We start from the raw sequence: 54,620 nt of genomic DNA, 5'->3' as shown, positions 1-54,620 counted from the left end.
TATAGTCTATTTATTAGGATATATTTATTTTGAATCCATGGGATATTGATTATAATAGCGAGAGTAAAGAATAAAAACCTTTTATCTTGATTGAATCTCCACTTACTTTGGAAAGGAAACAGAAATAGCTGTGGTTAGAATGGATTCCATGATACATTATTCAAAATGATTAGCGATTATTCTGCAAACAATTTAAAGCACAAGTCCGACATTATTATATATAGCTTTTGTTGAGAATACATCCAATGAAGAGACAGAAAAACTTCCCTCATTGTGTGCCATATGCTCTTAGTCAATAAATGGTCTCTATTTCCTTAAATGATCAATTCATTCTTGACTTTTTGGTCTTTTTATCTAATTTTTTGTCAAATAGAAAAAGTATAGAACATTGCCATCCTTATCCTTTTAGATTGTTTTACGCAACCACTTCTTCAATCAACAACACAATAACATAATCAACGTTCTGTAGCCCCAGTGATGTGTATTTCCTCATACATAAGAGACTTATTTCTCCTAAAGAATTACATTTTATTAAATGCTGAGTGCCGACATCTAATCAGTCTCTGCACTTCACTTTGAGCTCAATGCTTTTCTCTGTTGCTGCCCTAATAAAACTACATTTGTCCGTTTCCTTACACCCAGAGTACCCAGTGTCCTCTGTGACATCTGGATGTTCTTTTTGTGAGGGTACCAGAGACGAGTAGCCATTGTAGAGTCCAAAGGCAATAAGCGTTTGCATAAACAACTCAGCTGCTCAGCAGTAGGCGTGTTAATTGTCTTCATGCAGGGCTGGGGATCAGTGAGACAGATGTGGCAGGAAGCAATCATGTGATGAATTAACCTTGGTGTTAAATTGTGCCAATCAACATTTTAAAATTCGATGAACAAGTCAGTAGGCCAGCATGGAGATCCATACCCTCATCACAGTGAATTTCCTGCTGCGTAAATGGGTCAATGGTAAAATGTGACCCCTGTCTTTCCCTTTTCAGGGCCTCCCAAGAGGCAGAGGCACTTTAAGACAATTCACCATTAGCTTTGGGTAGCTGCCACCCTTTCTCTCGTAAAATGGAATAGTAAGCAATTGTTTAAAAAATAAGCCTAGTCCTATAGTGCAGTTGGTAGACTTATTTTTCAGTTTCAGGAAAGTGACCATTTGTGTTGCATCTAAATGCTAACATCAACATGCCAACATGCACACAATTTCAATTACATGGAGAAGTTAAGCAGGTTATAAAGTTAAAAATTACGTAAAGCTGAGGTTGATGGGGAAGTTATTAGATAAGTTACATTTGGCTAAGTACAATTTGGACCTGACAATGCAAGTTAACGGTTCAAAAAACTTTTTACTATTTGTCTTCAGGGAGACATGAATGACTGTAGAACATTTCAGCAAATCTATTGATGATACATTTCACTGTGACCCAGAAGCTTCATGTTGGCTCTACATAAAATCTCAGGGGACTACTGCAAAGTGATTAGGGTTTATCCTCTGGGGACTCTGTAGGTCTGTATAATATTTCCTGGCCATCCATACAGTAGTTGAGATACTTTAGTGTAGAACAAAGAAGTCGAGGCATGTTGGCTTAATGGCAATGTCTGTTAGCTAGCATGGCTAAAAACAAGAACATTGGAGTTATAGGCTGATGTGACAGATTTAGCCTAATTCTGATACAGTATTTAATGCAAGCTGGTTGTTGAAATATTTCTTCTTCTGATTAATTAGAATTATCTAGCATGCACGATCTTACAACTCTGCAGCATGGGTCTTCAAAAAACATGTGAAGTACTCCCGTTTCTTTCCATCACCTTGAATATTTCACCTCACTGCGTGCTATTAGTGTAAGAAAATGATGACTCCATTGGTTAAATTTGGCTCCGGCCCCTCTCTCCTTGACTCACTAAATGAGCCGAGTGAAGGATGTTGTGCTCTTCTGCATAAACGCTCGCAGCAAAATAGAGTTTATTAAGACCCATAAAAAACAACATTAAAATTCACAACCAGGGGAGCGTCGCCTGACCCCTGGAGAATGATAAATTAGCTTGTGTTGCTCTAGCAAAACGACCATTTTATACCTTCATCTCCCCCCTGGAGCTGACTCCCCTTCCATGGGCTGAAAGCGTTTGGCAGCAAGGAAACATTATCGGATGACGCTGACATCATTCGGACTGCTTCCCTCTATCATAGGAAATGTCTCAGCTGTGTGAATGACTTTTAGTTCGACTGAATGTCTGCTCTTTACATTCATCTGTGTCAAGTGGGTATGCCGTAGTGCTGAATAGCGCATACCTTCACTTAAGCAGGTCTGAATTTGACATTGAAGTGTCTGTTGCAATAAAAGAGAGCGAGCGCCAGGAAAATAAAAGTCCAAAAAATCTCTCCAGAAATCTCTTAGTTGATACAAGCTGCTGCTTAGGGCTCGGTCCATTGATACCTTTGATCATGTTCTACCTTTCACTTACCATGGATGAAGTGTTTTCTGAAGCCGGTGCTGCTCTGCTTATCTGGAGCTGCTTGTAATTGTTGAGTGCAGCCACCTCCTCATTGTTAGTTTGAAGGATGGTACAATAGATTTCATGTGACAGCAGCACTTCCCTTTCCTACAAGGCAAACATGCAGGTGTCTGTGCTGAATTTGAGAAGAGATGAAAGAAAATGTAAAAACGTATCAATGACATGTATTGAGAACAGAGGGGTTAATACTTAATACTAGCATGGTACAGATGAGGCATGTTTTCTTTAAATGGAATAAGCTGTTGCCCTGTATGTGACAACCTTTAATGACGATCCACTTGCTAACCAAAGTCCCTTGCGGGTCATCACTGGCAACTCATTAGCACTATGCTAGGCTAATGGATCAGTAAATGGATTTTTATGTTGGCATAAATGCTAATTCGCTACACTGTGACGCTGTTCGACAACGCTGTGTTTAGCAAGCCAGGGTGAGCCTCGGGGGTGTGTTTGTGTCTTATTAGGCCCAGCCAGGGATCTTTGTGGAAGTGGAGGACTCAGTGGCACTACAATGATGAAGGCCTAAAGTGCTGAAACACGTCCATCCTGCACCTGAAGGCTTTATTGAAAAGGGGAAAGATATCTACACAGGTGTACACAGACTCAATTACTTTCAACAGTTACTTGAAAACAGAAAAGCACCCTGTAAGACAGGAGCCAATCGGATGTCAGGTGTTATTATGTTGCATGATAGGTAGATGGAGATGAACTCTCTGGATTAGTCACATACGCACACAGCAGAGAACTACATGAAATTGGTCTCAGCATATAACCATCCTAGCTGGAGAGTGGGCAGTATTGTGCAGCGCCGGTAGAATTGGGTAGGGGTGATTGGAGGATGTCGGTGCCTTGCTCAAGGGCACCACAAGGGCTAGGAGTTGAATGGCCTTCCCAATTGCAGTCACTTTCATATTTAAGTCTGTTTGGGGACTTGAACTGGACTACGATTCCAGTCAAGCCCTACGATGAGCCATGTGGACTGTTGCAGTGGTTTGCTATCTTGGATTGACTCGCACAAATGATTAAACTCGAGAAGGGTGTAGCTGAAATATAGGGTTTATACAGACTCTATTTTATGTTGAAATCCTGCTCCCACACCACTATTTGCTGTGTCTATCCATCCACAATTCAAATACATATTGGTAGTCATTAATGAACATGTAACAACACACGTGTTAATAGGTATTTTTCAATTTTCTCCATTATTACTCCAGGAATTAACTGTTGGGTCGCTCTCGCGCAGTTTTTTGTGACCACACATGAACCCAGAGGTGGAGCAATACAACAGACACTGAAGATATTTTAGTGGCTAGGGTTAAGCTGCTCTACTTTCAAAGAGCAACCAATGACATAACAAGCTGTTTCGTGATCTAACTCCTTACATACTAACCACGGCACTTGCCGTGTGCCTTACCTCCACAGTCAGCAAGAACCACTTTCATATCATGTAACGCAGCTTTAAAGTCTCAGATCGAAAAAAGGAAGAGCACCCAAAATCTAGGGAGCGACTATTCACTCTAAGTAGTGATTGAGATCATGAGCTTGCCTTGATAATAATAACCCCCCCGATGTAATCATTCAAGTGAAATGAGGGTCATTTTTCTCGTTGACTTCTATACCTTTGCAAACAGAATTGTTTCTTAGATCAGGGAGTCGCACCCATGCTGGATAATTAGAGAGAATGCAGGTTTAGGGCACTCACATTGGGTTTACTTCCCCAACCAGGAAGTTCACGCTTGGTTTGAAGAGTTTTTCTGTAAATAAAGGGGAAAAAATACTATAATGCCTAGAATATCTGTTCATGTATCAGACTTTCTAAGTGTTTGCAACCTAATTTTTCTACAAAGGTGAAAAGGCATTACAAGAATAAGGATCATAATCATTACTGCTACTAAATCATGTATTTGCATATGTCATTCAAAACAATGACGTCCAAAAGAAAATTATGTTTCTTACTGTGTACCTAAAGTTTGCTTATAGCATGCTTTGACAGCTCAGCTTTTCCAGCTCACACCACCTTCATACCATTTGTTGATCCTAACAGCAGCCCACATTAAAAACCCAGAGAACAGCAAGACAGACATTCAAAATGAAAAGGGGCAGCAGCCAGGCCTCGTTGAGAGAACATCTCTAACCGAGTGGGAGGTGAGTGGGAATACTGGCTTGGCAGCAACAGCAGAAACCACACGACACAGACGTTGTACAGCTATAATGCAGGCTGGATATTCACCTTTCTTACATCAAATATTTCTGTTATGTCCTTAAAAACTGTGGCAAGCATTGGTAATGTTATGCAAAAGCATAGTTAGGCATTTGGTTTTCCCTCTTTTGTTGGTTTCTAACGGGAGTTCTTTGAAAGTTGATTAGTCTAAACCAAAGTAAGAATGTATTTTCCATTCAAATGTGTTCAGCCAGCTTTGCTTCGAATGAGTTAAGGTTATGCTATCTTATGTTATGCTTAATTAAGTAGGAATACCTCAAGTTAAAGTGAATGAAAAGTCTTCTTAAAACAACACAAACACTTTCTATATCTAAATGTCTTTTAAATAAAAACATTTAAATGTTATTGCAAATGGAGTCAAGCAAATATTATAAACGCTATATTAATATCATAATAACACATTTTTTACGAAATGGCAATAGACCAAATTAAGATCTGTTTGGCAGTGGTTCCTAGTTGCTTCTCGTTCACGTTAGAGTGGTAAAGTTGTGTTTATTCCAAGATTATTTTAAGATGAACCAAGATTTTAGTTTTGAAAAGTGTGGCCATGGTACACGTGTAATGCAAGATACATTGTGCAGTCATAAAAGATAATGCAATCTACACTGCATTATGCAGTATAACTTCCAGCCCCATAATCCACAATGTGGTGTGTCTGCACACCACATTGTGATGAAGGCATGAGGCAACTATGCAATGTAATATGTTGCTAAAAGGCATTATGCAGTAGTCTACATTATAATACATCATACACATGGGATTCACAGAAAGTGTTACCCTGTTTCATTTTTACTCTCCACAAGAAAACTTTTTTTTTTTTTATTGTTCCAGTTTGTCTCAGATACTTTTGCTCTGTCCCTGTTTTGGAAATAATTGGCCTGTGGTATTGTAGTTCAAGCAAAGCCTCTTTTTAAAACAAGGACAGTGTGAAATAAAAGTATGAAATATTTATATAGACGTTTGAGGACCACAAAAGGCATTTCTAGTCATGACACTCCCTCCGAGAGTCAGCAGTGCAGTGCTAGAACTTGCAGAACTTAGTGTGATGATATGTGCTGGTATAAATGCACATCCACTATCACATGTTGACATTTTTTTAGACGACTTTACAAGTACCAGATATTTGTTGTTAATAATTGCCACTGCCCTGCTGAATGTGATTTCAATAAAGTGTCTCAAATCAAAAAGTGAGTTCAAACCAGAGAAGCAATAAATAAAGTAAACGTGAAATCAAAGGTATGGGAAATTGCCATTTTCTTACCACACAGACCACTGTTGACCTTAAAAACACTCACACATACAGTACACACTAACACTCATACACTAAATACACATTCTGCAGCTCTCGGGAGCGGACGCTCTCTATATATCCTCAAATGCATACATTAATATGGAGATGTACAGAATGTTTTAGTACAAAGAAAAGGGAAAAATAACAGGGTGGAGACATATTGACAGGAACACCAGTAACATATTATGCAATCTATTGTAATCTTTGAAAGACTAATGTTTTGTTTTTTTTTACTTTAAGATGTACATTAATCTTCATATACATTGTAGTATTGAGTTTTATTTTTTAGATATCTTACTGGTGTTCATGTTATTGTGTCCACCTCTAGCGGAAGAATGCCTCTTGTGCTCCTGAGATGAGACCCACAGAACATAAAACACATTAATTGAATCTCTCTCTATATATGTATATATTTACACATCATTTCAAATATATCAAGCATCTGAAATCAGCAAATAGCACGTCCAGCTGGCCAAAACATTTCATATCAAAATATAGTCAATTTAGACAAGGATTCTGAATACATTTAATCACGCATGAATTGATTTTAATTACAGAATTTAACTTATGTGACATTCTGCAGCTCTGTCCCTAGTTTTAATTATATCCCCCCCCCATCATAAATATCTCTATGTACTAAAGAAAAGACACAAAATAAAATAAAAAACAGGATTCAACCTTGAACATTCAAATGAGATCCAACATCTGTAAAATCACACATTATTCTCCGGCCAGATGGTGAGCTCTGGACTGGGCGTGTCCCAAAAATATACAAGAGTATGAATAATGCATTGGATATGACTTATTTCACAGTGTATCTCTGGATGCGCACACACACTCACACATACATAATCACACATTTGAGAGATGCAAACATGCACACACGCAGGTTTAGATCATTAAAATGAGCCAGGGGTCCACATCTGCCGAATGCTCCTGGTAGTGTGTGTCCACGATGAGTTACGTTTATTGACAAAAACTACTATTCTACTCTATGTTGGCACGACATAAAAAAACATAAGTTATACGCTAAGTTGTCCAAAATGTCCACATTTGGCATTCATGATCTTCAGTCACAGAGTGAAGACAGTCAACTTGTCTCTGTCGTCTCTTCTGGGACATTACAATAGACTTTCATGCCTTTCGCACAATGTTCCGTCCTGTCAGTGTGTATGCAGTGCAAAGTCTTACCACGCCAAATGACTGAGAGAATCCAGTGGGCAATACAGCCTGGCTCAACCTCAGAAAAGTGTCTTAGCAGCAAACTGTCATTGACAATCTGGATATAACACTGGACGGCTTCCTATCGAGATAGTTAAGAAGAAGAAGAAGAAGAAGAAGAAGAAGAAGAAGAAGAAGAAGAAGAAGGGGCCGAATTCTGAAAGACCTTCTGACAAGACCAAATCAAGCCACAAAGGTATGAACAATTTTCAAGGAGGCGTCCCCTGCAAACCAAATGTTGGATAACGAGGGCAACAAAAAGTAAATGTAATGTATGAATCAATTATTCCACCGTCCCGTTGATGTAAGTTCCTCACAGAGATTTTGTTCTATGACGTGTCCAAGAATTTGCAGTGAAGATTCAAAGCCGATGGTGTACCATGCCTCTCACTTGAGACTTCTCAGAGTTCTCAGAAATGTCTGCTAGTTCTTTTATACATATTTTTTTCCTGGAGATCAGACCTGTTGTAAAGTTTGAGAGTTTCATAACAGAATGGACACAATGTTCTGGTTTAGTGATTGACCTCAGTACCTTATGTAGCGTGGATGCCGATGACCCTGCAGGACAATGGAGAAACAAGACAGTAATGAGAGGACATTTTTTTTTTGTAAACCTCTTCCAGACATGCACCTTGTTATTTACAGAATTGTACATGTTTTAACATCTGAACAGGGACCAGTCATTTGTTTGTAAAATTCACGATAGGTATCTTAACAAGTCAAACTGAGGTAACATTTTTGCAACACTTTCTGCAGCATAACTCTGCATTGAATATCACCCCATTAGGTAAAATACGCACAGACATCTAATAGACTCTAGCCTGTGGGAGACTCTTTATCATTTCTTACTTAAAAAAGACAATGATATCCAGTGTAATAAAGTCTGTTTGTGAGTTGTTTTGTACACGTTGATTGCCTACTTCTGCAGCTGTTTTGATGCATTACCGTCAGATCCAGGAAGTGCTTCCTCTTGTTTTTGAAATAAAAAATAAATTCAGTTTAATAAACCATGAAACACTAAAGGAGCCAATTTAAAGCTGTTGAGGATATTATTCTTTTTTTTTACCCTCACGTTGCAGGAGAAGAAAAAGACAACATCGACACTGTAATAACCAGCCCGGCACCCCCTCTTTGTATTTTCAATTTTCATCTGCAAAACTCTTTACAGACAGCATGTGTGCTAATTAAGAATTAAATGAGAGCCCCGAATTACCATCTTGTCATTCTTTGCTTGTGCACTGTTGGAGATTATAAAACAAGCAGAACTTCATCTAATACATGCATAAATTATAGACAAACATTATGAAGAGCTTCAGAGGGAAGGTTGTACGCCATTAACGCTCTTGAAGGTCATTAATTAGGGCTTCAGCCACAAAACTGCTTTTTAAATCCAGCAGGGATGAAACTATAAACAGTTTTTCTTCTTTGATATTCGTTTCCGACTCCCCACTGTTTGTTCAATTGCCAGTTGCGGTTGAAGTGCCAAATGGGGATCATAATGGACATATATCTGATTGACAAAAAGTCATGACTTGAAATTTCATATACGTATTGCAAATCTGAAAAGGTCTTTATTTCTAAATGTTATGAATGATTCTGCAAAAGGATTGGTCGATACCTGTATGTCTTAATGCATTCCTCTCCACATGGAATACATTTCACCTCCAATGAAATCCTGAAGCTAATGACTTAATCTAGCCAATCTCTTGATCAAGAAATCCATTTGAATGATAATAGAACTTTGCCATGAATATGTTATATGGATAAATCCATAAATGTTAATCCATAAATGATTCACGGTGACAGTGGACAAATGTGACACCCAGGACTGCCCATATAAATCATTCAGACACTTAAATATGACTTGGCAAATCCACACAGAATTGCACAAATTCCCAGGGCTGGCAAATAAATATTTATGATGCCCCCAATTCCCCCTTTCTCCCTGTCCTTGGTAATTGTGCGTGATTCATTTTGTTTTCTCGGTGGAAGAGGGAAAATCAATCTTGGAGTATTGGGTAGGAGACATACAGCACGCAGATTCCAAATGCCCGTGGTTTCGCAGAGTATAAAAAGCTTAACAGATACTCAGTCAATGTTCTTGGGAAGGGAATTTAGTTTAATCTTTAGATTTCCTTGTTTTTTAGAGAACAGATTGTTTGAGGAAGTTGCCAGGAGAGCTAGCCTGATTGTAGATTACCTGCTGACTTTTAGTATTGACTTCCGCAGGCACACAAATCTTAGGAATTTGTTTGATTTGGAACATACAGTAGAAGGGTTTCCTAAAAGGCTCTTTCTTGTGGTTTTTGCTTTTGTGAAGAATCCTCCAATTCATATCAGTTCTATACCGTTCTCCTAAAAGAAAGCCTGGGCATCTGAGGTAACCTCTCCCTTTGATGTAACCTCTCCCTTTGAGGCTTTTTACTTTCCATCCTTACGCATTTGAAAACTTTCAACAACCCCCTTTGAGTTCCTTTTTTTCATCCTGAGAAATATTTCCACTGTGTCTTCTCCATGTCCTGGACGATCTTTATTTGAGCTCAGCAGTACTGCCATATAAATACTGTAACATCAACAAACCCTAATGGCTGACTCATTCCAGGTCAGAGCTACACTGAACATTTACAAAACTTGCAATCTAGGCAAAGCTTCTGCAGTCTCCCTTAAGAGTCATTATGTCTGGATTCTGTGCGATGTTACAACCAAAATGTCTTTGGTGGCTTGTATGTCAAAGTGAACCGGAGCAGGGTTATACACTTATTATGCAAATGAAATTACAGAATGGAGAAAAGAGTACATACTTGCCGTGTTCTCTGCAACCTACGACGGCTCCTTGGGCAAAGGCTGCAAGAGAGAATTACAAGGTTAGCATCGGAGGAACAGAGGGCCAGCCTTCACTAACGTTTTATTCAACTTTGCCTCAGTGTACTGGCCTTGGATGCAGAGCAGCATATGTCCGTTTAAAAGCACAGATGGCATGTCTTCCGAATATATCTAAGGGGAGACGATAGAAACTGAAGGTTATTTTGTTCCCTCCCCAGTTTTTACGACCTCCGAGGACGCCACTTCTCTCCCCAACCAGAAAATACGAGCAAGTAATGGCCACCTCATCATCCGCGTTAACGACTGAGAGACCTTTTCATTTCTTCCATCAACGCCATCACACGGACAGAACATTTTTATCACATTAGCTGTAGGGCAGGGTGATAAACAGTGTTCCACTTTGTTTTCTCTGTGAACAATAACTTCTTGCCTTCTACATTCAGCTGTAGAACACGTGAAAACGCATTGTTTTCCCCCTGACCGGAGGAAGAAAAACAGCTCCCTTGCCTTCTTAATATTGGTGAATGAGCCACTTTTGTGTAGATAATGACTCGGCTAATCATAATCACGAAGCTAATGGTCTGTTTAGCCAATCAGAGGATCCAAGGCGAGACGGCTGTCTGGGCAGCACATTGGCATTCCCAGCAGCCTCTGCTCTCTGCTGTGCCAGGCTGTGTGCTGCAGTGAGCTGGACTTGGTATTCTGCTGCCTGCCCCGGCCCGGCGTCCCGTGATCTGTCGCTCTGAAATTCAGTCCTTCTGAAGAGGCGCTGATCCATCACACCTCTCCGGCAGCATGTCATCTAAATGCTAAGTACTTCCACTGCATCTTTAAATCAAAACAAGAAAATAAATGAGTGCGGGGGGCGAGCGGTTGGAAGGGATAAAAGCCTATAAGGGCACAATGGAATGTGCCTAGCAAACCCTTAGCTTTTTGATTACATTAATTTTCAAGAGAGAGGAAATGTGGGAGAGGAGAAACTGGGTGAAAAGGAATGTGCATCAGGAACCCAGAGACCTTGTTATCCTTTCAAATGTACAAGGGAGAAGAAGTGAAAGTAGATATTGATACACCCACCCCGAAGGCTTGATCAAAGAAAATAGTATGTTGTTAGATTTCTCTCCAAAACTGTCATGAATGTACATGAACTGCTCCCACAATAAGACCCCCCCACCCAATACTAGACTCCTGGGCTCAGTTGGTCTCTTTGCTATTGATCGAAGGAATTCTTGAAGTCGGAGCAGAGTGCTGAGGCGGCAGGAGCGGCCGGCACTATTAACTGCTCCTACTAATTAAAAGGGTAACAAGGTGAGTCTGGCCCCAAGGGGAAAACCGGGCGGGAGATGGAGCCGACTGTTCACCTGCCATGCATACCAGTAAACAGTGTTTACCGCCTATGGTGTTTACAAGACAGGAAACCAAGGACATTGAAGACATATTCATCTCCCGCTGGCACGAGGGATTGGGCAGATCCACAGATAAAGCAGAGGGAGAGAAGAAGCACACTAACAAGCGCTTGGCTAATGCTCATATTGCAGAGAAATTGAAACATTTGGACATCGACTGTGAGCTCGGGGTGCCTCATTTCATTGCCACTCGTAAACAATGAGCACTGTGCATGAATGATAAAGTTTGCTTAGTTCAAATGAGGTGCGCAGCTTGGATCTTTGAGAGAGTGCCAGCGGAGATTGGCAAAAAATATTAAGGGATTCAATTAACTTCCTTCCTTATCATCAACACAGCATATTTTAGGATCAAAGTATCTTTTAAGATACAGTATGCTTCAAATTACACAAATGAAAAACCTCAGCCAAGGTAGCATTACAGACGTCTTTGTGGCCGGGAGGGAGAGCCACTGCGAGTACAGCATGTTTGCTCGGTGCTCAGGGGGAAACAAAGAAGAGATATTTAGTGGTACTTTAAAATGCAAAACTCTCACCAGCAGCCCACCCAGCCGCTATAGAGACAGGCGTAGTTCCAGGACTGCAGTAACTAAAAATCTCTCCCCCAGGTATCTGCTAACAAGTGGGCTCCTGTGCTGTTTTTTTTTTTTTAGCTTCATCAAAGTGAGGCTCATCGAGGTCCCGTTCATTACCAGCCACTGTTGTTATTAGGCTAACAAGCACAGCTCTGGCCTGCTGAAGAGCCCGAGGGGGATGCATCATGCCCCGAGTATGATTTACAAGCACAACTCAGAGGAACAAAAACAACTTTAGTTACAAATCATTGGGTCGTATTTGCTGCTTTTTAAGGTGCCCGCTAGAGGAATAGAACAGTGCTCAAAATGATGATGCTTTACTGAAGTAACAGAGTATACAGCTATGTAAAAACACCTCAGCATAACAAGCTGCAACACTGATATACACTAACAACAATCAACTAAAAAAACACAGAATCGTGACCCAGGGTATAAGCGTTCATGACCTGTGTGAAACAAACATATTTATAATGATTGTGTTTATGAAAAGAGTCACATGACCTTACTTTTATAGCTTAAATTAAATGAGTGACTGTATTTATTTCAACCTTAATCATGATCTCTTTCCTTTCAATAACAAGGGATAGCTGCCTAAAGAGGCTAGAGGTAATAGCTGAGGGAAACGCCAAGGTTTCACATCATGATAGATTCATTGGTAATATATTGTGATATACGTAGTGCAGATTTAAATATAAAACATGTACAATTTGTATTTTGTTTAGGATGTTTTTGTTCCAGACAAACATTAGTTTGCAATCATGTCTGTGCGGTTTGAATATAACAAGCTGGCTCTTAAAAAACAACATTTGTCTGCAAATGCTACTGTTGCTGCTGCATGATGATGCATTTTAAGTGCAGACTAATTCCAAATATCATCATTTAGCTACCCTAAAAAACATCTTAACTTTGAAACAAAGTACTGCATGTTGATTTTCATACCGACAGAAAGTAAAAGAATGTAAAAGATGCCTCGAATGAAGAAAAAACAACAACAATCAAATTTGAATAAAATAAACATTGGGATGGTTTGTCAAATGGTTAGCTGTAATGTAAAGTGTAAATGATTTCAAGCTAAAAACATACAAAATCCCTGTTATTGTCATTTTAAATTAAACTGTTATCAGCAAAATGCAAATCAATATACAAAATGCAATGCTCATTATGCAGAGCATATTATTATGTATTATAATATTAGCATACAATTATATTTGGCTTTATATTGCTGGATACATATGTTTTTAGGTACAACAGAATCATAAATGGGACAAGAAAAGGCCGATTGTGGCTGGATGGATTGAAGGTAGCAGCACCAAACAATTACGGAAAGGGATGATGTTGAGCATGCTCGAATGTGTCCAGTCCATTGACAGGCTTCCTGCATTATACAGGGTACAAGAACCCTGTGTTGAAATGTGGCCTATGGCTCTGACAATTTCACACCAGGCGAAGCTCTGGAGACGAGCATTGTGCGGGGTAAAACTCACATGGCAGTTCAAAGCCTGCCAATGACAGAACTTCAAAAAAGGGAGCGGGGGAAAGTGACAGCAGACAGTACCGCGTTCACTGGGTCTTAGACGCAGAGGGAAAACAGGTGGAGGAATGCAAGCAGAAAAAAAGTATTTTTAATAGAGGATGGCAGGAAACAAAAACACTGTTGCTTTTTATTTTCGGTGAATGAACAAGAGAGGTAGCTACTGTTAATGCAATCACAAGGCTCCATGCATGTAACACCTACTGTATGATAACACCAAAGCAAACAGGGGAAGCTGGATTTTTCCTCTTTCCCAACATCTTTATCTTTCAATACATTTTCCGCATCAGTCTACAAGCTATCACCCAAAGACGGATGATCGCACCCCAGCATCTTACAAACACATGAGCTGAAACCAAACGAGTGCATCCCTCTTTTTTCCGCTTCATAAATAGAGGACCTGTAAATGAAACCGAAATAAAGGAGTACATTTGCTTATCAGACGTAACCTCTGTGTTCTTCCGGGCTCGCGTTTTGTTCGAACGTCAGTCATTTGATAAATGTACATCCAAAGGCGAAGCTACAATATGTTATCCCTGCGGACCCGGAGAGAGGCTGTCACATGCAATATGACAGGAGTACCAACAGTGAGTGAAAGCCTGGAGGTGAGCCAGTACAACATAAAGGCTGGACTTGTGCTCTTTTGTTTGATGTATGTATCAGACAGAATGGTGGTGCATTCAAGTCATTACATTAAGAAGGAACTAAAAATAGTATTCTCAGTTAATTGTAGATGTGCATCTCTCGCTCTTGGCTTGAATTTCTTTTAACCCAACACTGATGAAATAGGAATTATAAAGTAAGAATTTACTTGCTGGTGTGCAGAATTAAATCATTTCATTTATAAAAGAGTCTGAAAGCCAGCAGAGCACTGAAGGACACTGCACAACATGCATATCTAATATTTGAAATTGCTCTGGCTTCCAAATTCGTGTTGGAGATGCAAACATTTCTCTAATTTCGGCTCCAATTTCCTTACTTATATTTTCCTTATGTGTTTGAAATAAAACCATTTGAACACTTTCTTTAACTAAGGGCAGATTTTTACTGTTTGAACATTTCTATTCAAGAACATCTACTCCCCGTCAATTGGTAGGATTTCTTTCTAGTCTTTATGAATGCTGCTGGTCACATTGTCAAATGAGAGGGATTCCATTATCATGGACCCCCTTCATCTAAAGATGGCATCCCAGTGAGAATATACTGTACATGTAAAGAGGTTCAGAAAGCAGCTCTTGTATCTGTTAAACAGCTGTAAGAACAAAAAACAGTTTACATAACCTAACAACATACATTGTACTCATAAAAGATAAGAGCAAAATCACATACAGGCTAATGCAAATGTAAATTATGCTGAAAGCCAGAAAGGCACTGAGGGACCTCTTGAATAATATTGTCATTATATATTGTTAGTGGGGTGAGCTGGTTAGATAATGGTAGATTTGTTAGAATTCTGTAAAAAGAGTAATTTAATGTGAGGGGCATGTTTAATGTGACACATTATCTTTGGCTCAAGTTACAGCACAAACTTTCAATCAAAAATGGTATTATCATAGTTTCTTATTTTGGAGGGGTGCAAGAGAGTGATCCCAGCTCAGTGTTAAAGGGGCCCGAGCCCCGGATAGCCTCCTCCAAGAACTGCCCATGCACGCGTGAGGCCTGTATGAATCACTTGTAGTGGATTCATATAACATTTGAGTATGTTTTACAGAAACAGAGCAGCTAAGTTCATATTTCAGTATAGCAAAGGCTCTCTGTTTGTGGTTCACTTATATTGTATTTTGTGTAAACAGCTTGTGTTGCATCAGCAGCATATGAGCAATATGTATAAGAATTGCTAGAGTGTCCGCATCATTTTTAGTAGAGACAGTGCAGATACATCATTTACACTAATGATTCCAAGCCAACCAAAAACCGTCTTCTGCGCTGCCCAACTCGCACACACAGACGCACACACACACTTAGTTGTGTTGCCAACAGAGTCTGCAAGTGTGTAGCCTTTGAGGAGCAAGCTCATTAGAAGTCTGTCTCTGGTCAGATGGGTTGCCAGCACGGCAGTGACCATGGCGACACATGACTTGGCTGGCCTGCTTGTTTGTCGTAGACATTGAAGCCTTTATAACGAAGGTGCTAGTGAAAGTTACATAACCACACTGTGCAGCTTTCTCACCTCTTATGAAAGAGGTGAGAAACATTTCATAACTCCTTCATAATGGGACAGGAACATTTGTGTTGACTTGGTGTCAGAAATTAACGCTTTCAGTTTGTTCTGCTCTTCTGCTTCACAATTCAATGTCTTTCTTTTATTTAGCTTTTATTCACTGTCTTTACATCAATACACAAAACCCATGTCTTTAGAGGCAGAACAAGTCAAACAAAACAGAAACATGCCAAATCAGATGTTCTTTTTGCTTGCTTCACATTATCTATCCACTTGTCTCTATGTCTCATACAAGGTGCTGCTTAAACATCATCTTTTTTTTTTACAAATCTAAATTTTGTGTCATATGGCATCCTTTCAAATGGCCTGCAGAGCTAACTGGTTGTGATGTCTTCATGTTTACAGCAGCACTGGCAGGACTACACACACCACTAGCTTTTCACCCTGGCTGATGCTTTAACAAAGACCACATAGCTGGAGGAAGGCCACCAGAGCAATAAATAAATAAATGAAGTCTTTCTGACCTACAGGGTCCGATGTGTGTATACATCTGTGTCTGTGTTTGTTATTTCACAACTCTCCTCAAAAACTGTTCTGTTTTCTCTCTCCAGGCCACACACTAGCTGAGCATTTGTTGTGTGGGAGTAGGCAGATTTCTTTCCTGGCTGCAACCGTCGAGTATTGTCTGAAGGATGGAGCGCATATGAAACCGCAGTCTGAATATAATCAAATCAAGTGCTTATACTTCTAAAAAAAAAGCTCACTCTAGCTAACTTATGAAGTACATTTGAAACCCAGAGAAAACTCTGTCCTACTCGCACTGTTGAAGGATTTCTATACACAGTTTCAATTTGAGCCCTCTACTTGATTAACAAAGGCTGATAATAGAGCTCAGAAGTGCTCTCGACAGAGCTTTCACCAAGTAGGAAGCAAGTGATGCAATCCAGCAAGCCTCTTGCTCGCCTGAAAGGAGAAAAACCCATTTTGCTGCCCCGAATTCAGTCTGTCTGTCTTGTCAATTTTCCACCTGACGACCATTTCCACCCACCGTATATTGACACACACACACACACACACACACACACACACACACACACACACACACACACACACACACACACACACCAACATCCAACTGTGCTCTTTGGTAACCTGAAAATTCACATCCACACCCCCTTCTGTCAAGTGTATGAAACCAACCTCATAACACCCCGCCCCTCCCGAATTGCGCTTTCCACCTCGGAGAATATCATATGTAGACCTTTCAGCGGCTCACTAGTGAAGACAAATTGCCCGCTTGTTTGGGGGGGCCTCAAGAGAGTGATTCATATTAATGGCTAGCTGGCATCGGAGAACGGGCTGCATATGCAAACTCCATTAGCAGGTTAGGTTGGAGTGTGTGACCTGGCAGTGCCACCGTGAGCTGCACACACACAGTAGGAGGCGGCTGTGTTTAGAAAGAGTTGCAGGTGCATGGGAAAAGGACTACAGTGGATTTATGTGTGCAGTGTGCAGTGAGATTGGTAGATGGTTGGTGTTTCTATTAAGAAATGTGTTATAATATTCTGCAAGGAAGCCACTGCAGGCAAAAACATCAATGTTTTTAATGCACTGGTCATTTTACAGAGTTTAAGCTATTCCACATACTAACTTTGTAAACATCTTTTTTAGTACCTTTTTCAGATTAATCAAGAAAAAACAACCAAATGACAAATTAGGGATTATTGTTATTTAGTGTTCTTTGCCATTGACATAAATCAAAAGATTTCTCCTACATTCACCCAAACTTAGTACCTTCCTTTTCAAGAAGGCTTGTAAAACAAAAAGTATTTATTCGTCTTTAGTCTTAACTTAAGTAATCAACATTTATCGTTCATATCCTGATTTAAATGACATTTTATCATTAGAAATGTGGAAATGAATAACTAACATTCTGTCACTCTAACCACCAGCTTTAATTTCTTAGTTTTAGGCTGTTTTAATTGGCATTTTTCTTTGCATTATAATGGTTTAATCAATCATTTAACAATATCCACCTCTAGAAGAGAGACAAAATAAAAATAAATGTGTTAGTGTTAGGATTTGAACTTTTCCTATTGACCACTCTAGATATCTCCTAAATCCACAAAAAGTGGTCATTAGAGATTAGATTTGCATATTTAAACATGCCATTTCAGAAAACTGGTTTCATTTTATCATATACTCACCTGCAGAGTCATGCTAAATGTATCACATTTTAATTTATATACGTATGCTTATTCATTCCACTTTCATTCCCATCTACAGCATATCTTTTCTAGAACGGTAAGTTCATTTATTATTCATCATCTGATTTATATGATTTTTTTTCCTTCAAAGTTGGAATGCACTAACTGACTGGAAACATTTTTTTTTTTTACATAAATATTAAATATTCTGCTTTGAGTTTCAGTTTCATGCCGTTTTAATGGCCATTATTCACTTTCAATAAAATTGCCTTTTGTCCATTAAACACAATCCACCTTAAGTCAAACCACGGAGTTTATTATACATATCTTGGATTTAATATAGTTTGAAGAGTGCTTTGAAGGCAATTAAACACTATTTTGTTAAAGTTTCAGTCGCAAAGTTAGCCATATATGACAATTTGGAGGCCTTCTGACCAGAGGTGGGACCAAGTCACTGTTTGGCAAGTCACAAGTCAGTCCCAAGTCTTAGCAGTCAAGTCCAAGTCAAGTCCCAGGTAAAGACAGAGAAGGGCAAGTCGAGTCCAAGTCCAAGCCCCGATCTTTTTCAAGTCCTGAACAAGTCATCATGTACTCTTCACTTAATATTGCAATTATTAGACTATCGATCATAATGTGAACATATCAATCTAATCTACAGTCTAATTTTATAAATACAGATTGAAATATGTTCAATGTTTCTGTATTGAAATCTTTTACGATATACACATGCGCCCTAAGACCTTCAAAGTATCTTAGAGAAGAAGTGAGAGTGAATATTGCGTTTGAATTGTATTAGCACGGAAAGCACCAATGTGAAGTTAGTAAAACGCCTTGACCAGTGAGGCATATGAGCTGAGTGGATGTCTGAAAGCAGTGCAATGAAGAATGTTTAATCTGCATTACAGAACTACATTACAAAAACAGCAGAGTTGAAAGACAAATTGGTGCAGTTATTTTACGGTTCACATCGGGAAAATGAAAAGTGAACCATTTTTTTCCTCCATAATTTAATTGTGTGTGTGTGCGTGTGTGTGTGTGTGTGTGTGTGTGTGTGTGTGTGTGTGTGTGTGTGTGGGTGTGTGTGTGTGTGAGAGAGAGAGAGAGAGCGAGAGAGAGAGAGATAGTCAGAGAACTAACATGTACAGTGATGCGGCAATGAGAAGGTTGTTTTTTTTAAGGGTTGAAAGTCAGTCAGCAGCAATAATTGATCAATGCATTCGTTGAACAAACTCAACAACTTACTGATTTGACTTACTAATTCTCACAGCAAGTTGGCCTCAAAGAATATAGTCTGTGATGATTGAAAAAAGGTCATGGGGTTGTTTAAATCAGAGGAGTTTATCCCATTGCTAGCATGTCTGTGCTTCATCAAAATCATGGAAATCTGCCTATTCGATAGTTAAGATTCCTGGTGTGCAAAGTTTGTGTTTATGGCCTGAGGGTGGATCACAGAGAGTCTGAAATGCAGAGAGTTTCTCTACTGAGGAGAACAAACTGCACTTGGCACTAAATGTCATGGCAGCCTGCCTTTTACATTTTTACATTTCCTATTAACATTTTAGACCAAAAAGGTCACTAGATGGGGGGTCAACAACAACAACAACTATTCACCTAAAAAGGAGTGTGAATATTCAAAGCAAATTTTATGCAAACTAGTTGTTTCAAGACGTATGGGTCAGTTTTAAAAATCCCCAATTATGCTTTTGGGGGTTTTCCCTTTCCTGTAGTGTGTTATATAAGTTTATGTGCATGTAAATGTAAAATCCCGAAGTTCCCTCCAGAGGGAGTTTTTTCTCTCCCACACAGCCCCCCTTCCTAAAACGCATCCATTGGATTCCTTTGTTTACTTTCATAACATAGTGACATCACACTGTAACGCCGTGGCTACACTGGACGCGCAACTGAAGCGCAGCGCATGTTGGGCGCACGTTCTGCAGAATGTATCATTTTACTGGCTGCAGCGCACATACAGCGCACGTTCTGCGCAACGTACAGGCAAAACAAGACTTTCGTTGTCTTCAGTTTTTGGATCCAGCACGACAACAGTGAAACTGCAACACCGAGTTTGTGTTTCATCCATCGATCGTCTGTCGTTATCTTATCTGTAGGCTGAATAATTTGGCTAATGAATTTTGACGACAAAAGATATCTCCATGGCAACTTGTCTATCAGAGTCTCCGGTGAAAGGAACATTTATTCATTTCCTCTATACCGGTAGTTGAATAAAAAAAACACACAGACATATGTTATGACCCATTTCTCTGTAAAAAGGGTCGCGCACACCCCGCGCAAAAAAATATAAATAGAAGACTGGTCTATTTTAGCAAATCTGCGCGGCGCTTGCGGAGCACTTGCGTGCTGCTCTCACGTCTGGTGTAGCCACTTTCATTGATTCCAATGGAATCTATTGTTGCAACATGCGCTCAACGTGCGCTCAACGTGCGCTCAACGTGCGCTCAACGTGCGCTCAACATGCGCCGCGCTTCAGTTACGCATCCAGTGTAGCCACGGCCTAACACTCACACTTCTATTGCCTAGTGCTCAAACACATTGTAACAGAAAGTCTACGGGGCAGGACTTCTCAAAGCGGTAGACCAATCACAACAGAGCCTGCCAGCTAACCAAGCAGAACAGACTGGGCTCTGGTTTCAGACAGAGGGTGAAAAGAGATGCTGCAGCACAGGCACTATGAGAAAAATAAAGACCTTTTTTAACATTAAAGCATGGAGACATGTCACAGTAGAGGCTCAAACCTGAAAATGAGCAGAATATTTGAGTCTAGCAGCACAGAAACAGCATACACTGTAAGATACATACAGTATAAAACCTTGGCTGCTAGATTATGAAATGCTGTTTAAAATGTAAAAGCAAATATTTCCATCTCTCTTGTTAATATAATAAACAATATGTTCAGATGTTATCAAAGTCTGAATTTCTTTTAACTTGATGTCTACTGTTTTCATCCCAACATTCATATATATATATATATATACATCTAAATTAGCTTGTGAAAGATAAGCTATTAACATGAGTAGGTGACATCCATTTTTTTCATGTGATCAACATTTCATTGTCAGGTTAGACCTGTAGGTTGTGAGCATTAATTAAGCTGCCAGTAAAAACTGAAAAACTTCAATTAGTATATTTTTATGTTTAGTTACCTCACAATTGTTGAAAGCTGAAGTTAAACCACAAAATTATCATTTGTATATCAGTTACTCAACTCATGTTACCTTGAATTACAGTAGAACACGTTATTGCCTGCCTCCACAGTTAAAGAAGATACAAATATAGAGATATATTGATGAATGATGAATTTAGGTAAGCAGGGGCCAGAACATCAACACCAAAAAGAATGATCATTTTGTGGGTGGGTATTCCGTTAAATAGATTTGATAAGCCATCATTTAATACTGGATTTATATTTGATAATAAGCTATGGAATCCTATGTTTAATGACATTAACAGCATAACATTATATAATAGATGCCTGGTCTGCCACCATCAGGTACATTTTGTCAGTTTATTTCAGCGTCTAACTCCACCTACGTAAATCCTATGCACGGCTGCATGAATAATGAGTACAGTCACTATCAGCTTTCACAGACACATATTATCACACAGAGTGCTCCTATATAATATGATTATGAACATGTGAGGGGAATTCTTTGACAATTAAAACTCCCTATGCTCAGTTACTTGCACACACACTGATGTGGAAGGAGAGGTTGGCCAGTGTCCGAGATTCAGCCTGGCCCTCTATCCCGATCCCTCTCTTCTCGCCACGCTGAACTCTGATCAATACATTTTATAGATTTCTCATTTTCATTTATCTTCCAGAGTGGGCTTTCCTCCCATTTCAAGTCTTACAACCAAATACCTTTGGATCCCTGCTCTCTTCTGCTGCCAAATCCTCCCTATCCCTCCTTTTCCAGCATCACTCCTGCAATAAAACTCTCCACTGCAACAGCTAATTAAGAATATGCATCGGAACACGTAATCTGCATTTGTTTTTGTTAATGTATGTACAAAGGCAAAACACCAACCCAAGCGTGCTGTCAGGGAAGATTAAAGCACGATGGGGAATGCGTGCATGAAATGTGATGCAGCTTCCCAGGGCTGCTGGACAGAGGAGAGCAGGGGAGAGGGATGAGAGAGAGATCAGCAAGTGAGGGAGATAAAAGAAAGAGAGGAAAATCAAAAGATCCAGTCACTGCTTGACCTTTGGACTTGTGTACCTGACGATGAGGACAGCAGTTTCTCCTGCTCGGTCCGTCCTGTCATCTCTTGCTGACATCAACATGCTGTATTGTGCTGTTTCACTCTCCCTGTCTCTGCAAATTACATCCCTCAATGGACAGGAGTTTAGACCGGAATCGGGATAGGCGGGCGACTGCTGAACGGAAACATACTGTATACATACAAATACTAGTGGAGCCAGTTAAAGGAGCAATGTGTAGTGCCCAGGCACCTGCTCCAAAGAAATAGAGGGCAGCTGTACTACTGGGTCCATACAATCTAAATGGTCCTTAAAATGCTAATCGCTTAATAATAACATCATTTCTTATCAGTTAATTGTGTCTTTGGCCTATAGTGAACATAAGCAAGCTGTGGGTTGGACTGAATCCAAATTGGAGAAAATGACATGCAACTTTGTCTGGTGTAACATGTGGATAGGTGTCGGAATTTAGTCCAAAAATCAAACAATATGTCAAACCGTACAGAGACCACGGATTTATTATTGATGACCTGTCAGGGAATCTGCTGCTTACTATTTCATCTTGAGGAAAAAGTGGCATTTCAAGAGAGGATGGATCGGGGCTAGCTGGTTAGCATGATCATTATAGTAGCTTTCTCTGTGAAACAATAGAAACATAGTTCTTTACTCTTTAAAAGTGCAATTAGGGCAAAATCATACACATTGCACTTTTTAGGGATAACGCAACTTTAAGAGACTATATTTGGGATTAGCGGGCATTGCAAACATACAGTATGTTAGGTAATCGGAGGATGATGGTCACCTAGTGAGAAAACTAGCATGCAGAAAACTTTCAGGATGTTACATTCAGACCTGTTTTTTCTCACACAGATTTCGAACAGTCATAATGGTTATTTCTTTATAAAAGGCACAAAAGACAAACAGATCATGTTAACCTTCAGTCAGAGTGATAAGAGTGGCTGGCTTTGTGCTTATTGTGAATCGTGTAAGAGTTAATCACAGAGCAAAGCCTCAGTCAGCACTGCAGCATTGACAGCTCTGAGGCAATGAATGCATGTTGCATTGTGAGTGGAGAGGAGCCCAAAGAGGACCAGATGACACCATATTGAGGGCTTTAAAAATGTAACATGCTTTGTATTCACTTATATCTTGCACAAAGTCAGGGAGAGGTCATGGGCTCTTTTTGTTCTCAGCACGACACTGATATTTCAAACGTGTAATCTCTTGTTTGAACAAATTATTGAATCATCATTAATTCATATTTGAAACCACAATTTGTCAGTGTTAGTATTAAAGTACGTTTCAGGTAAAACCTCTGATAATTGACTACACACGTTGGTTTTGTTGGGTGAATAAACATGGAATTAAAGGGGACAAGAAACAGTGGCTGAACTCCTTTTGGTTAAACTGCTCAAACATGGTGCCTAGTTACGGCTTGTTACTTAGGCCAAGAAGCTACTGTTATTTCTGTATTTCACTTAGTATTATGGATCACAGGTCAGACACACACATCATTTTTCCCTTTTGTTTACATTGCAAGATTGGACATTTGGCCTTTGCGGAGGTCTGCACCCTCTGAATACCTTTCAGCTTGTTTATATGATCTCCATTAGCAATAACTGGGGTTCAAGCTGTATTGGATGTGACTCGGCTCAAATCTAGAGAGGTTCTGCAAGGAAAGTGTTCAAATAAATAGTTTTTAGTTTGGGATGAGATACTGCAATTGATCCTCCGCCAATAAGGTTATGTTTTCTGTGTGGTTTGTTGGTTCATATGTTTGTCAGGACAACGGAAAAAATAGTTAAACCACCTTGAAATGTGGTGGGAGGGTTAAACATGGCCAATAATATCCCATCAAATTTTGTTTTAAAAAAATGTATCAAAAACCAGAGTACCCAAATTATTTTACACTAATGTAAAAGGGCATTGGCGGAGGTCCATTACCGTTAGCTTGGCCAATATTAGTCAGGGTTACTCAAATATATTTCATGATATTAAAGCTGAATATGAAGATGAAGTTTGGTAACCACAACGATTTGGTATGGATTTTGTCAATGATAAATTGGTAGCGCAGCTTTTCAGCAGAGAAAAGACAGTAAAATGTTGGTTAAACCTATTAAAGGATATTTTCAGAACACTTTGTGGTACTGAAGAAGTTATACCCAGAAGTTTGGTGGCCTTTAGTTTGACCCAGTAGGGTTTCACAAGATTCATTTGTGGATGGTAATTAGTAGTATTGTAGTAGCGAATCTTTAGGGAGACATTTCTACACTTTTGAGAGTCGTTGAAACCTGCTGCCACACTTCCTTCAGCTCATGGTGGGGGGGGGGGGGGGTTTACCCATGCTGAACCGCCAACGTGATGCTGTTAAGTGCATATGGCCTATATTAATGTCATGTATTGTAAATTACCGTGACAGTCTTGATGCGACCGCTGCCTCTGGTGCAGGTCCAGCCGGATCGGTTGAACAGGAGGCTGCAGACCTCCCCCTCCAGGCAGGGAGCCATCTCACACCACTGACGGCTCCGCACGATTCGCGCTGAGAGGGCGAAAGACAACAGGGCAAATTAGACCGACAGATTCACAGATCCATAGAGAGACTTCGAAATGTCAACATTTTCTGGCACATACAACAAAACTGTCCATTTTATGCTCACCAGACCGAAAAGCATCTTTATATGTTGGGATCTACAAGCCTGTAGACTTTTAATTAGACTCTTGTTTAACCACTGTGTCGGAATTGCCTGTAGTTGTAACCTTTACAGACCAGCTGGCGGTCCATAAATTACTCTCTCATAATGCTAGTTTTCACTGCAGCTGCACAGAAAGATAGTCATTTCTTTCCTTTTGACTTTTTACTGCAATTTTCCCCTTAAAAAAAAGGCTTTTGTTCAGGCGAGTCTATGTAAAAGGTTTAAGGTTGAAAGTGAGGTGAACCCTTTTTCAAGACAATGCTTGATTTTATTTCATTAAGCAGCAAATAACAGTTTGTTGTCCATGCTCCACTGAATGGACGGCGTGACAAATAGTTTACCTGCATGCTTTTCAAGTAGTCGGATGCTGCCTTTCACCGTCAAGGCCACACATATTATGCAGCGTTTCAAAAGAATCTTGAGCATCTCTCCTCTTGAAGCTTTTAAGGTCAATAGAGTTACATAGCAGGAGTAACGAAGGTGCAGGTTCATTGTTGGTTAGCAACAACTGCTGTTAGTCAGAGACACCTTATTAGGAATAGGTTTTAGAAGTGTTTTTCTGTTATTGTTATTGCAATGAATTTGTACTCACGATTGCATGAAATGTACATTTGTTTGCTAATGATCATGTATTTCTATTTTCAATGTTAAACAAATTATACATTTGCCAGAGTATTGGATAATAACAATTTATTTTATAAATATAGGTTGCACACTTTTTAAGAAGAATAAATGTCAGACTATATAACGTCTGGAGAGAACAGGTAAAGAACATTTACCTATTTTTTGAGGATTTTTGTTTTATTTGACTTAGCTCAACCCGATCGTCATTCCACAAACCCCGAAAATACAACAGCTGCCCCAAATACCATAAACCACATCCATGTGACAATAACAGAAATGTGTGGTGTTAACAAATAATTATAATAATGAAACAACATATATTTCAATTTAAAGATTCAGATATGAGCCCAAATAAAATGAGGTTTTTTTAATGTGTATTCCTACTCATTTTTTTGTGTCAAATTAAACAAAACAAAACAGTTTTTGATCCAGTTAATTCTAGTGCACAAATTATTATAGCATACATCAGTAACAGTTCTATATGTAGAGGTGGATCATAGATTGGAAAGGCAATAAAAAGCCAACATTTTTCAGTTTTCTTAAGCTTGTTTGTCTTCTGGAGGAATCCGGATGTCAGAGTGAAAGCCAGCGCTGCTCTCATTCTCCCTCTGCAGAGTCTGCAGTCTGTCTGCATGACATTGAATTAGCATTCGCCTGTAGTCGATGCTGATAAGCACTGATTGTTCTTTACACAGTGTGCTATAGCAACACTGAAAGGTTATCAGCTCTCTGCGGACCTGGCCTGGGCCACTGCTCCTGCCTCCCCGTGATTCCCCTCGGGGCAGCACATTGTGGAACGACGCAACACGGTCGGAAAATTGAAAGAGAAGAACTACAATTCGTTGAAAGTCCACAGGAGAGCTGAGAGGGAGAGGTAGGGGGGCGTGGAATGGGAGGTATATGACATTTTTGCTGTGAGGTATTTCTGGTCCAAGTCTTGTTAACAGTCTGAAATTGGTCTTTGGAGTGTCATACCCCGACTGCTGCTCTGCAATAAAGATCTGTCATCTTGTGCTATTTATCAAGACACCTTTATATACGCAACATATACACAACTACTGCTCTGTGGACACAAAGCCATTCTCTCAGCAAATAATAGATATTGTTAACACATCGCAAGCGGAGCAGTGTTTTTTCCTTAGTGTAGTGAGGCAGCAGAAGACAACGCAGTGAAACAAACACTCCAGGAATCTGTCATGTTCCTGAACAAAAAAAAGAAATTACCCAATCTGAGACAGAATGGTCATTTTGAGTTCACCCAGAGCAGAGGTTCCTCGGTGAGCTAGAGCAAATGTAAAGTGACCTTCCTCTCGACACGGCACATGGCATGGTGAATTTTCACTTTCACAGTCATCCCTCGGGTGTGACAAAGCGTAGATTTATCAGTCAGTCGCAGATGTAGTTTTGAGTACATTACAGGCCCAGCAAAACTCAATTTTCAGGGCATGGAATAAAAGCTGAGCTGGCAGAGCGGCAGGAGTGCTGACTAACCACGGAGTGCATCAGACCCAGCCAGCCCAAAGTCGCGGAGCTTGGCTAAAATAAATGCATTTTTCAGCTGTTGCCACGGCATCGAGGCACTCGATCGCTTGCCCTTGTTACTTCTTCAATGCCATCCATGACAGTGTGACTTGATCTATGATGACTTGATGCATTTCCTGGTAAGCCGTGCGGCTGTCTCACAGAGGTGGTTGGGATTAGAGCACCGCCATGATAACTTCATCAACAAGGGCATTGTGAATAACATGAGCAGCTACAAAACCATGCAGTTTGGCTTGAGCCTGTCTCCATCCATCAAACATGTCCTGTGTAATATGCTGGCACACAAAATTGTGGACGCAATTAAAAAGCATATTTGGTAGAACCACCCACACACACACACACACACCCACACACACACACACACACACACACACACACACACACACACACACACACACACACACACACACACACACACACACACCGCACACACACACACACACACACGCACACGCACACACACCCACACACACACACACACACACACACACACACACACACACACACACACACACACACACACACACACACAAGCCTCTGAGCTGAAGCTGTCTGCTGCAATACTTCATTTTACAGTATCTGGTACATACTGCTATTATGTGAATGGCAGAGAATTATTGTGGTTTTATTATGTTCCGGTTGAACATGATTTCAGGCCTGTTGTGTAATGCCCGCCTGATGTTCGGCAGCAACAGAGGTGAAACAGCTGGCTGTGGTGGTGGATAGAGGGAGCGGGCGTCTGACCGTCTGGTTTGACACCTGGGTGGCCCCATCCTGTTGCCGGCACTTTTGGGAGTACCACCCAGGGGCCCGGGCCAGGCTCGTCAGCTGCCACGGTCCCGGCTGGGCTATGGTGCTGGACCTCCAACTAAATCACATGTAACACCATCTGTCCCCCGCGCACAGTGCCAAGCCCGGCCCTGCCTTGCACAACACAGCACTGCCAGACGAGACTCGGAGCATGAGGCACAACAGTGAGTCCTCATGCAGACGCGCTGCTTGTCTGATGTAACTCTGCAACTGCAGAAGCAAAAAAATAACATCAAATTTTAACTGAAGCCACAGGCACTCATGTAAAATGCATTAACATGAGGAACAAAGTGCAAAAAGACACAAATTATGCTCAATGAACTAAAAGACAACATAAGGTATCTTCTGGAAATTTGAAAATAGTCCAAACAACAAGACTATCCAACTAGCTTAGCCAGGCTCCAGAAACACCAACAGGTTTTTACAGGCTTTGTGGCTGATCTTAATCAAGCTTCAACAATGGATGAAATTGTAGCGGCCAGATTTTCAGCCCTCTGTCCTGCTACGCAACACAACCCGCTACCAGAGGCCTGATGGTCGTTCAGTTGTAATTATGACAACAGGATAATCCCACATTAAACACATTTTAAACACAGCCAGCAGCCAAGCCACAAATTGTTCATGACAAACTGTGTTTAGTTTAGCAGGCTGTTCAATTGCAGTGATTTTTTGTAGACTTGTTTTCAAAATTGCTTTCCTTTTTCTGTATTTCTGGCTGGTTCATCAAGATTATCATCCAACCAGGAAGTAAGCCAGATACAGTATAATAACGCCCATCTGGTAGCATCTTTACGTGAACAAGCTAAATCTAGAACTGACTAACTAACAAGCCATACATACTGTAGTAAGGTTTACCAGTAATAAAATCTTAACAAGGTCATTCATTTTTATTTTGCAGCTGACTTCAAAATGTTGATCTGTGGAAAACTAAACACACAAAAACATACAAAATCTCCAAATAACAAACACCCTGCGAGAAATATTGATTTTTCTGATATTTCTGATAAATGTTACTGTTTGCAGAAAGAATTCATTTGTTTTGGGCTGAAAAAACCTACCACGTTTATCTGAAATATGTAATTGCTTGGTTTTACTGCTGTTGACTTTGATTGAACATTTTGGCTGCATTGATTAGAAACTGAGTAGCCATTTAGTGGTTCTGTAGAGTCACAAATTACAGATAGTATTCAAGTAATAAGAATATTGTCATTCACTGTTTGTACTATTACAAAAAACAAGTGATTCCCTTTAATTTGTCATTAGCACATGTCTTTTGAAGCTAGGAGATGCAGGGCTGCCTCTAATGAAATGATGTGATGTAGTATAAATAGTAATAAAGTCATTATAGGTTGGATGCAGTGTTCGATGAATGGATGAGTCATAATTGAAGAAGAAATGGAAGCTGTGTCCCATTCAACACCAAGTAAACATTGATTTAATTTAAAGGATCCCATTATACTAATTTTCAAGTTCATATTGGTATTTTGTGCCTCTACTCTGACATGTCTCCATGCTTTATGTTCAAAAATATCTTTATTTTTCTCATACTGCCTGTGCTGCAGCACCTCTTTTCACCCTCTGTCTGAAACCAGAGACTAGTCTGCTCTGATTGGTCAACTGCTTAAAGATGTCCCGCCCCTTCGGCATTACACATACAATGTTTTGAAGCGCTAGCCAATCAAACCGCAAGTGTTACGTAGTGATGTCCAATGTTCCGGAAGTAAACAAATGACTTCAATCATTTAACATAATTTCTATAAGATATCCATTGTTGGAGGATCAGTGGAAAACACTGATGATCATTTCTTTCCAATAGTTTTTCCTTTACACTTCTTTTGTAATTGCTTTTAAGCTACTACTAGATTTTCTACTACTACTACTACTACTACTACTACTACTACTACAGTCAAAGTCACCTACTGTTAATGGAACTTTACATATGGTTAACAAGTGTTGTCACTGACACTGGCTTAACAGTATTACAGACAAATGAATCCATGAAAACATTACTGCTGTTAGAGAAAGGAAATTAAGCAACAAATTAGTTAGTTATGACCTGACAGTGTTTTGTGAAACGCATAATATACTGAATATATCAACAACAGGTAAACATGGGTGTGATGAATTTCTATTACCAGCAAGCATCATCAACAGCAAAATAAAATTAGAGCAGATCTGGCAAATAGGGAAATGTAATCTAATAGTTTTAAAAAATTATTTGTCAAAAATAAGCTTCTCTCAATCAAGGTCTGCAGCTGAGGTAAATAACAAGTTCAACAGCAACTGCGTGTCTGAATTATTAATCTGAAGAAAGCTAAATCTCCTTTCATCATTATATTATGGCTCATTTAGTGTCATAATCACGGTGTGAAAGCAGAAGCTTGCAGCCAGTGAACAAACTGTCTCCCCGCAGCCTGCAGACTCTTATCACGGTGGCCATCAAGCCTCATACGATTACAGTGTGATGTGGTGGCATGGCAACAACGGGCCGAGCACAGAGAAGGGGAGAGGGAGCAGCAGAAAGTCGGGGAGCAGATTAGAGTGAGAGCAGGGATACAAGCAAGGAAACGCACATAATCCTCTTGTGTACAGTGAGCAGACTAAACCTGCACAACGGTGACACACAACAGCACAAAAAGAGGGCAGGAAGCTTGAAATATGATATCCTGAAAAACACTAACAAAAGGAACTGTAGTTGAAAAAAACCACTGCAGTTGTTGCATAGTGGGGGATTGTTCAGTGAATTAAGACAAAGAAGGAATAACAGAGTAAACACGTCACGCCGCAAGAACCACCATCTGTGCCAACCAGTCAACCGATTCTTAGGTAACTCACATATAACAAACTTTATTCGCTGAGGGGCTAATCAGCTTGTTGGTATGTCATTATGGAAGTGTGGAAAGTAGCAGGATAGCAAGGGAGATACTGCCGATAGTCCCCTTTAAGCTCCAGCTGCAGACTGTTGTCCCAAAGGCTACGTCAGGATTTTAGTTTCTATTCATTACAGGAAACAGCAAAGTCGTCCTAATGCAGGAGATTTTGCAGCTGATTGTTAATGCGCAGATGAGTTTCTGCCATTTTAACTCGCTGCATGGATGCACTCTGAAAGGTCAACTGCACACATGGTCAAACATCAGTGACGCAAAGCACCGTTCTGTACACATAATGCAAGAACATGATTATGTATATATTGTACGTTCTGTGCCCTACCTTAGCATGGTGGCGCAATCCAAAGTAACATACAGTAAACTGATGGTCTTTGAAGTTTATATTGAAGGAATCACTCATCAGTCAAACCTGCAGGGTACAGGCGAAGGTGTTTTTAAAAGTTTTAATCCCCCTGCCAAAAACATGCCAATCATAATAACTGGCAGTGGGAATGCTTGAAAAGTGTGTTAAGATGTGTAATTTCTGTGGGTATCATTAAATATCCAGGCTGCGGCACCTGAGACTGCACGTGACTTATGTATAAACAGGCACACAAACAGGCACATCCATTACTGCCCACTCGTCGAATTAATAATACAGAAAAGTCATCCAGGAGCCAAATGAATGCTGCGTCCCAGATCACATTACTAATACTACAGGGATAGCCTACATACCAGCCTACTGTATATAGTAGAGCTCCGTTAGTTTTACACATTAATGTACCTTTTTTACTAACAGAAATTATGGAATTGTTTAAAATGATATCAATCGATGGTACATGTGCAACCGGTGCGATATATCCTCAAATTAATTTAGGGAGAAAGTATTAGGAGCTGCCTGTATGAGGGAGGACTTTAAAACATATATATTTAAAGATAGCTCAATCAATGCAAGACATCATTTTGGTCCTGTCTTCATGTGCAGTGGGTTTATTTGGATTTGCTAATCCTGTAAATCGACAGGCTTGCTTTATACTTCTGAAGAGATTTAGCTGGAGCTGTCTGGTAATCATTCACAATTTGTTGTAATGTTTTACTTTGTACACCCATTGTGGACCATGTGTCCTTTAAAGTTACATTCTGACAAACATAGATTTTTTGTACAGACACCTTTTCTTAATTGCGGCATGTTTCCAGTATTAAATTAAAATCACAATTAAACCTAGTTAGCGTCAGTTACATGTTAGTGGGACATATCATCCTTTTCCTAGAAAATGATTATTGTGGATCTGTCTTGGGTGTTCTTTGATATTTATAATAATTGTGCTGGCAGGTTGCAATCCCAATAGAGTGGATGAATGCTGAACATCAGCATCATCATATTACCTGCTTAACTCACGTGATCAGGATTTTAATGGCAGAGACTCAAAGATGGCACACCAAGCAGACTTATTTTCTGACATTTATGTGGTTTTTAGGAAGGATTTTTAGCTAAGTGACTATTATCTTCAGCAAGTTTAGTTGTTTATTCCCCAACAGAAGCTCATTGTTGGCTTCTACTCCACCTTCGTTGGGTTCTATTCAGCAATGTAACAGTTGCAATATCTCTCTCTGATTTCACATCCATAAATAATCATCATTCATCCCACTGGTGTAAACCAAGATGGACAGTTAAGAACCGATTGTGAAGTTCTTATTGTCTCTGGCACTTTCCCTTTGAATTACATTTGGAAAAAAAACACTTCCTGAAGTGTTCTTCTAACAACATAACTTTCCTAGATTAGTTTTCACTCTCTGGGTCTTTTACATGCAAATGCACACTCCTGAAAAATCTGGAGAAATAAAAGGGAAGGGGACCTGACAACCACCCAAAGTCTCACCTGCCTCATAGTTCTGAGGGATTGTTGCTCCAGAGAGTCTATCTTATCTGTGTGTTTATATTACCTTGCCTTTATGAGTTTGTGACAATGTACAGTAAATACAGCCAGGACAGATTTAGACTGAAAACGCCCAGAACTGAACCGGGGACGCTGCTGCTGAGATTGGAACTGATACGATTTTGTTGATACCAATGCCATCAATGACTCTGCTTTTCGGTCTTCATTGATGAATTTTCGGTGAGGAATAAAAGATCAACACAGGGGTTTGATCATCTGTGTATCATTGAAACACAATGTACAACATATAGGTCTGCCTAATAACATTTGAATGTTATATTATATTACAAGGTTCCTTTAAGGATAAAACTCGGATAACAAATATAAAGTGACTCAAGAATTCTAAGATAAAAAGACATGCATGCCTAGCAATATTGAAATAAAATATAATGATTTTTGTCAAAGGAAATAAGCAACACAAAAATACTCCTTATCACTCTTCCATGACTCCTTGCTCTGCTGTTTTGAGAAAGACATGATAGCATCGATAAAAGGAATTAACAACCTTAAGAGACGTGCAGTTCTGATGGATTGGACGATTTGGAACCGGTTCTCAACTGAAACAGGTTCTCCAGCCCCATCTCTTTTAATGCATTCCTGTTTATACCTCTTTTTAGGAAAAACACCAAACAATAGTTACACATTTATTAGGATATACATAATATTATATATTATACAGTATATAATATATTAGAATTCTATGAATCACAAAAATGGTGTGGAATATCAGGTTTTTTGTGTCTGGCATTCAGACACTGCTGAGAGATTTCTCCTTTTATGTGTCTTGATCGGGGGCTTCGCCCACATCACATTGAATGTACAATACTTTGAACTCTTTCGGTGATGGGTGAAAGGCAAACTTTGAAGTACAGAAAGAACAGAAATACTTGACATTATCTGGTGAAAGTGAAAGCATTGAAATGATCGAACCATTTCTCCAGAACAAGTTGATGGTAATTATCTCACTTTCTAACCCATTTATTAATTTTAACTCAATGGAAAGCAAGCAAGGACTTGCGTCTTCTTTTGCAATTCAAAAATCTGATGTGTTGAAGGGAGGAACAAGTGAGTTCAAAATCCGGACAGAGTTCCTGACCTTTGCTTACTCACAGCAGTCAGTCAGCGATAGTGCAACTTTCATTAAAAGGTCACCACTCCACCACCACACATCTCAAATAGGCAGTGATCCATTCCCGCTGCTACTGTGGATGAGCTTTATTAAATTGACCCAGAGGACAGTGAGCCCTTGCTGTGTTAATAACAGCTCAGTATAAAAAAGACTGGAGTATGCCCAAGCTTCAGTTATAGATACAAATGAATTAACATGTCAGTAAATTGGTTTATGTGCTTAGAAGGGCAAAGAAGTATTTATTGGAAGTCACATGAAAAGCAAGTGTAAGTGAATATATCCCGAGTTAAGGTCATGGAGGATATCTGAACAGTGGCAGCACTACTGCATTTAATGTGATATGCAAAACTTCCACTTTAAAGCCTTGTGATGATGGATACCGTTTTCACTTGTCAGCAGAAAGCCTTTAAACGAGCCTGCGAGCAACAGGTTGCATCTTTAATGCACTGGCTATTAATGGAGTGTAGGGTGTGCTGCGGCGGGAAGCCAGTAATAATCAATTTCCAGCTGCTGTAATCATAGCTCTCTGTAAGTTAATTAGCATCTGTTGAGTGTTACAGAGAGGCGTCGCAGTGCTGGTTGAAGGCAGTGTGGGGGAGCATGACACAGGCTGTGGGATTGCGCTCTCATGTCAGGGCTATTAGATTAAGGCTAACATGAGTCATGGAGTGATGGAACTAATAGTGCATCTGATGCATGCGATTGTGCAACCCAATCACCGTCGCAGATGGACTCATCGGTCTTATCACCCTTCTCTAGATATTGTCCAATAATACAAGGCCTCTTGAGTCTTAATTCTTATCTTAGAAAGCGGAGCATCACACTACTACTCTATTGCAAGAGATCTTTATGCACCAGGATTATATTAAAAACATCACAGGAAGAGGAAAATTCAACATGAAAGAAACAAAAGAGGTACAAAGAGATAACTGATTTGCTGAAGCCACCCTGGCAGACTGGAGGAGCTGTAACGCAGAACACCAGTCACATAGGGAGTTTCTAAATGATTCTAAATGGCATCAAGAAGGGAGACAAGCAAAGTGACTATTGATTCGCTGGTTAAACTACCAAATTACATTGCCAGTTGCTTTTAATGGAGAAAGAAGGAAGACCATACTTTTAGTTCTTTTTAACCTTTTTCTTTCCTTGAGGCTGACTTTTATTCAATCTCTAGGATGGGCATAGGCGATATGTCCTTAAATTGGAGTATTTCTTTGATCAAAATCTGATGACTTCTGCTAGACTTCATTTGTTTCTGGTTCAGTTTGTTCCTAGGTTTATTTGTCTGTTTGTTTACAGGATAATCGAAAGAGCAAGACCAGATTTTCACTAAACTTGAAAAGGTTTAGCATCCTCCACAGAGGAACCAAATCAAAGTAGATCCGAATAAGGACCTTAATGCACATAATTATATTTTACTTTCTTTAACGTTATGATTTTATAGTTCATTTTCTGCATCATTAAACCAACCTGTCAGAGGCTCAGCTATGCTGGGCCGTGCAAGTGTTTGGTTGTAGGGTGACCGTCACATGCTTTTTGGCTCTGGTTATATTCCACATGAAGCTCCTTTTGTTATTCCCATCTTATTACACTGCTAACTGTTCACATTACATTATCTGTTTTAGATGGATCCTTTTGTTACCAAACAACCTCTGTACTATTGAAGATGCTTCATTTGGAAAGTGTGGAGGATTAATTGGAGCCTTCAGCAATGCTACTATGACTTTTAGCCATGCCTGTTTCCACTAAGAGTAGTCCTTAGATAAACATGGTAAGTTACACAATCACTTATATCACGGTACACATTTTTTTACCTCCCTACTGGTGTTCCTACTTTCTGAAACAAAATATAGGTCCAGTGTCAACAGACCAATAGAAAAAAACTACTGGCCCACTATTCATGAAAGGGTAGGAAAGGGTATATTTAGATTTAAACATCCCAGTAAGGCACACTGCCTTAGCACAATCAGCTTTTTCCTATACGGCCATCAAGCACTGAAAGATTATTCCTGCTGAGCTTAAAGCGCGTACAGACTTTGACTCTCTTTACAAAAAAGTGAATATTGAGCAATTAGTCTTGCCAACCCTAATTTGACCGTGATTTTTGTTTTAAAATTAGTTTAAACATTATAATGGTGCACATAAATGTGCTGGTATTCCTATTTTATGGATCTGTACTTTAATCGGCTTAATAATAGTTGGTGTGATAGAGTCTGAGTTATGTTTTTAGGATTTGTTGATTGTTATGTGTGTACCTGCCCAAGGAATGCAGATAGAAATGATCAGTTAGCTAAAGTCTAGCATATATGATCTCTTCTCTTTTTGAGAGTAATATTAATATGCATGTTTCGTGTTCGATTAAGACATAAATAAAAATAAATCAAGGTTCATATATGTGAATGTCAGCGGGGATTAGCCGGCTATAAACGGTACAATCCTAAGTGTTTCTGACTGATACAACATTTAAAACCACTGCATTGCCCTCTGATGCGCCCAATGTAGGGCCTGTGTATTATGCATACAGGTTCACAGAAATGGTACGAATAATGGAAAAGATCCATCAAAAATGGTAATAGTTACAACTGGGCATTTCATCTTCTGATTTTTCATAATGTTCCTGTTACGTCAAAATGTCAGCCTAGAAAAAGGCTTGTGGATTCTGTTGTAGCAGAGTTAATGATACCACATGTCATTACCACTCTTTATTTTGTGTATTTTTAGTCCCTGCAGTATCTAACTTTAATGTTGTTTAGAGCAATAAATCATAAACAGGATTAACAAAAAGTGTCTTCAACTGATATTGGATTTTGTTTCAGTTGGTTAATGTGTTTATATGTTATATGTTAAAGAGCTTCAAATGACCACGCTCACATCTGTGGGTGACATGAAGCTACTGTAAACAGCAGATTACCTAAGTTTAGCATAAATACAGGAAGCAAGGGATACAAGTTAATGTAGCTTTGTCTGATGGTCATAACATTTGCCCATGAGCATCTGAAGCTCTTATTAAGGTTTGTTTGTGTTTAAAAAAAATACAGTTTACAATTTTACGGGGGCTAATATGCTAAACCATGTCTTGGCTAAATATCCATAACAGTACATCATCAATTTCATATTCACCATTGCTTCAAAAGGCAGTTATCCAGTGGCAAAATATAGTTAAAACTAAATAGATGCACATAGTAAATATAGTTTAATCACAGCTGCTGTGCTTGTAATCAAGTGGTCTGAGCATTCATGCAGTGGACCCCATATAGATAAACATTAGAGGGGTCTGACCCACTGCCAGAATGATAAACCCTGGTGAGTAGGGGTGCCTCATGGAAATAAAAATGGCTGTATTTCAATAAATGGGATAACTTCCAGTGAATTCAATTACAGTAAAAATTAAACGGTTGCTAGGGTTCCCAAGGACCGAGGAACATTTCATTATTCCAGGCTTGGGGAATAACAGATAACATGAAACTGGATAACGTTATCAGGATAAAAATACAAAAAAGGGCAACTATATTCTTAACTTTTTCTTTTTTTACATTTCAGTGGCTTTTTAAAAAGAGGAGCCTATTTGGTTCCTTGTGAAAGGAGGACACATTTTAAAACTTGTCTTAAATACACTTAAGTAAAATGATTATTATTATATATATATTTTTTACAGGTCATAACGGGATACATTTTTAAAGTAACCCTGTTTAATTCATACCGTCGGGCTTCTTGTTTTGACTCTACAATTGAAATCATTTAAATCTGCCCTGAACTATTTCCTTCCCTGTAGGCCAGAAAGGTCTTTAAACTCACCTTCTACACACGCCGGTCTCGCCCTGGTGGTCCCGGCGATCTGGCCTCTCCGGCAGGCGCAGCGGGCCGTCTGCCTGGCGATGGTCCGTCTGGGAACGCTGCTGTCTCTGTTGAGCATCACAATCTCGCAGGTTCCAACCGCCAACTGGCCTGCCAAACACGACAGCGAGGAACAAAGAATTAACATGATGAGACTGTAATGAACATAATAGAGGAGCAACTGGTCTTCTAAAAGGTACAAACATGCAGTGTGATGCAGCGCCCGGTTTTTGGTCTGTGAAGCACTGAACAGTTTAATAAGCTTATTTAAATATCAAAATGAGAAACTGATTTCAAAGCTTTTAAAGCAGCAGGCTGGAGTACTTCTTCAGTTTTAAAACAGTATGCCTGCCTGCTGTGTAGATCAAGTGACTTACAGTGATCCTGTGGAAAACAAAGATCCTTCCAAGAATCTGTGAAAAGCACATTTTCTATTTTGTGAGTCATAATTGCAGAGTGAACAAGCCTGCAAGTCTAAAGCTACAAGATACATGTGCTAAAAGGAAGAAAAAACATACTGACTGTGTTGGAATTAAAATCAACAGGGTGTTTTCTTTAACTGGGAGCATGGAAGTAGTCAAACATTATGAGATAGAAACTGTTTAACAGAAAAACAACAGCAGTGGAGGAATATACAATACATTTACTAGGTAATACCCTGAAATAGTGTTTGAGATCAGCTACTGTATGTTATACATTTGCCCCAGAGGCTACACAATTATATTTAAATATCAAAAGATACATTTTCTGATTTGACTGTTGAACTAGGTTATGAAACATGGACCACTGGCTGAAATAATGTGCGTTCAGACGACATGGCAGTGGCTCTTGGGAACTGTGGTCCTTCAACAGACCAATTCAAGTTAAGCTCTACTGAAACGACAAATGGAGAGAATGTCTTAAAGCCATGATTACCTTGCTCAGAAATCTCAGTGCTGTGTGTGTGTGTGTGTGTGTGTGTGTGTGCTATTCTTACACTTTCTTTCAAGCACAGAGAATTGCTTCAGAGTTCTCCAGGCATCACAAATTGATGGATGACTCCATGGCCGGGGAGCTGCGGCTAAGCAAGTTTTTTTGACTTTCAAGTTTGTCTGAATGTGATCTCTAAATTAATTAGACAAACTGGGGAAACGTACGGTCCACAAGGGTGTTTTTCACTGGAAATGGACTACTTGGGAGGGGAAATCTTTAATAAATAAATGTTCTTCATCATATCAACCTTTTCATGTCAGCCAAGTTAAGAGGGTAAACTCTTTTTACTTCATATGAGATGAACGCTGTTGAAAAGATTCCAATTTGAACAACATTTTAAATATTTAGTTGGAGGAAATTAAGTATTTTCAACAATAAAGGTAAATGAATGTCTAGCATTAAAAGCTGTTTCGAATTGTAACATACAGTACACCTGTGAAGCTATTGTCAAAGGGAAGAGATGAGCTTTGTTCTCAGAACCGCAGCTGTAGCTCTTTGATGGTTCAGATGATTGTTGTTAATGAATAACATTGAACCCTTTCCAACAGCCAGGGGCGAACAAAAGAGCTGTAACAATGATGTTTTAATGTCATGATTTAAAAAATGAACCCTCTGTGTGGCCTTTTGTATGCTCACAGTCTCATTGAGCGCTGAATGTTGAGGCAGCAGTTTTGTTTGGGTAAATCATTTGGAAACCAGAGGGAACATATTTAATTGTCTTTTAGTGAGGCCATCCCGGTGCGTTTGAGGGAATTATTAACTGTTAATAGTTTTGTGTATTTTCAGATAAACAAGCTTTAAACACAGTAAATTGCTCAAGGGTGTTTGCTGCTTTCAAAAACCCATTTGGAAGAACTAATTCAATATACAGTATGTGGAAGACACATTTTCCATACCTCCTTTGTCAGTTACAATCAAAGGGAGGTTTGTTGCAGTCTCAAATAAGGACGTAAAAAAAAAACAATCAATAAGCTGCTGAACAATATTAATGATCGAGAATATTACATTTGACTCGGATTCAACTCAGCACATTTCATAATAAAGTGCAATATAAATGCATGTGAAGTCAGATAACCATATCAAGGTATCTGCCTGAAGAGTAAAGTTCAGGCAAAAGTACCTTTGTGTTGATCTGAAAAAAAGTAACAGTTTCTTACTTCTTTTGCTTTATTGAATGGAAAGCTGCCAGTGAAAGCCATTCAGGCTGACACTGAAATAAGAGCAGCTCGGCAAAGGAAGATTAGAGAAGAACGTGTGCTGCAGTTCGTGTTAGGTCAATCGCCCGGCATTCACCAATCATCACTCCTTTACGCTGCTGCTTCTAGCCGCTTCCCTAAACCGTCAAGGTTCATTGAGTCAGACGCTAACTGCTCTGTACCGTGAAATGACGGTAATAATGGCAAAGGTTAAAAAGGGTAGCTGATCAACACAAATTATTGATGAGATGTTCCAGAAACTGTTTTTTGGGAGCAGAAGACTTCTTGGAAATATGATGAGGTGATGAGTGTAGTTTTGTTAAATAATGGTTCCCATGTGACCTTTCTTTTAGCAATATCATACGGTCAAAATATCTTCTGGTCATTGCTGCAAATTGGAAAAAGGATATAATGGTTCCCATTTTTGTAATCCACTGGCCTTTACTTCAGTGTCACCGTGTTAGAACACATTTTCCCTTGGCCAGCACTTTGGTCAGTAACAAGGCTGAGTGGCCTTGGTCTCCAGAACATGGTCGCCTATTATAGTTAACAGTGGGAGTGCAAGATGAGTTGCAGGCAAAGGGAGGTATGGCACGGAAATGGCCATTTAAATAATATCTGAAAGTTCCTACAATATAGAGCCTTCAAGTTATGACCAATTAAGCTAGACTTTCTGTATAAATCTCAGTTGTGCTATATATTAAATTACATTTTATTGGGGGTTGTACTTGCAGTAGTGAGTGACAGTTAAAATGTTGTCTCAGACTTAATAATTCATATATATCGCAGTTTGCCTGGGCAAATCACAAAGCTATATTTTACTTTCTAATCCAAAAAATAAAGTTATTTTGCTCTATTCATCTTTCAAATAGACATAGTTTTCTCTTAAATGCTCATTTCAGTGCTGAGACAATAAGAAAGACAACAATATTATTTCAGAATTTCATCATATGACAACAAAAAAACTAAAAAGCAAAGTATTCGTCACAGTCCTTCAGCACTGCTCAAATAAAATAATTACTGACTAGAGAATCCTTGCCATTTATTCAGCAACTCAATTAGTCGCAGTTTCTCATTTTATCCCAAGTGCTAAATCAAATCAACAGATCTCATTGGCATGAAATGACACCTTCAAGTTCCCCAGACGATGAACCATTTTCATTTAACGCTTCATTTGCTTTCCTTCCAGTTCCACCGCCTTAACATTGAACATCCATAATGAGACTTTTGTTTATGTATTGTTCCTGATTAGTAATCTTAAAGAACCTACATCAAATCTACATCTCAATGAATGGCATGGTGGATTGTTTGCTTATCTGAGTAGCTACTTAAACTTTATTATTTGTTTAGATGTATGTGTGTATTTGTACATCAAAGAATGACCTAGCCTAGTCTTCTGAGTCATAAAACACAATCACCACCACAAAGACCTACTATGCACATTCAATTTCAAGGCTTTAGCCATGCTGCCCACCGTCCCCCACCCACTACCCACCACTCAGCCCACCCTCCAGTCTCTCTTTGCGCAGACGGGTCCTTGTATACTTGGTGGATGCTTTAAGATGCCATCAGATATCAGTGCTCTCTGCCATGTTTCAACACTGAACAGATGAATGGGCTTCATGCAATCAGCCTGAAGGAGGACAATAGTAAGGCAAAGAATGGGGAGGTGGGGTTTTTAAAGTGCCCTCAGCCACGGCCATCGCTCCATCATATGTACAGGAGTTAATTCATGTGACAGGGGCTTTCCGTCACTTGCCGGCGTGGAGACTCTTGGCCTCGTCTCTATTTCACTTGATGAAATGTGCATATGGCGAGCTGGCCAAGTGAAGGATGGTGCCACCAGGCTGCCCGGGCTCTGGATCCTGTCAGACATCTAGAGGGCTACAGGAAGCCGATACAGAACTCAGACATGGCTCTCGGCCCTGACTGGCAGCCTGATGACCTTATCACTGAATCACAACACTATACTAGGGCAAAGTGGCAGCGCAGGGGCTCAAACACACACTGCTTAGAGCAAAGACGCATGTCTGTGCTCTACATATTGGCACTTTGATCAGACAAAGTACTGGAGCACAAATATTTTAGTATCTCTACCTGAAATACGCTGCAAGGATTCTATCCGCTTCCACAATGTTACTCTAATTCAAACTGCGTCATTGCAGGTCTGAGAACTGTTGGGCATGATGAGGTTATTAATCTCTATACATAACGTTGGCCGACTCTGGCTATGCAGAGCGAATTCAGAAAACTACTAATTATCTTTCCTGTTAACATCGCAATCTGTTCCTTATTTAGACAGATGTACTTATCAATGAAACATTCCCATCGTTCCGGCTTATCTCTCCTTGGTCGTCTCTTTAATTAAGACTGTGCAGATACATCAGTAGTGAGTGCTAACTGATAAAATACTGTTATGAGATTAAACAGACAAACACATCAGACACACTGCTCCCATTCAACTGAAACCAGACTGGTAGCAGAGAGAAAGCCTCTGCTTCTCCCTTAGGAATTTTGCCATTAAAATTATATGGCAGGCGGCAGAGTGAACTATGACGAGGATTCCATTTCCATATTAAAACAATATTCCTTTATAGACTGTAATTACTTGCGGGTTTAGGATGGAAGTGAGGTTTTGCAATGTTTAACAGCAAAGCGCCTCTACAAACTACAGTTTTTAATAACGTTTTTAAAATTCCTTTTTTCTTGTAAAGCTAGTTTAGCTAATTATTCATGACTCAATATGCATTGTATTTGGTATTATCCCCAACAAATATACAGCAATAGCAAACGTTCTGGCATTGAATCCAAACAGTTTTCCTGAGAGAGCTAATCAGACTCTAATCACTACACGGGCATACAATAATAAGTCCGAGTGATTATCTTCATTCCATTGTATGTTCCTTTCTTGATAGAAGTGCCGTTCTCAAAGATGAAAATAGGGCTGCCAACAACGTGCTATTTAGAGAGCATGACAATTGTGTTAAAGTGAATAACATCAGATATGAATTCAACTGATCCTTTAAGGAAGATTTAAAGCATTTTGAGAGACATTTTAAATATTAATGGGATAGGTAATCAGTCAAAATTGATTCTTTGGTGGCTGAAGTTACTTTGAAATGTAAATGTAATGAGCAATGACTAAACCCCTGGCCCATACCACCACAAATCTTGTATCCATACAGCTACCTCATGCTGCTTAGATTTATGCTTTTCTCTTGTTGTCTCAGGAAATGTGTTATGAGAACACATTTTTATTCACAAGTCCATTCTCTGCAGGCGGTTATACTTTTGTATCTAACAATATAATGCCTTTATTTGAATAAATTTTGAGTTTAACTACATCACAGTGAAAAAAAAACCCAACTCAAAATAGTCTAAATGTAAAATAAACATTCTGTTACATTCTGTCCATGTTTGCCAAATCTGAGTGGGTGTCGAATAAGCTGAATGGGCACCCACTCATGAACAGGTGGTGTTCATCGAGTTAAAATTAGCAATTTATACCAGGTTTGGGCAGTTAAAAGGTTTGCTGAACAGGATTGGATTACTCTTATAAGCAAATCTCACAGAGAAAAAGGGCTTTTAGATGTTGAGGATTTGGACTGCAACTTAAAGTCCATTGAATGTTTTAGAATATTTGTTCAATTGGGTTGCTTGATTTTTAAAATGCTGGAAATAGTTGTGAAGGATTATCATCATGGTCACCAAATCCTAAAAGCATTATATTAAAATGGCTTTTCTTTTAAAAACAAAAGCCTAAAAATATTCAGTTGACTAGAATACATTAGCTTTAAATTACCTAAACCCATTACTTACTTACTTCATCAATTGTTACATGACGCCCAGTGTTTGGATTCATTGTTAATCAATAAACAAAATTATCCACAATTTATTTTCTGACTATCAACTAATTAATTAATTTACTGAGAAATTCAGAGACAATAATGATATGCATTAGTTCACCAAGGATAGACTGTTATTTTACATTTGCTAAAGAAAAATAAATAGGCTTATTAACGTTGTGTAAAGGAATTGATTGTTTACTGTATTTTGAACTCAACAGTGCCAAGACTTGACCTTTCCTTCATTCCTGTTCTGATCTCACAGCTCTGTAATTGACAACTCAAGATGACATCAAACCGAAAATGTATCCAAGGAGCATATGCTGATATAACCAGACACAGCCAAGAGCATCTCATTATCTTAACAGTGTTTGGTAATGAGATGGACAGTAGGTAGCATGCAACTGGACACCAGGTGAGAGGCAGATGTTTGACTGACCCTGTGCTACACACTTCCTGACACCGCAGTGATTTTCTGCTGCTAAACAAGTAGGGCAGCAGAGCAGTGGAGCGAAACATGAGCTTTTTATTAATGTGCTTGGTTTAAAAGTGAATACTGCCGCTGCTATTTGAATACTCAACAGCAAGTCCGATCAATATTTATGCAAGTGAACAACTCTCTGCTGAAGTCGGAGGACCTGTAATGGTACGTAAGTATGCAATTCAGGAACGATGGCAAAGAGAAGTGTGGGAGCAGTCGGGGTAACTTCTGGAGATGAGGGGTGTGTTATGCTATTACAGCATGAAGCTCATTTATCTGTAGGCCGTAAAATAAGCACAGTGTTGGCCCACAGACAGTGCACCTTTAATTGCTCTCACACCCTGGTGACGTTACAGGTTGGAGTTTTCTAAAACTTAATTGTCCAAACTCTACATATCCACAAATGTGTACCTGCATTGTATTAAAATGTGGGATTTTTTTTGTTGTTGCTGCACCAAGCACGATTTTACGCATTCACGAACATCCAGTGAGGCCGCAGGAAAAAGAGAGAAAAGCACTCCCACCAACCGAGAAGCAGGAGATGTGCTCTATTTGCCCAAATGTAATTCTCGTGTCAGGTGTGTACACTATTCCACCCACGGGGAATGACAAATTGAAAGTTCTCATTGCAGCAGTAGGATGGCGCTCCCTCGGGATAAAGCCGCACTCAACAGTGTTGGATTGCTTCCTTTCGCACTGGAAAGTAGTAAAAAGGGAGGGCTTCCAGGTGTTTGCTGTTCGTTATGTTCACCACAGTTAAAGGTGCCATAGAAAGCATCTATCTGGTATTTTAAATTGTTCTCTGATGTCTGCAAAGAAGGTATATAACTTTTGTTGATCCAAAAAATGTCCAGATGTGGTTTTACAGGCCCATTCACAACTCTATGATTTGGTCCCAGAATGAAACAAGCTGCATGTCCTTATTTGGGGCTCATTTAAATAATTATGACGAGCTCTGCTCTGATTGGCTGGTTTACAAGCAGCAATCCATGGATGCCTCAGAGCCCACAGAAGTAAGTGAAGTTTGCGAAACTGTGAGAGATGAACCATGGAGGCTTTTGGCATCCAACCTTACATGTTTGAGCCTTATCAGAGGAGGAAACCGATGAATTTGAAGAACAGCCAGTTGGTCGGAGATTGGAGAGCAACGTTACGGAGTGGTAAGTATTAGCGTTAAACTTGATTTATAGTCGGTGAAAAAAGACGCAACGCAAGACGCAAGACGCATCGCAAGCCCTTGCGCGGTTGCAAGCCCCCCCTTGCGTGCTCGCGTGTGTCACCTCAATTTTCTAACTTTTACGTAAGACGTAAGCACTGGCGCAAGCCACTATCTACATCAGGTCCGGCGGCGTGTTCACATCTTCCGGTTTCATCCCCTAATAAAACCCCGCTGTTTTCGAACGTCAAGGTAGAAAGCGACGAAGAAGAAGCAACAACGGGGCGGGGAATCGCCACGCAGCACACGCAACCGCCGACAAAGCAAAATGAAGTATAAACGCCTCGAGTCATTAACATAAACGCAAGACGTAAGCGTAAGGGCTGTTAAAACAAGTATAATTCAAGCTTTAGTGTTTCCAGCAGCTGGTGTATCCAAATGCTGGGGCTGGACTACCGTGTGTGACGTCATACACAGGGATTGTTTTAATTCGCCCGTTTTACCGCTGTGATACGCATATTCATGATTTGCACGTGAAGGAGGGTGGTTGAGGTTCACGGTATGTTAGTTCAATGTTCCGAACTCTCCTTAGACACTTATGCCAAGGTAAATACAGTTTTCCATTCTATGGCACCTTTAACACTCTCTTACAGTCAGTGCTGCTATTGTTTGACATTGCCTAGGGATGCTTTTTTAAAGTAGAAAATATTCTCCTTGAAAACATCCAGTGCTAAGACTGACACTGTGGTTCCGGTCCTGCACAGTAGACATGATGGAGGTGGCTTCTGATAGGTTTCTGTTGCAGCGATGCAGCACAGTCTGGGCTGCAGAGATATTACAATGTAGAGTACACTCAGACAATTGGCCGTGGATGAAAACATGCTAGAGGCATAAAGAGTGAGTGTACAATATGCCTCACAAAAGCCGTAACAGTAAACAGTGGCTCTGCTGGAATTGATGCAGAGAGGACGGTAAAGCCACAGTGGGTCACGTCACATTTCATAGCCCTCTAGGTCCTAGAGTGTTCTTTAATGCAAACCCAGAGAAAGAAGTGAGCATCAGGAGGCTACTATGACATCACAAGCACTGTGAGGTAATGTTGGGTTGCGGATTTAATATTCAAGAACAGGCCTCTCATAAAACGCATTCATGGCATGAAGCAGAAAATAGAACAGGACAAAAGACTAAAGGAACATAACTCAAATAATTTACACCACTCTGCCAATGATGGAGCAGTTTCAAGCCCAGAGCTTTCCGCAGAGAAAATAACAATGCAGAAATACACAGAGCAGAGACACTACACTCAACCACAAGGGAGGTCAAAGCTGAAGGCTAGAAAGAATTCATATTCAGGGGGCTATGAAATATGAGCTTCGTGTGCTGTCAAATTGATTTAGCTGTAAAAATTATTTTCATTTTGTTCCATAAAGATGCTCATACTTTTACAGCTCCGCCGCCTATAGAAGCAGGCCTCGATGATTTGCTTAGAATTTACAGCCAAGGTCATAATCAAAGCCAGTCTCCTTTTGCATGCTTAATGTCGCCTTGAAGAAAACCGGAATGGAAATCATCCTTTTCACTTCAAAAATTCAGTAATTCTCTGCTACTTTGATTAGTTTAATGCTTGGATGGATAGGCCATGCTCCCCGAGTTAAAAGAGAATACCAAGCAAAGACTTTCTTAATTCATCATTCTGGTGCCCCACGAACACATGCTGTCTGCCACACAAGAGGTGTTTTTCTTGAAACAGGGATAGCATATGGAATAATTTGCCTAGTTTTTTTTTAATCTCATTTGGACAAAAGACATCAGAGAGTCCACATCTCAAAGAGTGGACTGACTGTGGGAGTCAGTCATCAATGGAGCTCTGTACTGATAGAGCCAAAGTGAGTCGCTTTAAAATGTAGTGAGACAGCCTGTAGAAACATCTCATAAAATGTTGGCCGTCATTCCCAGCAACGGTTTGTACCGCGGAGCAGCAAGCCTGGATAGATTGTGGCCTCCGCTTCAAGACACTGTTGTTATTTGTGTTCAAGAGCACTGATTGAATTATTCAAACACATCAAAGGGACACGTTAATACTGACATGTGCCATTGGCTGTCAACGCAGCACTGGTCTCTGCATACATACAGTTTAGCATCCAGCTCTTTTGTTCATCGCACGTACTATGCAGTGATGGGCAAGTTACTTCCAAAATGTAATACAGTACATATTACTTATTACTGTCTTTTTAAAGTAATAAGTTACGTTACATTATTACTGTCTCTGAACTGTAATTGTGAGTTACTTTCACCAAAAATAACCGCAAAAGTAGGGCTTTAAATGCTAAAATGTAGTTTATTGCAGCTCATTCATTAAAGCTATCTATGGCAGTTTGCTGAAATTAAACGTATGATCCGTTTAAGTGGGCTAAATAATATGTGATAGCGGTAACGTTACGTCTCTGTGTGTTATTAATAACATGCTAGTGGAGCCTCTGCACGGCCCTGTGACCTGCTGTATATGAATGAGTCTCTATGGCAACGTTAGCTCACCTTGTCATTGGTGTGTTAACAGGGATTTTGCTGACAAACTTTCTAAAAGCCGGCGATTCCACAGAGGACAGAGGCTGCAGATCTTTAACACTCTGCCACGAGTCTCTGAACTTCTCTGGGTTCAAGCAGCATAGAAGACCCAGAGACAGTGACCTTCTGTTGCTTTGGCCTGTGCTCACTGTTGTCTTTCTCTTGTCTTTTCTCAGAGCCTGCAGCTCTCGATAGCGAATCTGTTTCTGCAGCCCTCTTAACCAATAGTAAACAGGCTTACCGAGTTACTATTTACAATTATTTCTCTGGTGTCGGAATGTCTCGCGATGTTTGCGAATTCTTAGAAACTAAACACATCATTTTGGGTTAAAATGTGTTGTAACTGCGTTACTGAGAATTGTAACGGGTATTGTATTACCCAAACTTCAGAAGTAATGCGTTATATTACTGCGTTACAGCAAAAAGTAATACATTACTGTAACTCCATTACTTTTGAAACGCGTTATACCCAACTCTGGTACTATGTTAGTTTTATCCAATTGGCAACATACAATCTGTTTTGTTGAACATGAAGTAATGTTCATCATTTCTAGGTTATTGGAAAAAGCTGAGAAAATGCTAGGTAGTTGGCTTAAGAAGTGATAGTTGAGCATACAAACAAAACAGCACCAACACGCTGTTTTGTTTGGGGGCATGGGGGCAGCATGAACAGCCTAAAAAAAGAGACAATCACATTTGCAATTACAAACTTGTACCAACTCTTATCAAACAAATGCCTTACAGAACCAGCAGACATGATTGTATTTGTATTTGGCCACATAATAAATGTAATACTACATTTCCACTTCATGATAACACATAGCTAGACAAGTCCCGCGGAATTCCATCATCAAAAGTTGTGAATAGTACCGGTATTTATTTGGCACCACCTCAGTTGTGGTTCCAAGCAAGCTCAGCCGATACAAGACAGTGGAAGTAAAATACCTCAAGCCACTTATTGGTCAAAGAGTATTCTCACTAGAACTGTCCCTTTTGCAATAAGTCATCCTGAACAAACATACCATTTTTAAATTGCCCTCAAACTAAGGCATACAAGGTGCTGTCCGTAAGATGATAAGACAGCAGTTTCACACATTGTGACTTCTTCTTCCAAAAAGTTACACTTCGATACAAACTCTTGGAAGTTTAAGTGAAGTGCAAAAAACCCCACAGCAATGAGTTCTTACCTTATGCTCAAAGATCTCAAGGATTGCCGCTTCTAAGATGCAAAATGGCCTCATTTGATCACAATATGTTATGCATTTTAACTTGAAGTTGAAATGTATTCTTGGCCTTTGAGTTGCTTGAGTTTGTTGGCACAAAAGGCCAACTGTCTGTGCACCTCCAGCTTACAAATGTGGATAAAAATGCTCCATCCCCTCCTCTTCTTCACACACACCCCCTCGCCCAAAGCAATGTGGTTGACAAAACAAGGAGGAGTTGCCCGCGCTCTCTGACTGCACCACTGAACTGGAATGGTGTCCAGCGAGGAAATCCAGACATTTCCAAATTTATCGTGGAATAAACTGGCAACGTTGAGAGTGGTTGACAGGCCATTCATCATTGTGGGCGCTGGTCCAATGGCATGAGCGGACAGGGCTGCTGCGCTTTGATTTCCTGTCTGAGCCGCCATGACAGATGAGCTACGGAGAGGGTGGAGGCGTTGCAGCCTCTCACCACCACAAGGATTCACCTCTCTGCCCACCACTTTAACCACACTCGTCAAAGCTTACGGGCCGTCAGGGGCCATTGGGGTGCAAGTGGTAGGAAGCTGGTCTTGCAAAGTGAGTACTTTGACTCCAACAGTGGTGAGCAGTCAAAGTATACTGTTAGGTAGCTGATGAAATGATAAAGAGCAGTGGTGGTCAGAACTACTCTAACAACAGCACTGACATGTCACAGCTGCCAGTTTCAAAGGAGGATTTTAGCAGGATTGAAGATTACAATTAAGTACAGATTAAAAAAATACAACCTGCTTCATTCTTAATATTCAGCTCAGGGCTAGAAAAACAAGTGATCGACATACAAAGAATGCCAAAGCTCAATTCACATCTAGAGGTTTTAACTATGCCAAATCCAGCAGGATCTATTTACTGGAAGAATTTCAAGGGGAGTAAAGTTCACAAGAGATTGATTGAACAATTTTGTACAATAACACTGTAATGAGATCATTTTCAGATGAAATTGAGTCAATGATAAATGGCTGAGGGGAAGAGGAGGATGGCTGTAACTCCTCAGATAATATACAGAAGCTTCAGAGGCGGCAATAAGAGGCTGGTGAAAACAGCATTTAGAGAGAAAACACTGCAAATTAGAGGAAAAGGGAGCACATGTCAGTGCACACTCAGTTCATTTTTCACATCAGTGTCTACTTTTTTTCCCGGCAAGCTGCCAAAGACATTGATGTAGGCACTATCCCTCCTCCACAGCAGTAATTATGCTGCTGGCCAATGCTTGATTAAAAGATCTAATCTGCAAACTTAGTGTTCAACATCTCCCAACAAGTTCCCATGCTTTAATCCTGCTCTCTGTGTCGGTGGGATCCAAAATGTTTTGTCATGGACAGCAGCCAATGAAGTGCGTGAATGACATCCTTTTGCTTTCTATTTTGTGTCAGGGTGAAGGTGTAATTGCACCAGCAGATGTATTATTCAAGAGGAAAGCATGGCAGGGATGGATATAGCCTTAACCTGAGTGAAATTATACAAGCTTTAGAAGGCAGAAGTCAGGCCTTCACTGGGAATGATAACAAGCAGACTGTGTCTCTTTTTCACCCAGAGCTTAATCATGGCTTCACCAAATTGTCAAATCACAAGGGTGCATAGAGACTACATTGGAATAAGGAAAACCATGAGGTTTGAACTAGTTTATATTCTAATTGTGAGAATATAATCCCTGCAATACATTACACGCTCCTATAGTGCTATGAAATAAAGACTGTATTAAGTTCAGCAATGTCTCTAAACACTGGCTTTCCAGTATCATACACTTAGTATAGGACTATTATTATAGACATCAGAATACAACATAATACCATACCATACAATAAGGTCACCATGAATTAACTGTGATGAGCAGAGGCATTTTACAAGTCTGCAGGGGGGTTTTATGGAACATTACAGGGATTTTTTTTATTACGGGATCACACCATGTGCATCCCAATATGAAGCCCTGAGACAATGCTGACAAAAGTGACACATAGCCAGAAGTGTCCTTACCCTCTCTGAGCAGATGGGAGTAGATGAGCCACAGGAGCAGCAGGCAGCACAGTGACGCACCTCCACCTGCGGAGAGCGTCTTCACCCCAGACTGCATCCTACACCTTCAGCCCTTTCCCTTTTCCTTTTTTTGTAGATTATCCAAATTTTGAAAGCTTGTGGCGCTCAGATGTCAAGCAGATCAGCGGGAGAGTGGCTAATCCAGTGGCGTCTCCACAGCCTGTAATCAGCATCCATTTTGAGGTTATAATAGGGAGAGGGACTGATAGTAATCCCCCCGTGCTTTTCAAATTCCCTCGGTGAGCCGCATATCCATCCAGGCACGCACTCTCTCTCACACACACACACACACACACACACACACACACACACACACACACACACACGCAGAGGGTACAATGTCACCAGATCTGGCCAAGTTTACGCAGCTGTGGTTGCAGGACTCACGGGCAGGCTTTGTAAAAACTGTTAGTATGTATATACAGAGCAGCAGTCCTCCGCAGTTTTGATCCTCATGCTGATGAAGCTCGTAGTAGCCCAAAAAATAATAATCAGCCGCTCATCATCCCCTCTACTCCGCTGTCCTTTCGTTTTCTTTCCTCTTCTCTCCGCACTGTTGTTATGATGATTCCCAACCAACTTCTGCACACAGCGCGGCTCTGTGTGCCTCTACGGAGAAAACGCGCAAGTTCACCCAGGCGGACATGACGAACATAGCAATCAGCGCAGAAACTTGTCCGAAAAACGCAACACTCCTGCATCCAAAAATATGGCTAAAAAAAGCTGAAGGCGCAAATGCGTCACATGTGACCACTATGCACTGCAGCTGGAGAGAAATGTCAAAAGATCAGCGCGTTTACGCACTGCCTATGGACAATCTGAGCGCGTCATTGCAGTGAAGTTAGACACACTTGTCACCTGTGTGAGCCTTTAAGAATGAGCTGCCCACATGGACAGTGCCTTGCACCTCAGATCTTCCAGGAAGAGCTCCCTACTCGGAAAGTCAAGTCTCGGACCCAGCCTCATTCTGCCCCAGCCGGCAACATTTGCATGCAGGCGACGCAAGAACAAGAAGAGGATTTCCTCCCTTCATTCCATAGAAGAAAACGCTGCTGCTTGCACCCCTTGAGTTACAATGTTTCCATCTGCTCTCTCTCTCTCTCTCTCTCTCTCTCTCTCTCTCTCTCTCTCTCTCTCTCTCTCTCTCTCTCTCTCTCTCTCTCTCTCTCTCTCTCTCTCTCTCTCTCTCTCTCTCTCTCTCTCTCTCTCTCTCTCTCTCTCTCTCTCTCTCTCTTCCTCACACACTCGAATACACACAGTGCCCCAATTCCTTCCACAAAAAACTTTGAGCTCCCAGGCTATAAATCCCAATCTTGTAGATGATGCTGCTTATTTATACACATTTAGATGTCCCGTCTCAGCCCACAGGGAGACACAAAGTAGTACCAGCCTCCCCCACAGTGCGACATGTGACTTTTCTCCCCGTCTTTATGCCCTCTTTCATAGGTGGAACACGCCCTGGAGGGTTGCACAGTCTGAAGACTACACTTAACATTTAGCACACACTGGCATTCTGGGAAAATGTGAGAGGTCTGTTCCTTCAGAGGGTTGGCAGAGGAACATGGGCAGTGCCTTAGAGCTCTAGCAGAAGTTCACTTTGATATACCATCTAATATCACATTGGGTGTGCACAGGCAGGGGCTCATGCTTCCCCCATTGTGTGTGTGTGTGTGTGTGTGTGTGTGTGTGTGTGTGTGTGTGTGTGTGTGTGTGTGTGTGTGTGTGTGTGTGTGTGTGTGTGTGTGTGTGTGTGTGTGTGTGTGTGTGTGTGTGTGTGTGTGTGTGTTGGCTAAAGCCTTATAGATGCCAGTCTGTCTTCTGAAAGAGCACCATTTAAGACTCCCTCGCCACTGGAGGACCATTACTATAACTCATACCCCTAACACACACACACACACACACACACACACACACACACACACACACACACACACACACACACACACACACACACACACACACACACACACACACACACACACACACACACACACACACACACACACACACACACACACACACACACACACCAAATTCCAAGACCAGTGGATGTGCACTTTATTAGCAGATGGAGAAGTTCCCCCTGTGTGCTGCTTTGCCATCAGCCTCTCACTGAATGGCTTTTATGATGACGTATCGGCCCGGGCTGTGGCCTGTCACATCATCACTGTAATGTATGACAAATGACTGGGCCACACACTGCACAGAATCTGTCGAGTCTGAAAGGGATACTTTTCCAGCTTCTTCAAACATGAAGATGTTTTCTGCATTTCTGTTACCAGCCGTAGAAGCCTTTTTTACTTGGGCGTTGGTGGAGCAACAACAGGAAGGTAGTGATTTGTTTTCTTCTCGCGTCTACGGCTTGGCTCAGCGAGCTATCGGAGTCGAGAGAACCACGTTTCAGTCTGTCAGAGTGGCGTCCCAGCAGGGGTTGCAGTGTAATTAATCATAATCCATCACTGTGACTGACAGGGTTGAGAACAATTCTGCTAGTTTATTTATTTATTTATACAACATACTTTCATGTTCACCAATAATATAAAGACTTATTTTAAATATGATTTGATAACGCCAGTGTGTGCACGTTAGAAAAAAGCTCTGTAGTACAAACAAATCATTAAAAAACATTAATAGTCATTTCTTCATGTTGGATGTGTACACACTATTACTGTCTACATGTGATTATTATGTTTGACTAAAGATAATCACTATTAATGCTACTGTGTTATTTGGCATTCATCGTTGATCACTGTGTGCATTTGCGCAGATGTAGGGAAATAAATGGGAACATTGCTTGTTTTTCAGATTTTACATTTTGAAGCATGTTTACTTTACACATCTACTACATTTATCTTACATTTTTAGTTATACAATATCATTTGTTTTCATATAAAATATATGATCAGCTTATAAAGAAGCATGGCTTTATACACTTTTTTTCCTATCCAACAATAGAACAAATTACTTTAAAATGAATGCTGCTATAAAGAGCATTTTGTATGTTAACATGAGATCAAATGAACGTAGAGCTTGGTAGCATCATTCCTTCTTTCACTAACTGGCCAGCACCAAAGAGCGTACAAACAAATTTAACAACTACCTGGTAAAAGTATATCTAGACAATAGAAGGGGGGGGATCAATATTTTGAGGTATTGGTGATAATCAAAAAAAAAGTAAACAAAGGGTGAATATTGCAGTAATCACTTATCAGGATGCCCAGAAACAGAATCCAAATGAGCACCAATGTTGCTCCTGAACTGTTGGATATGTTATTACCTTGTTCCTGCATCAAATAGGCCAAAAAAAAAGAGTTGTTACAGGTTAAGTTAGATTATTATTTCACTGATGTATTGCGATTTTTATTGTAGCTTTGTGCTCTTTGCTGGTAGCATGTGTGATTGGCTGCCTGCAGAGCTGTTCAATTCCAGCACTCAACATGAAGCTGGACAGAGTCATTTTCACAAATACATATTGACTTGCTTGTTTGGTTTTGCAGGTGTGAAGTTGCTTGTTAACTCCTATCATGCGTC

General features: G+C 40.1%; 1 protein-coding gene across 2 annotated transcripts; it reads right to left on the bottom strand.

Moving 5' to 3' along the window:
- Nucleotides 1-4,277: 4,277 nt before the first annotated feature.
- On the bottom strand, nt 4,278-52,159 carry tafa5l (TAFA chemokine like family member 5, like). Of its 2 annotated transcripts, XM_063911227.1 has the most exons (6): nt 51,477-52,159; nt 51,030-51,249; nt 37,558-37,707; nt 24,572-24,699; nt 10,043-10,085; nt 4,278-7,799 (listed from the first exon to the last, which is right to left on the bottom strand). In XM_063911227.1, exons 2-5 carry the CDS (start codon nt 51,124-51,126, stop codon nt 10,062-10,064), a joined length of 399 nt encoding a protein of 132 aa, XP_063767297.1. In that variant the 5' UTR covers nt 51,127-51,249; nt 51,477-52,159; the 3' UTR covers nt 4,278-7,799; nt 10,043-10,061. The 2 variants fall into 2 exon arrangements, with proteins under 2 accessions (XP_063767297.1, XP_063767214.1); XM_063911144.1 differs by having other exon boundaries at nt 51,030-52,159.
- Between the last annotated feature and the right edge of the window lie 2,461 nt (nt 52,160-54,620).

This window comes from Eleginops maclovinus, chromosome 1 (assembly GCF_036324505.1).
Source record: "Eleginops maclovinus isolate JMC-PN-2008 ecotype Puerto Natales chromosome 1, JC_Emac_rtc_rv5, whole genome shotgun sequence".
Taxonomy (NCBI): Eukaryota; Metazoa; Chordata; class Actinopteri; order Perciformes; family Eleginopidae; genus Eleginops; species Eleginops maclovinus.
Note: the sequence above shows the minus strand (reverse complement) of the source record. Positions and strands in the feature narration are given on the sequence as shown.

Coding starts and splice junctions, on each gene's coding strand:
- tafa5l (XM_063911144.1), bottom strand. CDS start 51,126: ATGCAGTCTGGGGTGAAGACGCTCTCCGCAGGTGGAGGTGCGTCACTG. Junction 37,708..51,029: donor CTCCCATCTGCTCAGAGAGG/GTAAGGACACTT, acceptor CGTGTTTGGCAG/GCCAGTTGGCGGTTGGAACC. Junction 10,086..24,571: donor GTCGCATCAAGACTGTCACG/GTAATTTACAAT, acceptor TCTCTCTTGCAG/CCTTTGCCCAAGGAGCCGTC.